At 42.4% G+C, this 72089-nt stretch overlaps 1 pseudogene; it reads right to left on the minus strand.

Moving 5' to 3' along the window:
- Positions 1-16425: 16425 nt before the first annotated feature.
- LOC149442423 (cytochrome c oxidase subunit 6C pseudogene) lies at positions 16426-29599 on the minus strand (annotated as a pseudogene).
- Between the last annotated feature and the right edge of the window lie 42490 nt (positions 29600-72089).

A 72089-nucleotide genomic window follows, 5' to 3' on the forward strand; every position in this document is an offset into this window, starting at 1 on the left:
ATTAAGGATTGGCACCTTTGGGGAGAGGAGGGGAGCGGGTACCCGAATTTGACAGGTACCCGCTCCCACTTCCGGTCCGATCGCCTAGGTGATCGGAAACGGAAGGTGTCCTCCCTCCCTCCCTCCCTGTATGTTTTGGGACACGTGACAGGTCCCAGAAGACTACAGGACCATTCACGAAGCACAGCGCTACTCGCGCATGTGCAGTGGGTACCCGGCTGTGAAGCTGCAAGCTATCACAGCAGGGGTGCCCACACTGAAGGTGCCGGCCTGCTGGAATACAGGATGGCCAGTGAAACAAGCTGCGGGAGACATACCACGGCACCGAGGGACAGGTAAATGGCTGTTTTTTAAAAGTCAGCAGCTACAGTTTTTGTAGCTGCTGACTTTTATTTTTTGATAGGATGAGTGGAACTCCGCTTTAAGGAACTTGCTGAATGGTTATTGAAAGTACCTGAGAAAATGCATATTGTTGGGGGTGATTTCAATTCTGTGATGGATGCAATGGAGGATAGGTCTCTGTCTCAAACATGTTTACAGAAAAATTCTAACTTAGGATACTCAGCTTCCTCGCTTTTAAAGCAGGCTATCTCTTTACTCGATTTATCAGATATCTGGCCACTGACATACCCTTTAGATAGGAACTTTACTTTCCACTCGCACCCACACAATTCTTTTTCTAGGATTGATTACTTTTTTGGTTCACCTTTTTTACTACCTTTGGTAACTGCAACCGAGATAAGAGAAATGGTTATATCCCGCCATAGCCCTATATCAATACAATTGGAAATTAGGCAATACATGGGAAACCTTAAACACTGGCATTTCCTATTGTTTATGAAGATTTTCAGAAATATCTTAGAGGGATGGGGCGAGTTTGAGTTGACAAATTCAGCTCATATCCTAAACCTAAATTTATTTTGGGAAACAGGTAAATCTTTTTTGAGAGGGAAAATTATAGACTATAAGCCTAAATTTAAAAAGCATACAATTTGGGAATATACTGTAATAATGCCAGTGATAACCTTAGAAAGGCACATTCAGAACTACCAAACTTACGTAATACGGAAAATAAGAAACGTTGGCATGAGGCAAAAAGACTGTTCGATTTATGGGCTGAACAACAAGAACTTGTGGAAAATTCACATTTTTCATTGTTTTTTCATAAATTTGGAAATAAATTATGCAAATTTCTAGCGCAGCTATGTAAAGTCCCATATTATCCCACACATATTTTAGCATTAAAAAATTATCTAGGCTTCCTGACTAATTCCCCTACTGAAATTAATGATATATTAACTAGATATTATAAGAATCGAAATGCGGAAGATCCCACCGATGATAATTTAGCATCTAATTTCTTAAACAATATTCAATTTCTTAAATTAACAGATTCACAACTTCAGATTTTAAATGCACCGATTGATCTGGTAGAAATAACAAATACCATTAGACATATGGCAAATAATAAAGCCCCTGGCTCAGATGGGTTTACAGCGGAATTTTTTTAAATCTCACAAAATTATATAACAGATGCACTATTAAGGGTCTTTCAAACAATTTGGCAAGAGGGTCCTTACCTCCCAACTGCTTTTCAAGCATATATTAAATTGATTGAAACAAAAGTGGAAGGACCTAACTGATCCAGCCTCATATAGACCTATCTCTTTAATAAATCCAGATGTGAAGATATTGTCCAAGATAATTGTAACCAGCTGTTGTACCCCCAAAAATTGTACATCCAGCACAAGTGGGGTTTGGCAAGGGTAGATCAGCCACCCTAAATGTTAGGAAAACCATTATGGCGCTAGAATTTGCTAAATCACATCCTGAAACAGATACAGCTATAATATCATTGGATGCCGAAAAAGTCTTTGACAATATAAGTTTACAATGGCTATTCAAAGTATTACAGGAAACAGCCTTTACAGGTCCTATCATGAATCTTATTAAAAATATGTACTCCTCCCCTACAGCAAGATTATGCACTTCAGGATGTATTTCGGAAATCTAAAACTCACAAAAGGAACTAGACAAGGATGTCACCTCTCACCTCTATTATTCAATTTGGCCATAGAACCACTCTCTAGATAGATAAATAATTATTCAAACCTTTCAGTTATCAAGATAGGTGATACAACTATGCACGCGGATTTGTTTGCTGACGACATTTTAATTTTCTCATCAAACCCAAGATCTGATAGGTTAGTCATCAAAGAAATTTTTATTAAATTTAGAATAATATCAGAACTAAAGACAAATTTCTCTAAAAGTGAAATTTTACCTTTAAACTCAATAAAATCAAAAAACGTTTCAATCCAAAGAAAGACCCTCTTCTGTATTCCTTTATTGACAAAGCAATGCAGTTGAAGTCCTACTCTATATCTGATCTGTATAAATCCTTACCTTTTCATACATCAAAGCCACAAATATCTGCTCTTCTGAAGAGCTGGAGTAAGGATTTACAAGAAGAACATTTACAAGAGAGAGTTTTGGAGGGATATCTGAGGTCTCGTGCTCTTGTCATCAGTGAAAACACAATTCAAGATCATTCATAAAGCTTTCATACCTTTTCTGACTCAACACTCTGATTACTCTTTATCCTTGTGCCCATGGTGCAAATCTTTTAGGCCATCACTGTTCCATTGTTTTTGGGAATGTTCTCAAATATCAATGTTCTGGACACAAGTTCTAAATTACATTTATGGTATCACTTCTTACGAGTGGCAAAATGCCCTTTAATATGTTTGTTTGGAAATAACCCTGTAATGCGGACAAATTACATAAGCAAAATATTCCTCAATGGGCTTGGTTATGCCTATTTACTGCACAAAAGGTTAACTTGAAATCCTGGACAGTGACCACACCTCCCAAGCTATCTATCGTGAAAAAAGATCTTAAAGCTTTAATGTATATTGAGAAATTAGACACTGTTCCACAATCTTACGGATCTACTGCTTTTTTTTCAGAAGATGGCAATCCTTCATGGAAAACACTCTTTTGGATTCCAAAATTGCTCAGCTCATGTCTACATTTTGCTATTCGGAATGGTATCATACAACAAATATTACCAATTCTAAACTCATTCTAATCTATGCAAATAAGCATTAGATATTATACCCAGCAATATTTATTTATGTCCCAGGTATAAGCTTGTCAATTTTTAAGCCTGCCATTTAAGTTGATTAGGTTTGCCTCTGTTATAATCTCAAAGATCCTGTTTTTTTTATAGGCGTAAGTTCATTCCTGTTAATTTAAGGGCAAACATTGCTAACTACGCCAAGCTGTCAATTAATAATGCTAATTCTACTCCTGTTCTCTGTAATATGTATATCAAAAATTGTACGGATACAAGAATGCATGTTTCTTTTTTTTTTCTACTTTCTGAATGGAAATCTGTTATCCATTTTGAAATATTTTGTTATTTTGACCTCATGTCAAATCACTGACAAACACATGCAGGCTCCACCTCCGCAATATCGCCAAAATACGCACCTTCCTTACCCCAGACACTGCTAAACTACTTGTGCACTCCCTGATTATCTCACGCCTTGACTACTGCAACTCCCTCCTCACCGGCCTACCCCAGTGCAAACTCTCCCCGCTTCAGACCATCCTGAACTCAGCTGCCAGACTCATCCACCTCACCAGCCGCTCCACCTCTGCCACCCCCCTCTGCCTCTCCCTCCACTGGCTCCCTATCGCCCAACGCATCAAATTCAAACTACTCACTCTGACCTACAAAGCCATTCACAACACTGCCCCTAACTACCTCACCGACCTGATTCCCAAGTACCACCCTACCCGTACCCTTCGCTCTTCACAGGACCTCCTTCTATCTTGCTCCCTGGTCTCCTCCTCACACGCACGTCTGCAAGACTTCTCCAGGTCCTCCCCCATCCTCTGGAACTCACTACCCCAATCCATCAGACTGTCACCTTCCCTTCTCACCTTCAGGCGCTCCCTGAAAACCCACCTCTTCAGGGAAGCCTACCCCACCCTCACCTAACTGCTGCTCTCCTTCATTCCTCCTACCACTCCATCCCCCACAGCCACTTCCTCCTGTACCACTACCCCCTCCCTCCCAGATTGTAAGCTCGAAAGAGTAGGGCCCTCTTACCCCTCGTGTGCTGTTCGTAGCTGCTGTAATGTTTCATGTATTGTCCCCCCCTCTATTGTACAGCGCTGAGCAAACCCTTTGGCGCTATATAAACTCAATGTAATAATAATAATAATTTTGAAAATAAATAAAAAAGCCATTTTATTTTTATTCATATTTTAGTCTTTTAACTAAAATGCCATTTTAGTTGTAGTCATATTTTAGTCATCTGAATTGTTTTAGTTTTAGTTTTATTTGAATCGGCTAAAATCTCCAGTACATTTCAGTCGACTAAAATTCATTGGGTTTAGTTAAATTTTAATGCATTATTTAAAAATCTCTCTAGAATTTCCAAACTCATTATATACTCCTAGAGTAAAAATCTAATAACATGTTATTATTTATGGTATTAAGGTTTGAACATTCAGTGCAGACACAGATTTAGCCATTCTGATATATAACGTCTTTATAAATAAAACCAAGTTTAATACAACAACAAAAATATTGCTTTTTGTCAAAAAGAAGTGCAACTTTAAAATATAAAAAACCCAAAAAACTGTCAACTCTGTTGGCTGTAATGCCATTGCACATATTACTTGAATATATTACCAACATTAAATATTAAGACAAAAAATAATAAAAGCCTTTTTCTTATTTTTTTTTCTTTCAGCAGCTTATTAGATGTCCCCTACTTATTCTTATGTGGTAGCACAGTGTAAATTCTGACATCAAAATTTTGATTTAGCAATAGTCATAGTCTTTTGACTAAAATGCCATTTTAGCTTTAGTCATATTTTAGTCATCTGGACTATTTTAGTTTTAGTCATATTTTAGTCAACTAAAATGGTGCTAATTTGGTCGACGAAAATTTTTTTTTTTTTTTTTCAAAAAAAGTATTCTATTGACATATGAAAGGCATATCAAGTCATATACAGATACGGGTCACAGTCGACGAAAATGTTTTTGTCTACAAAATTAACTCTGCTTAGGAGACTTAAGCTTCTAGATTTCACCCAAAACCAATACATACACAGCATAGATGCCAATATTTCAAAAACATTCCCAGGGACATATTTTCTTACTTTCAATTCCTGATTTCAGTTTCTTTAACTTTAAATTCACTGCCCCAGTTTTTCAGGTACACTACATAACAATCACAATGTCACTAAATTGGTGAAAATCAGCAATATCACTTTGAAATTGCCTCCACATTAGCAGAGGTCACAGTCTGCTATTTCCATATCCAGAGATCCACGAAAAGGTTACACTTTTCTTCAAATCCGTGCTCTTGTACCGCAGACATCTTTATGACCAGTGTGCTAAGAAGCAGTAAATACTGCCAAGCTGACCACTGTCCTTCTGTGCACAGGCAGCCGCTTCTTGCAGGACATGCTGCTCCCTTCCAGTAGTGTAGCGTCACCCTGAGTTTGGGTGTTTCGGGTGAAGGGTAGTGTTAATGCTACAGCATACAACAGCATTTTAGGCAATTCTGTTCTTCCGAACATTATAGCATTGGTTTGGGAAGGTCTTTTATGTGTCCAATATGCCTGTACCCTGTGCACAAAGTCAGCTCTGTAAAGATATGTTAGGTGCGAAGGAACTCAAGTGGCTTGTATATACCCCTAAACTCAACACCACTGAACACCTTTAGGATGAATGACAATTTCAAGTCAGGTTTGCTAACATTAGCAGCTGGCCTCACAAATGTACTTATGGCCTGAATAGGCACAAATTCCCACAGAACCCTCCAGAATCTTATGTAGAGCCTTTCCAGAAAAGTCTAGACTGTTTTAGCAGTAAAGAGGGGAAAGCAACTGCAATAAATGCCCATTGCTTTGAGTGGGGTTTCCGACCAGCTCATATAGGAGAGATAGCCATGTGTCCACAAAAGTTTGCCCATATAATATATGTTTAATAGTGTTTTATTAGTAGTGGTGAATGTATTGAACTGAAGCTGTTGGATTGGTGAAAGTTACCTTGTGGTGTCTGTAAGGATGTTTGGTAGACTTCAAGTCTATTATGTAGAGAACCCTGACTTTTGCATGAACCTTAAACTCTAAAAAGCTGATTTTTACCTCAGACGTCCATTTTTTGAACCTCAAAATATTCATGAATGAGACATGGATATGGAAGCTACAGTTAGATTTTGTGTCTGAGATTTTTCAGGAGGCTCAACTTTCTGGGGATTACCCAAATACTATAGATATTTGTAAGCACAATGCTTTCAAATGAAGCTATTGGTGTTCCAAAATTCACTATGCTGTCAAAGTGCAGACATTTTGTGGCAAGTACATTTGGTAAGTCTAGCCCTTAGATCCTGAGGGAGCACGATAGATCTCTGACTCCTCTCTTACTCATGAGTTAGGCCTCTCACTTCCGCAGTCCATTGTTGGTTCCACAGTGAGTAGTGCAAAACCTCAAAATGTAGAGTGGTGTATCTAGGGTAGTTTCAGGGTGGGTGGTTAAATTCAGTGCACAGAAGTAATTGAAGTCATATGAAGCAGCTCCCTAGGCACACTGAAATAGAAGCCATTCAAACACTGATAAAGAGGGTCTTCATGTCTCAGGTTATACAGTTGCATCTATAGTTCAACAAGCAGTTAAGGACTTATGGACACATCGTTACCCATGCACACCCCCTTGCAGGAGCATGTATGGCAATGTGCACATGCATGTAACTAATTTATGCCGGACGAGGGTGCATGTCCCTACGTACCATCTGGCCAATTGATGAATCTAAAATATAACCTTTATTCAAATATATAAAATGTATGCTCAGCTGCAATTAGTGCCTATTGGAGTGGAATGTACTGCGCACAACAATATGACTGGATACCATTGCAATTATTTACCTTACATCCAAATGGTTAATAACACCAGATCAAATCAAATACCATACTGTTTTAGATGAAGTGATGGCATAAAAAGAGACACTGTAGTTTGATCATAAACCTTTTAGCTTGAATATATAATCTCTATTAAGGAAATGGAGTTACCCCATGGACAAAACTAATTAGATAGTATAATCTGTCTTGCTACAGATATGTAATACAGGTACACTCATCCACAAGCCAAAATGCCAGCCTCTCATGGACAAGCCCCATACATCACCATATCCAAATAAAAATACCTCACTGTCTTGCGGAATGTAAATGATGCACTGTAAATCGCAGTACAGGCCTCTCCAAAAAAGGGGGGGGGGAGTGAATACCATGTGCATTCTAAAGATGCTCCCAAAGAAAGACCCCAACACCCTACATGCATTTAGCTGTAGCTTTTCTGTCATCATATTTTAGTAGCTATAGTGAAGCTCCCAGCTGTCCCTCATTTGGAAGATCTGCCCCTCTTTTGAAACAAAATCACTCTGGCCCCTTTTTTTCCTCTGTGGTTCCTCTTTTCATGTTTTAGATCTCTGTGAAATATGCACCATTTAACTATGCAAAGTATCATACTACCGTAACATTTTTATCCAACCACTAAATTATCAGTTTTTGTGTAAAAAATGATTGTGGTCTGCCACATAATTAGGGATAAGGTGTGTGCTGTAACTACATATGTTGTGCTAAATAGCATTCCTCTTTCTAATTTTAGAAAGTTAAAAAGTACTGAAAATGAAATGTCTTGGTGGGAAATTATCAGCTGGTGACCACTTTCCATGGATGGTGATCAACTGACAAAGTGATTTTGCCTGGAAAATGTCTCTTCCTCTTGACATGAAGGATCAAAGACAGCTTGTTACATGGGAGCTTTGAACTCTGTTAAATAAATGAATAATACATATCTATTGTGAGAACTTGCTTCAATCAGTAGAGTTTTAAGGACTCAGCCACCCACTTACATCTTCTTTTTTAAGGGCTTTTCATGCCCAGTTTTATTAAATGAAAGTTCACAAAACAAAATCAATGGGTTTCTCATGCAGGTTTATAAAACATTGCATCAACTGCCTTATTTTCTTACACATACAGTACATCAGTGTGGCTCTGGCCTTACCCTACAGGCCTTTGTCTGCCTGTGGATGGGGCTTACTGGGACCAAGTGGGGACCCAGAGAAAGTGTTTGTTAGGGCCCCGAATATGGGCTGAGGCTGCCTATTAAGGCAGCACTCCAACGTAAAAGCAATGCTTCTCCCTAAGAAGTCAATTTACTCCTTGTAATTCATGGGACAATTTCTGTACTCTTCACATTGTTCCTTACAGACATCAGTTCCCATTACACTTCATAACTCTTCTCTCACTTTAGTTGTGCAGCCGGTACCACTGAGCTTGCATTGGACTCCACCAGCCCAGTTACCTGTGACACCCACTACCAGTAACATTGATTTGTACATTACACTTGAATACTAGGAATCTTGACTCTTGCACGAAATTTGTACTTATTCTTCTCCTAAGGCCTCACTCCATCTACAATGATTTCCATACAGGGTCCCTAGGATACCTGTGCTTCAGGCATTAGTGCGGTTCTGAAAGCTAGGGATAGAACCTAAGCACACAGGCTCCTTTATTATCAGGGCCTTCCATCACCTTTGCTAAGTCACACCACATCCCGACACACCCGCTGGCTTCTTATGCACTCGACGCTAGTGCTGTAGTCTTTAGCAATGGCAAGTTAACCTCCTTTGAATTGCTTCACTGCAGGTTTATTCATTTGTACTACATCTTCTTTAACTAATCTTATTAAGCCCTGTTCTTATGATAAGCCATACATGCATGAACCCTTTTAAGATTGTCCTCAAACAACTGTAGACCAGGCAAAGTCAGATTACAATAAATATTCTTTACTGAAATTGTTGAGATAATACAAATGAATAGTTCTACAAAGATATCTTCAATACACATTCTTGTACACAATCTTCTAAGTGCCCCATAGGCAGTCCACTGGTGTCCCTTTCCTGCCCCTTGAGGTAGTCATGCCTTAAGTAGGTGAGAAATTCAACAGAGCCCTTTGGTCAAGCATGAATTAATACCCCTGGAATCCTGACTGGGCTCACAGAAGGGGTGGTTAAGTGCAAAGTAATGGATAACATCCAGGGCCAGTGCTAGACTATTTTGTGCCCTGGGTAAGTCCAGCTACTTGTGCAATCCCCCCGCCCCCCAAACAGAAAATAAATAAATAAATAAATAAAAGTTTTTAAAAACAGTAGAAAATATTACCTAAACAAAGCATAACTGCTAATTTACTTTTGATTTGCAAAATAGGTGCCATAAGATAGCTCTGACAGATCCCAGGCTTGAATTCCTCAGGCAATGGTGGGAGATAAAACACTGTGACAGTAGGCAGCCCAGCCCACACACACACACAGAGAACACCTGAACTGAGCGATCCCACACAGTGACAGATCCCACACAACACACCACCAACACTGACACAGATCAGCAGGCACTAGAAGAGCAGGATGTGGGATTGTGATGATGTCATCACTCACTGACACATTACACATGTGATGGATGGCCGGATGGGTCACATTCACACAGACAAGAGACATTAGAGTCGGACATTTCCTTCCGCCGCTGGTGCAGCTTCACCTGATGAATAGAAAGAGAAGGGCTGGAACACCACAGTGGTAAGTAAGTCTGATAGGAACACTTGAAGGAGTGGAAGCTCAGCTGCTACACTGGCCACAAACATCTTCACGTGTCCTTTCTTCCTCCTCTCTGCTGCCCCTCCCATCAGCTGAAGGATCATTTATGACGTGTTGGAGTCTCACACAGAGAGAGTGCTGGCCTGTGCTGCGCCCAGGTGCCTCTAGGTGGTGGTGTGCCCTAGGCAGCTGCCTAGATTGTCTAGGTAAACACCGCCCTAATCACATCCTTGGTAGCATGGCCTTGGCTCGGAAGACCTGAAACTGAACCCTTTTCCATTTTATTAGCTATGGTGCCCTCGAGAGGTGGTTCCCTCCTTTTTATGTATTTGCCCCAACAGAGGGTGATACTTCAGAGTTAACTCTTTCCTCCCAGGGAGTACCACATCAGCAGGAAAACACAACTACACAGCTACATTATAACATAAAAATCTAACCATAGACATAAACTGTAAAACATTTTAATAAAACAAACACATTTGACATCCACTTTCTTGCATGTCTCCTACAGACCATCCTCTTACAAATCCTTGGTTCATACACTTAGCAGCCTGCTCTTGCTACCACCAGTCTCCTAGGTGGAGCCCTCCTGACTCCTTGGCAGAGACCTCATCTGTCAGTCAGGGAGGAGCCCAGAACCATAGTCAGGTCTCCTCTAAAAGTCCAGCCCACACCTGATCAATTAGTGTGCTGGTGGTACCCAAAACCAGGACACAGGATTGGAGAGATCATCCCTCCCAAATCTCTATGAAATCTGCGGGCTCCAGATTCCAAATTGAATTTTACCAACTGAATATCCAGTTTCTTCTGAATGACAAAAGCATTCTGGAGCCCCTCAATCTGCTTGTATAATAATCTTGGGTAATAAATTCTTTTTACAACATGGCAGGGCACAGCACTGTCACACTATCTATAGAAAAATATAACATTTGCCTTGATTTGATGTGGTCTCCAAAGCAAAACAAATCCATCAAAAGGGTTAAAAAAATAATAGCACTACGACGACTATTATTATTTGTACGCTCATTGAACAGGACCTGGTAATTTCTTGATATTCCTTGTGGCTTGTACTTGTTTATTGCAGGTACATTTGGCAGTGCTGTACGGTGATGGAGATAAATAACATACAATGATAATGATATAGAAACATTCATTGAGACAGACGGTGAGAGGATGCTGTTCGCTAGAGCTTTCAATGGCTCAGTATACAGCCTGAATAGCAATGACGTTGAGAGACAGGCTGGAGACCCAGCTTGAATCCCAATATTTCCTCCTGTGACCTTACACAGAATACACTGTCTTCCAAACTTGAAAGAGTTTTTCCATATTTCCTGTAGACTTAGCTTTTACTCTTCTGATTATCCTATTATTATTTCTATTTTATATCCTATCTTTTATTTATTTCCATTCATTTCTGAGGCTACTGCAGCTTGGTCACACAGCACATCATGTTTGGAGACCAGATGTTTCTTTTGCAGTTAAGCAACATAACCTGGTCACCTCTCCTCCCCTCAAGCCTATGATTGGATAGTAAAGCAGTAGTTGTAGATGGATCAGGTAATTTCTCTGCTCTCTCCTCCTGGTGACAACCAGGGATTTCCTCACTTTCTTTTCTTTCTTACTTCTTTTTGTGGACATGGGACATGAAATGAAGGGAAATTTCCACTGATGACAGGGGTTTTAACCCTCCCTTACTCTATCCAAAATGAAAACAAGTGTTTTCACATCTGTATAAGCACTGCTTTCACCCTTTATGTATGGTTTTTGGCTGGGGGGTAATTTCAGTAGGGATTAAATATAAAGTATAACAAGAATTCCATCAAGAATCAGACTTTTGTGCAAATTGTGGTACTCCAGTCATGATGGAAATTAAAAGTAAACAGTTATAATGTCAGCATAGGTTTATTTGCTGTTTCTTCTTTTATTAATATTATTTTACAGGATTTACAATATATAGTGCCAACAGTTAGCACATAGTTTTGCAAAATAAAGGGAGATAGTACAGTTACAAAACAATTCAAGACAAGAAGGTTAGACGCATCCAGGGGCGGACTGACCATTTGGAAACTCGGGCACTGCCCGAGGGCACGGGGTCAGTAGGGGGCCCCATGAGATTCCCCTGGTACCTTTTTCATAGGCTTTTTTGAGTCTGAGCAAGGACACGGGGGCCCCATGATCCCCTATTGCCCGGGGGTCCCATGAGTTATCAGTCAACCCCTGGACGCATCCTACAAGCTTACAATCTAAAAAGGAGTGGCAAGTGATGCAAAAGGTAATACAGTAACTGAGAGGGGATGAGTCAAACCAGAAGAGGTAGAGGCAGAATAGGCTTCCTTGAAGAAATGAGTTTTCAGAAATTGCATAAAGTCATACATAAAGGAGACAGTTGAACAAGCTGGGATAGAGAGCACCAGATATAGGGAGCTGCTCTGGAGAAGTCTTGGGGGTAAGCATGGGAGGAGGCAGCAAGAGATAGATAATCCCCATGGTTACCAGTAGTGGCTAGTGGATGCCTACATTTTTGTTTTTGTCTGTGGAAGCCTTCATTTACGACATTGTAGTATTTTTAAAAAAAAAATAGCTTTCCATTTAACAGAGCTGTGACTGAATTTTGTGTTTTGGTAAGAAATTTGGCTATAACTGAAACCTCACCTGGTTGTAAGTCTTACAAGATTTGAAGAAAGATTTGGTGATGTTATTCTGGTGCTGCTCACTGTTCTCTTTGCTGAAGAGGAAGCTGAACTTGAGGAGCTACAGCGCCAGGATCTCTCTGCTTCTGCTTCATCCATTCTGTACATGTGTTCTTCCTGTTTTTTCATATTCGTATCGCTAACTGTGGCATACTCATTTCTCTAAAATTAGTTAGTAAAGCATTCAATGTGAGGAGATGACTAAGAAAAACTATATACTGTATATGGACTCCTTCCATATTCACTTTCTCTTCAAAAGCAAGCTCCCATGCTCCAGACACTGATCTCTGACCTCACTCTCTCCCCAGAACGTTAATAACTCAATACCATTCAATAATTTAAATCAATTTCAGTGCTGGGAATTTTGACATAGAACAGCTTCAGGCTATGAGCATGGTGGAAGCAGTAAGTCTGTGAATAAAATTAGTGAGTGGGACATTTTTGCCAGTTTTAAACAAAGGTAAACTTATCTTTGATTTTATCTTTGAGTTTTCTGTAGACTACCTCCAGGTAAATTTTGCAATATTGGTTGAACATTTGTACTTTTTCACTCCAGGCCACTAAAGACCATGAAGGGACTTGTTCTCATGTTATTGGCTTTGCAGCATTTAGCCTATTGCTGCTTAGAAAAAAATTATATTTGCGTTTTTGGCCAATAGTGAAGATTTAAACCACCATATGATTCCTTATGTCTCTCAAGGAATCTATATCAGATATCTGCATGTATACAGGGCTGTATTTTTCACTAGGCCATGGCATATGCCAAGGTTCTTTAGCATTTTGGCAGTTTATGCCCTGCTGCCATCTCTATCACCCACTTCTCCAATCCCCTCTACTAGCTATGCCCAGAACGGTGCTGCTGTGGCTGCCCAGGATTTAGCCCTCAAACTCCTCTTAACCCAGCTTGCCATGACAAGTCTTGCTGTGCCATTGGGTCATGGGGTATGATGTGATTCCTGAGCAGATTCCTGTGAGATATAGGAGCCTTTTTGTTAATTGCTGCACCTTCTAAACAGCTGAGGTCCTCTGTGAGTGTGACTGTGGTCATGAGAGTTGGACAGTGAGTTTTTTCAAACAATTGCAATAAATAACAAGCATGGCCAAAGGTTTATGCACAGTTCTACAGAATTTGTGAATGACATATAATTATACTGTAATAAAGAATGTGTATTTTATCCTGCAAATGTATTTATTCAATTTTTCTATTGCTAATGAATGGACTTGAGTCTTTTTTTTAACCTGTCTAACTATGTAAGCAGTTTAAAACAGGCAATTAAAACCTAAGACTGACTGCAAAAAAAGAGAAAACACATTTTCCCAGAGAAGGTTGTAGGGCTAAGGAGGGGGTTTGCAGTGAATAGAACAGCAACATTGATTGGACATATTTCTGGTATGTCGGTGCAGTACTGATTGCATTTGTGGACATATCTCTAGTAGGTCAGTATGGTACTGAATGGATTTGTGGACAAGTTTCTGGTAGGTCATTATGGTACTGATTGCATCTGTGGACATGTATCTAGTAGGTCAATATGGCACTGATTGTGTCTGTGGACACGTTTCTGGTAGGTCAATAAGATACTGATTGTGTCTGTAGACATGTTTATGGTAGGTCAGTATGGTACTGAATGGATTTGTGGACATATTTCTGGTAGGTCAGTATGGTACCGATTGCATTTGTGGACATGTTCCTGGTAGGTCAGTATCGTACTGATTGTGTCTGTGGACATGTATCCGGTAGGTCAATAAGATACTGATTGTGTCTGACGACATGTTTCTGGTAGGTCAATATGGTACTGATTGTGTCTGTAGAAATATTTCTGTTAGGTCAGTATGGTACTGATTGTGTCTGTGGACATGTTTCTGGTAGGTCAGTATGGTACTGATTGTGTCTGCAGACATGTATCTGGTAGGTCATTATTGTACTGATTATGTCTGCGGACATGTATCTGGTAGGTCAGTATGGTACTTATTGTGTCTTTGGACATGTGTGGAGATTGTATCTGCAGACGTGTTTCTGGTAGGTCAGTATGGTACTGATTGTGTCTGTGGACATGTTTCTGGTAGGTCAATATGGTACTGATTGTGTCTGTGGACATGTTTCTGGTAGGTCAATATGGTACTGATTGTGTCTGTAGAAATATTTCTGTTAGGTCAGTATGGTACTGATTGTGTCTGTGGACATGTTTCTGGTAGGTCAGTATGGTACTGATTGTGTCTGCAGACATGTATCTGGTAGGTCATTATTGTACTGATTGTGTCTGCGGACATGTATCTGGTAGGTCAGTATGGTACTTATTGTGTCTTTGGACATGTGTGGAGATTGTATCTGCAGACGTGTTTCTGGTAGGTCAGTATGGTACTGATTGTGTCTGTGGACATGTTTCTAGTAGGTCAATATGGTACTGATTGTGTCTGTGGACATGTTTCTGGTAGGTCAATATGGTACTGATTGCATCTGCGGACATGTTTCTGGTAGGTCAGTATGGTACTGATTGCGTCTGCGACATGTATCTGGTAGGTCAGTATGACAGTGATTGTGTCTGTGGACATGTGTGGACATTGTGTCTGCAGACACGTTTCTGGTAGGTCAGTATGGTACTGATTTTGTCTTCGGGCATGTATCTAATAGGTCAGTATTGTACTTAATGTGTCAACAGACATGTGTCTAGTAAGTCATTACATTACTGATTGTGTCTGCAGACATATTTTTGGCAGTATCAGTACATTACAGATGTGTCACTGCGGACATGTTTCTGGTGGTGTCATTCCAATGTCAATTCCATTTCTGTGGCCATGTTTCTGGTTGTGTCTGTATTTTCTTACAGTTATTTTTATGTTTAATTGTACTTGTATGAGTGATCATTTCTTTATGTTCTTGTGGAATGAGGGGGGAGCTGAGCTGTTTGGGTTGGTAGTCAGTAGCTGGATGCAAGATGCCAAGACTCACAAAGGTGGTTGAAACAGTTAAATTTATTGGTGAACAGGATCAAAGCTGACATTAAAATAGCATATATAGACTTTCCTTTTTTAAACATTTGCTTTCCATTGATGGATTGGGCAGATCACAGGAGGAGCAAGTCTGCAGCTAATAGCTGATCTCTAAGTACAGTATCTATCTATCTATTCAGTTGTATCCAACCCTTGGCGATTGCATGGACCGTCACTTGTAAGCAACTTTTTCCATGAAATATCTTAGCAATTATTTTACAGGGTAGGTTGCCAGGTCTTTCCCCAACCCCTACCATGCAGGAGATCCTGCATGGCCAGGGATGAAACTAGGACAATTTAGACAGGAGCCAATTAACCGGAGGAAACCCATGCGAACACAGGGAGAACATGCAACTCCATGCAGGAGGTGCCATGGTTGGGAATTGAACCCATGACCCAATTACTGTAAGGCAGAAGTGCTAACCACTAAGCCACTGTGCCGCCCAAGTATAGTTTATAGGACAGTAATAAAACCAATAATCAGCTGTGTAAGAAAAAAAAGATTTTACATGAAAGTAAAAATCTGATTTGTTGCTCTGATTACTTTGTCAGTGTTCAGGATTCAATGTCAACGAGTAAAATTTTTGCATTTAAATATACTTGTTTTTCCGCCAATACACAAACTTTTGGCCAGAATATTGTGAAAGACAGGTGTCCAATGGTTTCTAGAGATTATATAATTTTTTTTTAGGATATACATGTAAAACAAAATTTGAATATGAAGAAGACATTTAGTATTTGGATAAAAAGACGGTGATTAAACTGTAGCTCTACATAATACATGCTGAGGCTTACAATCTTCTAAATTAAACTCATTAACAAACATTTGTTCAGTGCAATGTGTAAAATAAAGCGTAATTAGGCTCTAGCATTAATGTTCTATGGTAACAAAATAGGTATTGTAGTTTGTAATATATTTATTGTTTCAGTGTGTTTTTCCCTACTGATTTATATGTTGCCTGGAGTAGAGAGACAGAAGCATCCTTTTATTGAACTCCAAATAGCTGAACCCCAACAGGATGGGAGAACAACACACTTTTTTCAGGTTTTCAGTGATTTATTTAACACATTTACAGAATGCTAGAGAGAAGTCCAGAGGTGTTTATCAGCACTGGATATTTTACCACCATGGAAAAATTTGCAATGTCTCCAGAACGTGGTCTCATTGCCCATTTAGACTTCACACCCTGAAACACTCCAATGCCTCTAATGGTTTTAAACTCCTTCGCTTCACTGTAGTTCTTAAAGAAGTTGATATACAGTATGCTCTCTTCCGTGACTCAGAAACGCCAAACTTGCACAGTGCCACAACACTCAAAATAAGGCTCCAGTAATGTGGAATCTCATTATCTTGACCAGAAGGCCTTTCTTCTGAGGTTTAGCCAGAAGACCCTATGACAGGGTTTCTCAACCAGGGTTCTGTAGAGCCCTAGGTTTCATCCAGAGGTTGTTAGAGGTTCCTTGAGCAATGAGAAATTTCTGATTCTCAGATAAGTCCCCACTGACACCATTGATCTTTTTTAGTTATCTGTAAGGGGGTAAGTCTTCCCAATGACCTCAAGTGTAAGGAACATTCTTCCCACTGACCATCACACTAATGCATCATGAGCTGTAGATATAGTAATTATTAGCAGGGGTTCCCTGAGACCAGAAATATATTTCAAGGACTCCTCTGTGTTGAAAGGGTTGAGAAAGGCTGCCCTATGATATAATGTTGAGTTTCGTAAACCTGCACTTGCAGCCATGTCCACAACAGCTTGGAGAAATGTGAAATATACAATATATATTGTGAATATACATAAATGTATATTATATTTATTTAGTTATTATTTTTTGTAAGTATTTGAACATGTATACATTGTTACTTATTGTGTACATGAGGACGTTGATTTGAGTTAATATTTTTACATTTCTAGCCATAGCATCCAAAAGTCTGCATTAGGACTAGACATAAATTAAAAAATAAACACACACCCCAATCCTCTTCTTTTCCGGTTCCCACCGACACTCGTGGCTCCTCCCCCTCAATCAATGCCCCCAAGGAAAGCAGCTTTCCCTGAGGGCACCGCTGTGTCATCGGCCTCGAGCTGCTGCTCTATGAGTCCATAATACACATAAAGCCAAGGCTCGATTCCCTTCCCCGTTCTCTTCTCATTGGCTTACTGGCTGTGCTTGACTGCAGTGGGAGCCAATGAGAAGGAAGAGTCTAAAAGGTTCAACAAAGTAATAAAGCACGGTATCACTTTAAACAAACCCAAATGTCCTGCAGGATCAGAATTTAAATATCAATTCCAGTTTCTGAGATATCTCTCCCCAAGTGAGCTTAAGTGAGCTATCAAGATGTCAGACTAACTCACGTTTGGGTTCTCAGTTGCTGGTAACTGGGTTTAACTCTTAATATGAATACTTTTGTTACAAGCAGTAGTGTCCCCTTTCTGTATCTCTTTAAAGAATGGTGACAAATCTTCTTCGAGCTTGATAGGACCTTAGTTGTTGCACAATAAGCTTCAAATAGCTCCTTGTGTAAGAACAAGATTTCCACACGATGGTATAGTCACAGAAAGATTCCCCTTTTAAGTTATGTTGAAACTGCGTGAGGTCCCTTTAACACAACAGATGTAGGTAAGAATTGACTGAAACTGAAGAAAGGGGCAGAAGCAAACTTGAGCAAAGTTTGGACCCCTAAAGAAGGTGAATTAGACTGGTGAAGCAAGTACCTTTGAGGATGGATGAGGCTTGAATTGGGATAATAGTGTAATCCTGTCTGCAGGGAACATGTACTGTAGCCAAAGGCCTGCAGTTTCAGGGTTTTAGTGAGACACTAAAGCAGTAGGCCATGATACAGAATGGACTAGGCAGTCAGGGTTTCAGTTTGATAATCTGTGGTGTAAGGAGAACTGATCTGAACAATTGAAACAATTGAAATCAATACAGTCACTTACAATTTGTGATAATCTGGGCTATGGAACCCTCTCACCCAATTTGTAGCCTCTGCAGTGTAAAAAGTAGACTCTCAATTTTGGAGGGCCCCTGTTCTTTTTGGTCCCTCTGTTGAGAAGAGATGCTGATGATAGCACTACGATTCCCCTGCTCGCAGGATTGACTGTCCTGCTCAGTAGAGATACCAGCAATCTGTAGTCCTTCTTTTCTCCTCCACGAAATTGCCTGAACCAGCCTGGATCTCCGGAGTCCCGCATGGTCTTCTCCACACATACACCCGTCCTCCAGTTCTTACCATCTACTCCCTTCCTGTAAAGTTCCCAGGCTTCTCAATATATATGCTTCTGTCCCTTTGGGAGCTGGTATCAGCATACAAGTTCAACAAGGCTTTGCTTTAATAGAGTCTGGAAAACTGAACCACAGAACACTGCCATCTTGTGTTTAATTACCATCCTGTAACAAGCATTAATGCAATGTGTTACATGTATAATAATATATTAATTCAGATGACAGATCCAACAGTGTGCAAAAATTCCAGTTATGCATGTGCTGGCGCTATCACCATGAACAGCTGGCATCCTGTGTGTTACCTCTTCACCTAATAGAAAATACCATATGTATGGTGTGTGCCTGGCTAGCTTCCATAGTGATCCTGAAGACACAGATGACTGCCAGCACAATGTGTTTAACCAACAGTGACTCTGTGAGTATTGTGTCCTCATATTTTCTTCCGATTTGCTTCTTTTTTTGCTACATATCTGTGTTATTGCCTTGGCTCTTTTGCCTTATGGCCTGTACACACGATAAGAAAACGTACAAAAATTTCCGTACGAGGAAAAAACGGCTGATTATCTGATCGTTAGCATAGTACTTTCAACAGCTGGTTCCAACTTTCCGAACAACAAAAAACGAGGGTGCAGGCTAGAAATTATTTATCGTATATGAACACGTCTGATTTCCATTTAATGTGTACAGTTATCGTATGGAAATAATGGAATGGAAAAAAAACACACATGATCAGAAGTATGGAACGTCCCTACACTTCCCCTTCTGCTATACTAGTTTGTAGCTATGCTTGCATACATTTGCCTTTGTTGGCCGAGAATTGTCTTACAAGTCATTACCATTCCGACTATATCATGATTCGCACTTTTGTGGAAAATCTGACGTTTTGTCTCATAGTGTTTACTAGGCTTTAAGCTTGATGCTAATCAATGCATTTTTACATGTGTTGCTTGTTGCACAGCAACATGCTAACAGTGATGTGCTACAGTGCCATTCTTGTAACATAGTAGTCAACACATCTACATTAAGGCTAGGTTCACATCTGTGCGGGTGGTGCTGCAGCCAATCCGCACGAAAATCCGTGTAGCTGCTCCACCCGCACAGAGAAATGTAGACCCTCGGGCGGGTGCCATTAATTCTAATGGCACGCCGCCTGCACTGGAAAACGCAACCATACTGGGAACTGAGGTTCCCGTGTGGGCTGCATTTTCAGAAGAAGTGCATGGGGCTTCTTCCTTGCGTGTCACGGGGCACGGGAGTCCAATCAAATGAATGGGCTCTCGTGCCCGTGCAAAACGCAGCCCGCCTGGCTGCATATATGTGAACCGGGGCTAAAGAAGCAGCCAATGTACTTGCAGTGTTCCATGCATTGTGCTTTGTTATGGGTCTTATAGGATTTTTGGGCTCTTGCTGTGCATTGTCAGCTCCTTCATTTTGCACTGCAACATCATAAGGAAATGTGAAAAATATATACAGTATTGACTATATGACTATGTAGCCATTTATTTATTTGTATTTATTGGGAACATTTGGATATTATTATTATTATTATACAGGATTTTTATAGCACCAACAGTTTGCTCAGCGCTTTACAATCTAACGGAGACAATACACCAACAATACAGTTCAATACAAGCGGGTTAGGAGCAGGGGCGGACTGACCATTTGGAAACTCGGGCACTGCCCGAGGGCCCGGGGTCAGTAGGGGGCCCCTTGAGATGCCCCTGGTACCTTTTTCATAGGCTTTTTTGAGTTTGGGCAAGGACACAGGGGCCCCATGATCCCCTATTGCCCAGTGGCCCGATGAGTTGTCAGTCTGCCCCTGGTTAGGGGGGCCCTACTCCTTGGAGCTTACAATCTAAGAGATTTTTTTAATGTTTTTTATTGTATACATATGGACATTTATTTGGGTTAATATATTTTTCTAGCTGTAATATTGTAATAGGACTAGACTTAAAGTGTTAGTTCACCTTAACCAAAGAACTATCTATACAGATAAGGGACGTCTGTAGATTAAAAACAAACTGTGCAGCTTTGACCAAAGTTGAATAATGTCCTTGCTATAGGTGTAGGCCATTTTTGTACCTCTTGAAGCCTGACTGGATTTTTTTTTGGGGGGCACCTAAATTACTCACTCACACTTCTACATGTTGTGCATTTTGCAAAATCACACAAAGTTTGTGCACCTTTTTTTTTAGGTGATAAGCTTTGCATAATTATTTCACTTGTCTTGCCACAATTTCCGCTTATTTTTGTTGTGCGGCTATTACAGCAAAATCGCACCACGTTGCTGAATTCGGAATGAATGGCACCCAAACACATGTCATGCTTTTGGTGTGATTTTTGCACAATTTTAAAACACAGGCAGAATTGTGCCGATTCTGCCTGTGATTCAAAATCACTAGGTGTAAATGTAGTCTAAAAAATATTTCTTACCTTTTTACAATATATTTTTCTCAGGAGGAGATGTCATGGCTGACTGTAAAGATTTTAAACAATGTCATAGTGAGTCTGTCCTAAGTCTGTCCTCACTAACATGCAATGCAAAAAGCCTGGCCGCTAAACCTTTAATCCTTTTTAGGACAGACAGTCTTCAAATCTAGTTACAATTGATACTGTAGATCTGACTGCAGAGTACCGACAGGGCAAATGATGGCAAACACAGCTGCCTAGTCCCTCGCAAACAAAAAGTACTATGTAGGATTTTTCCTTGCTGGAGAACAGAGCATCTAAAAAAGGTAAGCTACAATTTTGAATAATTTTTATTAAGTTATGCAATGTGAATGGAGACATGTAACAAATATAAAATAGGTGTTATCCCAATTTGGTTGCAAAAGTGGAAATATACTTTAAGGCTCGGTTCACACTAGTGCCGATGGAAACCGCTGCAACCACCTACACATAAAAAGTGGGACTCACCAGCAGGTGCCATTAATCTTAATGGCACGCCACCGGCACTGGAATTTGCACCCGCATTGCGATCCCCGTTGAAAGCCTAAGAAAACAATCTGCATTTTCACAGCTTTGGGCTATATAAAACTTGCTAAGAAAGAAAGCTTTTGACTGACATGAGTGAAAAAAATCCATCTAGTTAATCAAGAAAAGATGGCTGCATAAGCTTAGAAATATTTTTAGCTGGCAAACTGAGCTCATGAATATACATTAGTGCAGTTCCCTCTGTACACAGTATGCTGTCGATTGGATACAGGCGATCACAAAGTTTCATATTGGCGATGGGGGCACGCTGAAAAAAAAAATGTAATTTTTGCTCAAGTGTCTAAGTGACAGACAAAGTAGATAAGGCCGTATTCATATCACACTGTTTTAAAATGATTCCTTTTTTTTTTTTTATTTACCCGTTTCAATTAAAATTCAATTGCATCCCAACCATAAATCATAAAAAAAATCCTTTAAAAAAACAGAGAACATTTTTAGAAGCTTTGTTAAATAACAAGGTTCACTGAATAAAGGAGCCAAGGGTGAACCAGATGGAAAATATAGCGGGGATTATACTGAAGTGTATTATTAATGTAGGCTTTACATTTTAAAATAAATGTAAAATAATAAAACATTAAGAGGAAATAAAAGTTCAAGAGAAACAGAGTTCATGCCATTGAAAAGTTTAAAAATATTTTGACTACTATTAAAGAATAGCTGAAGTTTTATAACACTTTAACGGTCTCTATATAGTGTATATCTGAGTATACCAAGGCACTTTACAAATAGAACCTATTACTGATTAGTCTTTCCTTTCCTTGCGCTCTGAGAACTATCACCATGTGTCAAGGCTTGTGTATACAATGCACTGGTTATATTTCAATTATCTGGAAGTCAAAGGGCTGCACAGCCATAATTTTATGGCTGCCCGCCCAAATCCTATCAATAGAGCTGAACAGGGTTGTACACATGCTGCTACCACGATGCTTTGCTTCTCAGCTGCTTCACTTTTCATTCAGACTGCAGAGTTTGACAAGCAGCACCTATTGTCAAACTTGCCCATTGGGTTCCATTGGGTCGTGTTGCAGCTGTGTACAATGCATACAATTGTGACGTTGTAATACGGCATTACAGGGTTAAATCAGGCAGTAAGGAGGTGATATAACTCCTCCTCCCCATCTGTCAAAGGCCCTCTGAAAAGCAATGCAAATGCAGATTGCTCTTCAGAGGGCGCCACAATTGTGAAAGAGCCTTAACTGCAGAGTAGGACTGAGATGGAAGACAGCTGCCCCCTATTGACTGGAAACAGATTAGAAACTGTTATAGAAGTAGGCAGTCCTTATACAGAGATGGGTGAAGTTCAGGACCCGAGAATAATAATGGCATCAGGGATTCTTCCAATATTTTATTTTCCACAATTGGCTGCATGGAATCACATGGGATAGTGGAAAGGGCAGGATTTAGCTAACCTGCCAGCAATTTCCAATCTGTTTGCAGCGATCACATAAGTGCAGTGCAGTACAGAAATCACCATTTATGACTCCTAGCTAGTTAAGTCAAAAGGAACTCAAATTTGGATGTTGGAGGTATAGTAGTTGAGATTATTTTAAGGATTTTGAAATGTTTTTAAATAGCTATTTTGTTCCTTGGCTTGTTTTTTGGTGTCCTTAGCTGAGGTATTTTAGACAACAGGTGTGAACTTTGTTTTAAGGACAAGTACATTGTAGTTAACTGCACCCAAAAATAAAGTAATAAAGTGTGAATGAAAAACCTAGCTAAGTGGTCCACCAACATTTTCTGTCCATTATTTAGATTTTTTTTTTTTTGGGGGGGGGGGGATATTGATGTTTGTTTTTTTATCTTTTTGTTCATTGCAACATGCATGATCATGATCACTAAACATGACTGCACATGCAATTATTAATAAAATTAAATTAAAACAAAATCCCCCACCCCCTCCTCAAAATTATTATTATTTTATACAGGGGTTATATATCACCAACTGTTTGCATAGCTCTTTACATAATAAAGGCAGACAGTACCGTTACTATTTTAGAGTTTTTGCTTCCTTTACTTGTCCTTTTTGCTATGTTTTTGTTGCATTTTATTGATGGCCAAGTATTTTTCAGAAAATATCAAAATTAAGTTGGTCAAAATGGCAACTTTAACACTTAACATTGGGCTTGTGCTTGCGTTTATGACTCTTTAAATTTTTCAAGTTGCTTTTTTGAATTTGTTTTTGTTTCATGAAAAAATTCAAACAACTACACAATATACTAAAAAGGGTAAATAGCATATTCATCTTTTTGAAATTTTATTTATTCATTTATTTTTTATCTTTACTTATTGAATGGGTATTTTCCCAGCAAATTAAATTTGAAATACAAAAAAACAACACATAAAACCATCCACAACTCTGCCCCGAGCTACATCACCAATCTTGTCTCAAAATATCTCCCAAACCGTCCTCTCCACACCTCCCAAGACATCCTGCTCTCTTGTCTCTTCCTTCCATGTTCATCTCCAGGGTTTCTTCAGAGGTTCTCCCATCCTCTGGAATTCTCTACCTCAGTCTGTCCAGCTATCCCCTGGTCTGGCCACCTTTAGGCATAGGCAATCCCTGAAAACTCATCTCTTCAGGGAAGCCTATTCCGCCTCCAATTCTTTAGTCATCAGTTCATCCCTCACAGTTATAACCTTTTGTACAACTTGCCCCCACCTACTAGATTGTAAGCTCATATGAGCAGGGCCCTCTTAACCCACTTGTATTGTATTGCATTGTAATTTTACTGTCTCCCTTTATAATGTAAAGCTCTGCGCAGACTGTTGGCGCTATATAAATCCTGCATAATAATAATAATTGCAGTATGCTGCAATGGCATAGATTTGATAGGTTCAATTTTAGGTTTAATGTGGTTCATTGGCAGCCCATCCAAATGAATAGGCTGCCTTAACACAATGAATACTAACATGCAACATAATGAGCATAAATGTGCAACATAGCTCATGTGTTAAAGTGATATTAAAGGCAATTTTTTTTTAATAAAAATAACAAACACATCATACTTACCTGCTCTGTGCAATGATTTGGAACAAAACAGCCCTGATCCTCCTCCGAGTCCCCCCGACGGCACTCCTGGCCCCTCCCTCCTGCCAAATGCCCCCAGAGCAAGCAGTTTGCCCTCCTATCCCTCTTGTATTGAACTGTATTGTTGCTGTATTGTCTCCCTTTATATTGTAAAGCACTGAGCAAACTGTTGGCGCTATATAAATCCTGTATAATAATATCTATGTGTTCACCTGTGAACGGCTGTCTTCACCCTCAAAAGATACACAGGTGTTGTGTGCATCATAGGGTTGCCACCTAATCCCTTTAAAACTGAACACATATTAATTACACAGGTTCTGGGGCTGATTAAGGTGGTAATTAAACTCACTTAGCGCCTTATCTGCATTAAAATAGCCACAGAACTTGTGTAATTAATATGTGTTCAGTTTTAAAAGGATGAGGTGGTAACCCTACTTGGACTGCCTACACCCAGAAACACAGAACACCTGTATAACCCATGTGGACAAAGAGGACCCTTCGCAAGGGTGTGCACATAAATACATCCCCGTAAATAAGGCTTTGGATAGCATGGTTTGTGACAGATATGAGGAATGGTAGTGGAGCTCTGCAAATGAATTTAATCTAATTGTAAAGTAATTTTATAAAAATATGGGATGGGGATTGTGGAAACGGTGAGTTAATACTTGAGTTTTCCTTTAAGATCCTCACCAAGCAGGAGAACGTCATATCAACTGCACAATTTTTAGCAGCATATTTCAGCAGATGGCCATGCAAATATATGTGCAATATCTAAAATATTTCACTTAAAAATCTGTCGTGTTCCATATTAAAAAAGCACTTTGTGTGGCATAATGTTAACTCTACTCCATAAATATATATTATACACATAATAAACCTTCTTAATAGCCACAGATAGTAATTCCACCTCTCTCAAAAGCCTAAGCCTGATAAAGGAAGCACATTTGACTAGAGAGGCACACTGCTCAATGACCCTGCTTGCATCTGTTTGTATTTAATTGGATTGAAGGGAAAGATTGCAATTGCTGTAACAAAGATAAAAGATGAGGCCAATCTAGGCCGGGGTTCATAGTGCTGCAATCCCAGGGAGTTAAGCAATGAGCATTCTGGAGGACGAGGACAGATCGATACGTGGTGCACTCATGCTGTGTATGTAATTTAGTTTTAATTGAGAGAATGAAATTTCTATGCCTGTTTGGGTCACCTCTATGCTGTAATGTGGAAGGATCCCAACCCCTTCCTGAGACACAGATTTGCGATTACACATTTTTTCAGCAGCACCAATGGTTGAAATCGGCACTGATGCCTGAAAATGCAGCTCTTTTTTTTTTCAGAAAAAGTTTTTTTTATGTAGCACCCTCCTAGTGTAGGATGCTAGCTAAATTTAGTTTCCTGGTGCGAGCATGGCAGCATACATGTAGTAGTATGCTGCCATGGATTGGCACCAAGAAAGGAAAATTATGGCAATTTGATACAATTTTCTGTTCTTTTGGTTCCTTCTGTAATGAAGAGACCAATGATAATTTGTCCTGCTCTGTTCAGGGTTTCACAAGCTAGGAGTTTGATTGCTTCCCCCTGGAAGAAGCTTCCAGAACATAGGGTAGGAGAATTCAAATATCCGGCCAGAATATTTATCATGCTCTATCCAATTCCTGGAGAGGAGTGTCCAGAAGGGGCATTGGAAAGATAATACATAGTCTTAGGCACTAAAGAGCTAGGTTCCTTCTCCCCAGGAGGGTCTTGGAGTCAAAGGGACTGTTGCCCTCAGGCAGTCCATGGACTGTGCATCTGTTTTAAGGGTCTCATCAGTGCCACGTTTGAGGGCCTGGATGGATCTTCTTAGACAATGATTTCAAGACCTCACCACAAGGAATCTGGTCTGGAAAAGGACTGTCTCATTCACTGGTTCATGTCTGGAGGAAGCTGGAAGGTGGCAGCTGTCCTGGAGGCATGTGAGTAAAGACCCTAAATTGATCCCTTTTACTGTGCAGTGCCCTGGAAGTTGCACAGGGTATTAGTAGTTGTGCACTGGAGCAAAGCAAACAAATGACAAAGAGACTTGCCTCATGTTCTACAACAGTGAGGCCTTAGACCACTCAGAAACCTGCCCAATGGTCCCCTGCTGTAAGGTCTCAGCTTGTTCATAAAGTTACATCATGGTCTTCAGCTGTGTGGGGTAAGACTGTCCAACATTCATGTTTACTTAAGGATAAGATTTACCTTTAATTCCTATGTGCTAATCATTTTGACATATCCCATGCCCTAACCCCTCTCCTGTCTAATGTTCTTCAAGAAAAAAATATCAAAAAGACATCAGCTAGATTGAGCTATTGCAGCTGGAGTGAATGGACTGGTGCTTGTGGGGGTGGGAAGCATCTGTACTTTTAGGGAAAAACCAATTATTACCAGCACCCCGTTCAGAGGTAGCACTACATTTATAGAAGCCTTTAGTCCTTCAAAGCATTTCAGATAACTGTTGTGCTATAAAGCTGTGTGTGGTCAAGATGTTCTCATATGACCCTGCAATATGTTAAAGATAAACAGCCTGGAAATAAATTAGACTGGTTTGTTTTTGGGAGCAAGCACCATCATCAACAGCCTATACAGTGGAGCACTACACGGTACCTGCATTTGGCTTGGTATTAGACTCTTGCAATCCCCTATAAATCAGCACTCAGTCTAGGAGAGATAGAAGTAGGACTGGCAGCCAATGTTCTGCATGCAAATATGCTGACAAGGAGCATATTTTGATACCAATTTGGAAAGCAGGAGCAAGGTCAGAGTTCAGGCCAAGTCTGATATCAGACGAGCAGCAAAGAAACCAAAATGACAGACAGGAGACAAAGTCAGGGCAAAATCCAAGGTCAGCAGCTGGAGATCTGGGTATGGCAAAATCAAGAATCAAACCAGGCCACATATAGGGCAGGGAATATATAACCCAGGTCCAGTCATGGGTCACTGATGACCACTCAAAAACTCTTCTCAGTTGTGTTGCACTTTAAATAGAAAACTTGGAACCAAAGCCAGTGGAGGATTTGCTTGTTCATTTACGTAAATGCACATGCACAGGTGTGTACACAGCTATGACAACACATTGGATCACAGCCTGTAATATGCACATGTGCAGGTATTTGGCTATGGCCATGCATGTGACTTTCATAGCAGACAGGAAGGGAAGGGAAATCTCCCAAACTGGCAACAGAACACAAATTTAAACTGACAAGGGCTTTACCCTTGCTTACTCTTTCAAAAACAAAAAAGTTGGCAATACATAAATGTTAAAGCGGTTGTAAAGGCTCAAGCAAAAGGAAACAAAAAGACTGATAGCTGTGCAGTGGAGGGGGGTGGGATGGAGAGAAGGATACTTGTCTAGAAAGGTGAAGATCATAAATCAGTCACAAATGTGCATAGTGCATGTGCGCATTAGTGCTAATTTGCAAGCCGACTTTTTTTTTCATCCATTTCTTGAATGCAAAAAAAATTGCTTATGACATCATTAGAGTGCTAAAAGATTAGTGAAAACAGTTAGCATTGAGAGACATACCAAATAAGACATGCTAACTGATTTCTCCCTTTAGTGAACTGACTGGGGTCGACAAGAACCGACACTATTATCCTGTGAATGTACTAAGCAGTTGGCTATGTAATCCTTCCAACTCTTTATACAGCTCTTGTAATTTTTTTACCTATTTATATCTTGAGCCAAAAGGGCAAAGGGATAACAGCAACTAGTAAACACTTCAAGGGTACTGGTAGCAAAAGAACAGTCTGAAAGCATTTTGTGAAACGTGCAGAACAAATTGTTGTAGTTTAAAGACAGAAGGGAGTATACTCAGGGGGACTGTGAGAAAATAATTCTTAATGGAAGCTTGGAACAGCTTAATTAATGTTAATAATTAGATCCATAAATTAAATATTATTTTGTCAGCATTAAATCAAATTTGGCAGTTAGCCCAAATCACTGTTTACAAATTAAACTACATAGGGATACTGATTTATTAACTGCTGCAATTAGATTGAATGACGCAGGCTCTCAAACAAGTTGGTTGTGATTTAATCTGGCCATGTATGACACTTGCATGTTAAAAGGCTGAATCCAGAAGCTTTCGATATGCCAAGACACAATGGTAGCTGATAAGAAACACCTTTATGTGGAAATGCCATGGAGATTTCCGATTGGAATAAAGTGATAATTAGATACTAGGTATTAATTAACTGGAGAGTCCTAGTGTTAATTTGTGGAAACTTGGAGTCAGTTTAAACAAAATCTCCAGGAAAAAAAATGTGAAACTTTTTTTCACATGTTTGGTATGCAATGTTACCCTGCCCTGTGGAGGTTAGTGGGGACCCTCAAAGGTTGAGTAGGCTGACATTTACCCAAGGGCAGTGTCTTTGGTATGGGGGGGGGGAACGGAAACAGCAGACACTAGTCACTTTTATGGTGATTGAAGATTTTATGTTCACCATAAATTCATGGAGAGAGGGAAAAGGGCCCCAAGTATCCATGGCTTTATACAGACACTAAACTACACTATATTGCCAAAAGTATTGGGACACCCCTCCAAATCATTGGATACAGGTGTTCCAAACACCTCCATGGCCACAGGTGTATAAAATCAAGCATCTAGGCATGCAGACTGCTTCTACAAACATTTGGGAAAGAATGGGTCGCTCTCAGGAGCTCAGTGAATTCAAGCATGGTACCGTGATAGGTTACCACCCGTGCAATAAGTCCATCCGTGAAATGTCCTTGCTACTAAATTTTCCACAGTCAACTGTTAGTGGTATTATAACAAAGTGGAAGCAACTGGGAACAACAGAAACTCAGCCACAAAGTGGTAGGCCACATAAAATGACAGAGCAGGGTCAGTGCATGCTGACAAACGCTCCTCTGTTTGGCAATCTGATGGACGTGTCTGGGTTTGGCAGTTGTCAGGAGAACAGTACTTACCTGACTGCATTGTGCCAAGGGTAAAGTTCGGTGGAGAGGGCATTATGGTGTGGGGTTGTTTTTCAGGGGTTGGCCCCTTAACTCCAGTGAAGGGAACTCTTAAGACGCCAGCATACCAAGATATATTGGACAATTTCATGCAGCCCATGTTGATGCGCACAGTGCGCAGAAGTCACCAACTGTCTGCAAAGTCAATAGCTAAAGAACTCCAAACTTCATGTGGTCTTCAGGTTAGCACAACAACAGTGCATAGGGAGCTTCATGGAATGGGTTTCCATGGCCAACCAGCTGCATCCAAGCCTTACATCACCAAGTGCAATGCAAAGCATCGGATGCAGTGGTATAAAGCATGCCACCACTGGACTCTAGAGTGACACTCTGGAGTGACAAATCACACTTCTCTATCTGGCAATCCAATGGATGTGTCTAGGTTTGCCAGTTGCCAGGAGAATAGTACTTGTCTGACTGAATTGTGCCAAGTGTAAAGTTTGGTGGAGGGGAGATTATGGTGTGGGGTTGTTGTTCAGGGGTTGGGCTTTGGCCCCTTAGTTTCAGTGAAGGGTACTCTTAAGGTGCAGCATGCCAAGACATTTTGGACAATTTTATGCTCCCAACTTTGTGGGAACAGTTTGGGGATGGCCCCTTCCTGTTCCAACATGACTGTGCACCAATGCCCAAAGCAAATGCCATAAAGACATGGATGAGCCAGTTTGGGGTGGAGAAACTTGACTGGCCTGCACATAGTCCTGACCTCAACTCGATAGAACACCTTTGGGATGAATTAGTGTGGAGACTGTGAGCCAGGCCTTCTCATCTGACATCAGTGCCTGACCTCACAAATGCGCTTCTGGAAGAATGGTCAAACATTCCCATAGACACACTCCTAAACCTTGTGGACAGCCTTCTCAGAAGAGCTGAAGCTGTTGTAGCTGCAAAGGGTGGGCCAACTCAATATTGAACTCTACAGACTAAGACTGGGATGCCATTAAAATTCATGTGCGTGTAAAGACAGGCGTTCAAATACTTTTGGCAATATAATGTACATTACCTTCTATACTGTACATGGGCCTTCAAGTCTGAACTGGCATTCTGTAATTTGCAGCACTTTAAACAGAGGGTAGGTGGCCTTATTCTGATATTATAACTCCCTGATGTGTTGCCAGTCTCCTTGCAAGGCTTTTGCTTCACACAGCTTCCTGGAACACCTTGTGCAGCAGGGTTTTTCTCCTAGCACAACATTTTGGGGCCAGCTTTAGGCTTAAATTCTAAGCTTATTCTGTTAAGCACACAAAAGCCCCCCCCCCCCCCAAGTCAGCAGGCTGGATAGCAAGACTGGTAAAACGCCTCCAGGGCTTGGAGAGAATATGGTCGAGCCAAATATTCATACCCTTTCCCATCATACACCACTGGCAATAAACCTTCAGCTGGCTGACCTACTTTATTACCAAGAGCACTCCCCAGTAGCAGGCAGAAGTAGATAATCAATCTGGATTTAGGGAAGTCCAAGCAAAGATAAGTTTTATCATATAGGTTCTTAGCCGAGTACAGCCAGGCAGTACTAAATTAGGAAAGACACTTAAGGCAGGATGGCTGCAGGAAAAAATTATTAGTTTCAAAAAGTTTTATACCTGCAGCAAGAAACCTACAACTGTGGACAACATAGTAGCCATTATACACAATGCAGTTTGTTCCCCTGGCAAAAAATCCATATATCACATTTCTCATAATCGTTATCAAAATGAAAGAGTAGAGGAATTGCTAAATAAAAAATTATCTAATGCATTGCACATGAAAACTATGCTTACATATCGAGGAAGGGGAAGTTCAATCATTCTTTCACTGAATTTTACATAACAGCTTGAGAAGGTTGGACATACTTCATCCCATCCTAGGGCACCATACACCATCCTAACAACAAAGTATATAATATTCATACATAACAAGTTACAATACAATCTAATAAAGATATATATAGTATGGTCAAATAGGCGAATACAAATAACAGCAAGGTGATTCAGTACATTCACGAAAATGACCGTGATGACACATAGACCAACCATAAAGGGTCTAAGACTATAAAAAGGCTTGTAGCTTAAAGCCTCATTTAACCCTGGAGATGAGGTGGTTTTAAGGAGGTATAGCCACCGCACCTCACGTTGCAAGATATATTTATCAAAATCCCCTCCTCTAGGCTTTTCCTTGATACATTCTAACGCAACAAACCTAATTACCTCAGTATTGTGTTTATGTCACAAACCAACGTGTCTACCTATGGGAGTAGATAGCAAGTTATTATTGATGTAGTATATGTGATCTTTAATCCACGCCAAAATTGGCACTTAGTCTTGCCTACATAAAAGGCTCCACATTTACAGAACATAATATGAACAATTCCTATAGTTTGACAATCCACATGATGTTTAATAGAATGAAGTTGCCCATTAGGTAGGTATAATTGCAGAAGTTACATTTCCCACATTTCCATGTACCCAAAGTATCATCATCATTAGGAGACCCAGCTTGTTTAAAATGGCTTCTAGTGACTGTATCCTTGATAGAGTGGGCTCTTTTATAAGTAATTTCCAGATAATTTTTTATATTTTTTTTTAAGAATGGTATCATTGGTAAGTAGATACTAATGGTCAACTTCATTCTATTAAACATCATGTGGATTGTCGAACTATAGGACTTGTTTATATTATGTTCTGTGAATGCGGAGCCTTTTATGTAGGCAAGACTAAGCGCCAATTTTGGCATAGGATTAAAGATCACATATACTACATCAATAATAACTTGCTATCTACTCCCATAGGTGGTCACGTTGGTTTGTGTCATAAACACAATACTGAGGTAATTAGGTTTGCTGCATTAGAATATATCAAGGAAAACTCTAAAGGAGGTGATTTTGATAAATATATCTTGCAACATGAGGCACGGTGGATATTATTATTATTATTATTCAGGATTTATATAGCGCCAACAGTTTGCGCAGCGCTTTACAATATAAGGGAGACAATACAATTACAATATTCAACATATAGCACTATCCTTTCACAGAATAGAAACCCCACCAAGTTACTAACACAATCCTTCCCCTGAAGTACAAATAACATCAAAAATATAGTAAACTTGATTACCCTCTAATCAGTATTAGTGTATAAACATAAAGTTCAAAACCCAAAAAATGAAACAAAAAAACAAAAACCATCCAAAAGAAAAAACAAAAACAAAAAGTCCAAAATTTGGGACTTTATTTTGGACTTTTTGTTTTTGTTTTTTCTTTTGGATGGTTTTTGTTTTTTTGTTTCATTTTTTGGGTTTTGGACTTTATGTTTATACACTAATACTGATTAGAGGGTAATCACGTTTACTATATTTTTGATAATACAATTACAATACATTTCAGTACAGAAGGAATGTGAGGGCCCTGCTCGTGGAGCTTACAATCTAAAGGAAGGGGAAGGTGATACAAAAGGTGATAGCTGCGGGGAACACATGCGCTAGATGCTCTTTAAAGGAATAAAAAATATTTAAATGTGCTTGGATTGCAAAAAGAGATATACAGGTGAAACTCAAAAAACCAGAACATCGTGCAAAAGTCCATCCACTTCAGCAATGCAACCCAAAAGGCGAAACTAGTATATGAGATAATCAAAACAAAATCTCTGTGTATCCCCAAAGAAAAGTAAATCTTTCACCCTTGAAAGTGCAAATGTCTTAAACCTTTTCTGCAATCCCTCCCCAAAACTCAAATCCCACCCCACGTCTCCAAAACAAATCCAAAAATGTCCCCAATGCAAAGTCCAAAAATGTCCACACCACCCAATCCCCCAAATGCGACAAGCACCCAACTCGTCACCCCAATCCAAGACACCTCAAAAAAATTCAAACCAAATATAGTGCATTATCTTTCAAACAATACAACAACATGTGACATCATTCAAAAACACCAGTGACAAAAAAAAAAAAAAATATACCACCTTAAAGCCACCTCATCTCCAGGGTTAAATGAGGCTTTAACCTACAAGCCTTTTTTATAGTCTTAGACCCCTTATGGTTGGTCTATGTGTCATCATGGTCATTTTCGTGAATGTACTAAATCACCTTGCTGTTATTTGTATCCGCCTATTTGACCAACATATACAGTATTTGCCGGCGTATAAGACGACTGGGCGTATAAGACGACCCCCTACTTTTCCTGTTAAAATATAGGGTTTGAGCTATACTCGCCGTATAAGACTACCCCTCTTCCAACGCACACCAAATAAAAATGAAAAAACATCAGATTTGATTTCAATATGGTATGGTATTTCAGTATGGTATTCCAATGATGGGGTGCTATTCCTCCCACTGACACCAATGATTGGGCATGATTCCTCCCACTGATACCAATGATGAGGCACTACTCCTGCCACTGACACTAATGGTGCCCCATCAGTAGTGTCAGTGTGTGAGGAATAGTGTCCCATCATTAGTGTCAGTGGGAGGAATAGTGCCCCATCATTGGTGTCAGTGGATGAAATAGTGTCCCATCATTAGTGTGAGTGGGAGGAGTAGTGCCTCATCATTGGTATCAGTGGGAGGAATCATGCCCCATCATTGGTGTCAGCGGGAGGAATAGCACCCCATCATTGGTATCAGTGGGAGGAATAGTGCCCCATCATTAGTCAGTGGGAGGAATAGTGCCCCATCGTTGGTGTCAGTGGGGAGGAGGAATAGTGCCCCATCGTTGGTGTCAGTGGGGAGGAGGAATAGTGCCCCATGTTTGGTGTCAGTGGGGGAGGAATAGTGCCCCATCATTGGTGTCAGTGTGGAGAATAGTGCCCCATCATTGGTATCAGTGGGGAGAAAAGTGCCCTATCATTGGTGTCAGTGGGGGAGGAATGGTGCCCCATCATTGGTGTCAGTGGGGGAGGAATAGTGCCCCATCATTGGTGTCAGTGGGGGAGGAATAGTGCCCCATCATTGGTGTCAGTGGGGGAGGAATAGTGCCCCATCATTGGTGTCAGTGGGGAGAATAGTGCCCCATCATTGGTGCCAGTGGGGAGGAGGAATAGTGCCCCATCGTTGGTGTCAGTGGGGGAGGAATAGTGCCCCATCATTGGTGTCAGTGGGGGAGGAATAGTGCCCCATCATTGGTGTCAGTGGGGGAGGAATAGTGCCCCATCATTGGTGTCAGTGGGGAGAATAGTGCCCCATCATTGGTGCCAGTGGGGAGGAGGAATAGTGCCCCATCGTTGGTGTCAGTGGGGGAGGAATAGTGCCCCATCATTGGTGTCAGTGGGGGAGGAATAGTGCCCCATCATTGTTGTCAGTGGGGAGAATAGTGCCCCATCATTGGTGTCAGTGGGGAGGAGGAATAGTGCCCCATCGTTAGTGTCAGTGGGGGAGAGGAGCGGCTGCTCCTTCTTTCAGTTCGGCAGCTTGATTTTCGCGGGGCCGTTCGGCAGCTTGATGTGTGCGCTGGCGCCCAATCACTGGTGAGGAGGCGGAGCCGAGCGGCCGCGACCATCGAGCGGCTGAACTGAAAGAAGGAGCAGCCGCGCTTCCTGGACCGGATCATCGTGGGACCGGGACCGGAGCCAGGTAAGGTACAGCAGCCCCTCTGCCCACCCCTGTACTTAGGACACCGCCCCTGGAAAAAGTGCTGCCCTGACACCGGCTCGCCGTATACTGGCGTATAAGACGACCCCCGACTTTTCAGAAGATTTTCAGGGGTTGAAAAGTCGTCTTATACGCCGGCAAATACGGTATATCTTTATTAGATTGTATTGTACCTTGTTATGTATGATTATTATATACTTTGTTGCTTTTGCTTTATTGGCTGGCTTTTGGTCTCTCTGTGGAGTGGTGTTGGTGGCCTTCTGTCTGGGGGTGGACATATACGCCAGCCTGCTGTCCTTGCTGGGATGGTGATTATGGAGCGGCTGGTACCTGCCGCCGCTCCCTGTCACTGTGCTTGCACTGGCGGTCTTCGGTGCATGTGTGCTGCTTCTGTGGCCATTTAGAGCGAGTGTACACCACGCCATCTTGGCTCTGGGCCATGACACCTTGGTGTGTGGTGCGGTGGGGTTATCCGTTGCAGTGTAACGTGCCTTGTGTATTCCCGGCAGGTACCTTTTTTTATTGTAGTTTGGTAGTTAGTTCCCCTTATGTGGAGCGTGTCAGCTCCATTTCCATAGTGGCTGTTTATAAGTTATCATCTCTCTCATAGGGGACGCCTAGGAAGATTTAGGTGCAGGCCCGCTGTGGTGTCGTATACATATGCCATATTGCAGTTGAGTACTTTAATATATACTGATTTTGCTCTCCCCTTTCCCTCATTTTCTTGAGGTCAGTAACCCATTCATTGTTTGACATTATAGGTATAGTGACTACTATGGGATAATATATGTTACCATGTTACCATGTTACCCTTGCTGGACAGATATGCAGGTGGGTTTTAATTTTGATCCCACCTGATATGGCAAGTACACCTATTAACTCTGTGAATACTGGCCAATTTAAACCATATTGGTGAAAGGATCTAGATAACTTCCATTTTGTATTATGTACGCCATTTTAAGTATTAAGTATTAAGTTAGCTTTTTGTAGAGATATTAGAAGTTTAATGAAACTGTTTTTGGTTGTTCAAGGATGTATCAACAGAAGCTAACACGACCCTGACAATGTCTTTGTCTGGCTGTTTTTCCAGAAAGTTAGCCAAAACAATTTGTACCAAGAAATGTATATGTTATGTTTCATGTAGTTAGCTCATGATGGAAAGTTACAAGTTACAGTTTTGAAACTCGCTCCCCCCTCCCTTATTATTATCTGTAGTCTATATAATCTTATTAATGTCTAATAAACTTTGAACATCTCTGAACATAAGCTGTCGTGATTTCCGTGTTCAAGGGGTGTTCCCAGAATTCTGCTGATAAACCAGGAATCTCTCCACAGACCGGGGGTCTCTGAGGGGAAAAGAAAATCATTCCTTTCAGCTGGGGGCTCGTCCGGGATGACCACCCACCTCACTTGGTAAGTAAACCTTTTGTCTTTTTATGACTAAAAGCTCTTTCTTGCCCTGTGTTGAGGGAAGGTCTTGAATCATTCTGTATTGTCTATATAGACCCGTGATAACCTGTAGCTGCTTTTGGTAAAGCAGACTTAACTCTTTGGTAGAGTTACAAAATAGTGCACTATAAAATAAAAAAAATGTGTTTTGGTAAACACAGTTCTCTGGTAGAACACACTGTTTTTGGTAAAACAGTGAAGAGATAACTTTTGGGAAGTTATCAAGAGGTTAATAAGTCTGTGGAGCAGATTCTGGTTTATCTGTCTTTTGCTTTTTCTTTCTGTTGCGTAGAAGTATAAGATAATTTGTTGTGTGGAACAAAATAAGATTTTAAGCTAAAATTGTTTTATACACTGTCTAAATATGGGTCAAGGAGGTAGTTACCCACCAGGTCCCCCAGAAAAGGGAGAGAATTGTAAGGATTATGTTGCTAGAGTTTTTGGATCGGGCTATTATTTAATAAATCCCTGGGTGGATTGTATGGCAGGCTGGACAGAAGCTATGGGGAGTACAGACCCATTCCCAAGAAAGGGGGAGAAAACTGGTTAAAATGGTCACCGTATTGGGTTGATAATAGCAAGGGAAAGTTCAATTTGATTTTCTCTTTAAAACAAAAGAGGAAGTTGAAATTGAATACATTAAAAATATGCCAGGAAAAGCACCAATCTGAAAAGACATGCAGACCCAAGATTGGACTGAAAACAGTTCAGACACCAATCCCACCCCCTCCGTATAATATATATCCTTCATTAAGTTGTTTTAAAAATGCTGCTGATGATGATTTTTTGATTAGTTTGGGGATGATTACTCCCCAGCCTAATGCCCCTCCAGCCCCTGCTCCTGTCTCTGCAGCTCCAGTCCCTGCCCCTGTCCCTGTGCCACTTCCCGTCCCGGATCTACATGCCAATACAGCCAGGCCCCTCCACTAGACCCAAACAGATTATTAGTATAAAATCACCAGAGGAGGGTAGCCAAGTTCAAGGCATCCTTACAGAGAATAATGATAACGAAGGAGAGTTGGAATACGAAGAACAGGGACAGGTAAATATAATAAAATTACAGAAAACGGATGGTCAATGGAGAAGAAGTGACACCAGTCATAGAAAGGGCAGAGATGTGGAGGAATTTAGAATGCAGCTTAGATCCATGGATAAGAAACTAGAGGGAAAAAGAGAAGATGAGGGGGCCATAGGAGGAAAGGAGTTGGCTATATTGACACTACCTTTTCTCACAGCAGGAGAACTAATTCTAAAAAAACCCATAGAATTAGAAGATATTAATAAGATTGTTAAACATTGTCCCAAGCCTACAGTATCTCCTGGAGGTACACTTGCTTATTTAAAAAAGGCATGTTTAGGAAGAAATTACACGCAGGAAGATATGAGATTGATCATTGATGGTATTCTGGGAAATAATCCAGCTTGGGATTGGATAAATGTAAAAAGCATTAGTCACATAGAACCAAGTAATACACAGGCTACTGCCTATAAACTAAACACCACAGAAGGGAGAGAAACTATGTGGGAGGAGCTTGACACAGAATTAAAAAGGGTTTTCAAGAATAAGGCTTCCCTCCCTATTGCTACAGCATGTAAACAGAAGGTATTTTAGAAGAAACTGTTTCTCCTTACAACACACCTATCAATTCTGTTAAGAAGCCGGATGGCTCTTACAGGTTTGTACAAGATTTGAGGGCCATAAATAATTTGGTGGTTCCATTAGCCCCAATAGTGCCTGACGTGCCATCACTCCTTACCTCCATTCCGTCAGATGCAGAATATTTTACAGTGATTGATTTAACAAATGCATTTTTTTCGGTTCCTGTGGACCACCAGACAAGGGCGCTATTTGTATTTATATTCTGAAAATTGCCAGATGAGCTGGTGTAGAATGCCTAGGGCTATGTAGATTCGTTTGCAGTCTACTCACTTGCCCTCCAGACCACACTGAGGTCCTGGACCCCTCCCAATGGTTCGGTCCTCATTATATATGTGGATGACCTATTGATTTGTAGTTCAAGTCAGGAGGCCAGTCAGGAGGATAGTTGGTCTCTGTTAGAATGGGTGTCAGGGAATGGTCACAAAGCATCTAAAAAGAAATTGCAATGGTGCCAAAAACAGGTTGAATACCTTGGTTTTATTCTAAGTCATGGTGAGAGGAATGTCAGTCACAAAAGAGCTGCGGCTCTCGTGGGTCTGCCCCGCCCACAAACAAAAAAGGACATGCTAACTTTTCTTGGTATGATTGGTTACTGCTGCCAATGGATACCTGATTGTTCATTCTATGATCACACTCTGAGGTCTGCCACACTTTCAGAATCACCTGACATTCTCACATGGTCAAATGAAATGGTTGATGCCTTTGTGTACCTGAAGAATGCTATGGTAACGGCCCCTGGTCTTGGACTACCTGACTATAAGAAAATGTTTCATCTGTATGCTAGGGAAAATTGTACAACCATGGCGGGGGTCCTGGCTCAGGAACATGGAGGCAAGCTCCGCCCTGTAGCTTTTTTTTCCAAAGTAGTGCCAACTCAGGTTCAGGGCATGCCTGCTTGTCTGAGAGCTGTTGCATCGTGCGCAATTCTGGTGGAGATGGCTATTTCTTTCACATTGGGACATGAAACTACCCTACACACCACACATCAAGTGTCCTTACTACTGAAAAACATACACACTCAACACATGTCAGCACAAAGGTTGAGCGGATATGAAGTGATTCTTCTATCTGATCCCAACTTGATTATTAAATATTCTTCAGCAAATTCAGGTTCTACTCCAATTTTGAATGCCCTACTGGGGCTAAAGGGGGAACAGGATGAAGTGGCACCAGAACACAATTGTATAACCCACATACAGCAAGACACTTCCCTTAGGTCCGACATGTCAGCTGTGGTTCTTGATGGGGCCCCAGATGTGTTTGTAGATGGCTCATGTTCTAGGCCAAATGATAGTACTTACCATGCAGGATACGGCATTGTGCAACTTCCTGACAAAATACTCGAGGCAAAGCCAGTTCCATATCAGTCAGCCCAAGCAGCCGAACTGATTGCCCTTACAAGAGCATGTCAATTATTTGCAGGACAGGATGTCAACATTTACACAGACTCCAAGTACGCCCATGGTGCTGTACATGATTTTGGGGTCATTTTGGAGAGAAGAGGATTCATTGCTGCTGATGGCAAAACCATATCTCACTCTTCTTTGATATCTGATCTACTCAAAGCCATACAGTTACCAAAAACATTAGCCATTCTACATTGCAGGGCACATACAAATCACAGAGATCATATTGCCAAAGGAAATGCATTAGCAGATAAGGTAGCAAAGGAAGCCGCATTACAACAGGTGGACAGTGAGCAGATGCCTATACTCACTTCAGGCATCACAACCACCCCACATGACCAGATGTATGCAGATTTACAAAAATTTGCTACAAAAATCGATTTAGCAGACTGGGATGGTTCTGGAGCACAACTAGATCCAGCTTCTGGTCTAGTGTGCTTAGAGGGGAAACCATGCATTCCCATATCAAGTGCCCCATTGTTCATTGCACAGTACCACGGTCTAGGACATAGAGGATGGAAAACGACATGTGAAACATTATTGCAGGATTTTTACATTACAGGTTTATCTAGGTTGGTGAAAGAATATGTTTCTAGGTGCATTACATGTATAAGGAACAATCCACAGAACCCAAAGAAATCACAACACCAGCATCTAGTGTACCCAACTACACCTTTCACCCATTTACAAATAGATTTTACCCACATGCCAAAAACAGGACAGAGGCAAGAGTTTTTGTTGGTAATGGTGGATATGTTCAGCAGATGGGTGGAAGCATTTGTCACTAATAAAGAAGATGCGCAAACTGTAGTCAGAATTCTCACACAGGAGATAATACCCAGATGGGGATGTCCGCTGCAGATAAATTCTGATAACGGACCAGCTTTTGTGGCCAAGGTATGTCAAGATTTGGTAAAAGTACTTAAGATAGATTGGAAGTTTCATATTCCCTATCATCCTCAAAGTTCGGGTATAGTAGAAAGGATAAACAGGACAATCAAGGATAAGTTGAGGAAGGCCACTGGAGGAACCTATACCCACTGGAAGAAGATGTTACCTGCAATTCTAGCAGAGGTAAGAATGACACCTAATAAGACTACAGGGTTATCTCCTTTTGAAATATTAATGGAAAGACCGTTCCCCACTCCTTGGGCTAGACAGCCACTTATGTTAGAAAGAGGGGACCTTGACCTGGTACAACAAGAATATGTGAGAAAATTGATTCAGAGTTTAGATAAGGTTGAAAGAAATGTTGCTCGCACTTTTTCTTTTATTTTTCAGGAACCAACACACCTTTTCCAAGTGGGAGATGTCGTAGTGGTCCGCCAACTCGCTAAAGATAAGAAGCAAGGCTACCCCTTTGGACCACCTACTACGGTGATAGCGGTTACCAGAACGGCTGTTCTGGTGGAGAATTCCCAGTCCTGGATCCATGGTAGTCGAGTGAAGAAGGTGAACCAAACACCTGAGAAACATGAGATGGAAAAAGGAGGTGAAGTATGAGAGAAAAATCCTCGAAGAGTGGGTGAAGTAAGTGAAAAAGGCCCTGAAGATGAAATTTTTTACTGCCCCTCATGGTGCTTTGAAACTCTGGGTCCTATTGGGCACACTGACTGTGCTCTTTTTCCTGCCAGTATGGATCCTAACTAACTGTATTTATCACCCTGAGGACTTGGGTCTAATAAAAGGTATCTGTGGTCAAGGACTAGTTTTAAATGAGACCCAGATAACCAAAAGTGAAAGAAAGTCAAAAAGAAGTTTTGAAGAGAACAATCCTTTTTCAGGAAAAATGTTGATGATGCAGTTTAAATATGCTTATGCTCAAAAGTCAGGTTCTGATAAATGTTGGATATGTAGTAAGTTACATCCTAGCACATATGAAATTCCTCTTCTGGCCGCTCCAGTCAAAATATTTTTGTTAATAAAAGGGAATGTAAGTATTGGTTTGACCAATATTACTTCTAATGCCACCATATCTTTTCCAACTCTGGGAGTCACTCAACTCCCCGATTGGTGTTTTAGACTGGGGAATACTTCCCACAAGGGAAAGGGAATGTGCTCTCAGTCCATATTAAACATATCTGATCCTGGAAGGAGGGATGGAACTTCTTCTGTGAAACTCTGGCAAGTAAATGGTAAAACCCTGAATGAAAGTTTAGAAGGGATACAAGATAATGTGGGGAAAACTATGTTTGGAAAACTTATTTTTTATTTTACACTTGTTGTCACCCCTGAATTTCATTCTGCAATACAAAAATTGCCGATCTCTTTGGGAAACAATACCTATATCTGTTGTGGTAAGATCTGTTACCCTTGGATACCGAGTAATGTCCAGGGCTGGTGCTATGTAGCCCAATTAATGCCAATTATGGCAGCTATAGACCAAAAGGAACACCAGGTAAAAGCCAGTACATACCCAAAATACCAACTAACTCTGAGACAGAGAAGGGAAACCAAACAAGGAAATGTAGATCTATTCTCTACAGGGGATAAGGTTTGGTCATGGTTTCCTACTTACACTGGATGGGGAATAACACTCATGAACAAAATAAATAATTACACAAACATTATTGATGACATACTGGAGAGGAACTCTAAGGACATGGGGTTGCTAAATACCGAGACCAGAGCTATTAGAGAACAGCTGGAGATGCAAGAATTAGCTATTGAAAGTATGAGTGCTTCTCTGACAGGTTTGTGTGAGATGACAGAGGATTATGAATGTTGTACTTGGATATATAATACCACAATGACTGTTCCAGATTATTATGAAATAATAAAGCAACACAGGGAACAGGTAGATGGTTTGATGGAAGAAGCTAGAGCTATAGGAAAAGATGGATGGACTCCTTTTGATTGGTTAGGATCAGGATTTGGTTCCATCTTTTCATGGATGAAAGGTATCGCTGTAAGCATAGTCATGATATTGTTTTTTGTTTTATCTTTATATCTATGTTTTAAATGCTCATTATATTGCATTGTTAGAGCTGCAGAGCTACAAAGCTGCAAAATACAAATGAAGGTTAACTGGCTATGTAAAGAATTGAGATCATGTTCATGATCTCAGAGGGGATTGAAAGGATCTAGATAACTTCCATTTTGTATTATGTACGCCATTTTAAGTATTAAGTATTAAGTTAGCTTTTTGTAGAGATATTAGAAGTTTAATGAAACTGTTTTTGGTTGTTCAAGGATGTATCAACAGAAGCTAACACGACCCTGACAATGTCTTTGTCTGGCTGTTTTTCCAGAAAGTTAGCCAAAACAATTTGTACCAAGAAATGTATATGTTATGTTTCATGTAGTTAGCTCATGATGGAAAGTTACAAGTTACAGTTTTGAAACTCGCTCCCCACTCCCTTATTATTATCTGTAGTCTATATAATCTTATTAATGTCTAATAAACTTTGAACATCTCTGAACATAAGCTGTCGTGATTTCCGTGTTCAAGGGGTGTTCCCAGAATTCTGCTGATAAACCAGGAATCTCTCCACAGACCGGGGGTCTCTGAGGGGAAAAGAAAATCATTCCTTTCAATTGGTTTTATTCATGTTACTCTGAGATACCCTTGTCCTTGGTGAAATATTTCTATATATTTCCTATTATAGGAATTCTTTATATTAGTACAGACCTTTGTGTTTTTGATTGGCTCGCCTCAAGCTCTGGTCCCCTATGTCCACTCTCCAGACATCTATGCCGTCTATCCATCTTCTCCACGTAAGCTCAGCTTTAATTCACATTTATGTATCTTGTTGACCTTATGTACATTTATTTTGCACCAGGAAGCTTTTTAGGTATTTTTTTTATATATAAAAACAATTTCATATGCAAATTAGTCATAACCTTGTTGCACATTAAGACCAATGCTGATGCTATTGCATGGCCATTGATACCTATGGCCATTTAGGTATCAATGATCTCTGGTTATAAAAGTGTTAATCACTGGAAACTTTATGGAAATTCTCCATGCATCTAAAAGTATTACAGTAGATCAGTGGTAAAACCTCCCACTCTCTGTACCTCTCCTTTAGTCATGAGTAAATAAATATTCAATAAGCATTCAAAATAAAGTCATCTCAACATTTCCCCTTTAATCTAAATCTTTGTGGTATAAGTCAAAATTTGCAATGGAAAGGTGACATTCGACTTGTGGAGATAAAAGTCAGGCAAGCTTCTCATTCATTTTCCACCCAGTATAACTGAGGGATCGCTAAAATATGACATTCCAAATTAATCTGAAGGGAGAGCACATTAAAAATGCATAATTTATATGATCTTGAATAATTGATGACATGTTTTCTTGTTATTTTCTTAGGACAGAATTGTTCCAACTCTGCTCAACATTAAAATTTGCTCCAAGCTAGAAAACTCATACAGAAAGAAAGGTAATATCAATACTCTGTACACTGTTTTTTGCAACTCGGCAGGTTGCAAAACAGCCATCATCATTTAATCTCGGCATCTAGAACAACATGGTAATTTTCTGCGAAAAAAAAATACATTTCTATTCTCACTTTTTTTTCTGGCAGATAATCTGGAGAAAACAACAAGTTACAACAAGTTAGAGAATTATATAATAAGATTACATACTTGTGGAGTTTCTAAAATGTTTATGTTTTTGCTGAGCTGAACCAGTTGCATTTTTTATGCTTTTGTTGCTATTGTATATGGATTATGATATCTTTGCTTAACAAATACCATTAAAAGAGAACCCCAGACAAAAAATGGGGGAATGATATACTCTCAGGACAGCAGTCTACCTGAATGTGTTTTTTGTTCTTCAGGAAGCTTGTTTGAAAAAATAATTTGTGACAGATGCTTTTCAGAAGTCAAGTAATTTGAAAAAAAAAAAGTTAAAAGAAAGGAAAAATGGTAAATACCTGCAGGCACCACAACTGGCCAGAACCTTTAGTTCTATTAGCGTGGTCCTCAGAAGCACTCCAGATAACTCACAGATTTCCTATGCTAATATACACTGTAACAAAGATGGGCCATAGGCACTCTTGTTTTGTTTTACGCTCCCAGAAGTGTTCCTGGCAATGCCCTGGCTTCCTAATAGCTTTCATTGTCAAATATTGCATTGTGGGAAGCGTGGTAGATGTGCGCTGCTGAACTATCTGAAGGAAAATCCTTAGGTGCTTTTGAGGGTTGCTGTTTATTACTAAAGGTACGTCCTAACAACTTTTGGTACCTGCAAGTATGCACCAGGTTTATTTTACTTTCTGCTTGGCACACTTATTTCTTGTTTGTCAGGAGCTGAACTTTATACAGTATATAGTAGCAGTATTACTGCTTCCAGATTCTGATAAGCCCCCTGCCTGCAGACATATACACTCACCGGCCACTTTATTAGGTACACTGTGCTAGTACCGGGTTGGACCCCTTTAGCAAGGTGTTGGAAACATTCCTCAGACATTTTGGTCCATATTGACACGAGTTGCCTTTCTATCATTTCAAACCAGTCTGCCCATTCTCCTCTGACCTCTGACATCAACAAGCCATTTTCATCCACACAACTGTGGCTCATTGGATATTTTCTCTTTTTCGGACCATTTTCTGTAAACCCTAGAAATTAATGTGCGTGAAAATCCCAGTAGATCAGCAGTTTTTGAAATACTCAGACCAGCCTGTCTGGCACCAACAACTATGTCACATTCAAAGTCACTTAAATCCCCTTTCATCCCCATTCTGATGCTCAGTTTGAACTTCAGCAAGTCGTCTTCACCACGTCTAGATGCCTAAATGCATTGAGTTGCTGCCGTGTGATTGGCCGATTAGCAATTTGTATTCCCAAGCAATTGAGCAGGTGTACCTAATAAAGTGGCCAGTGAGTGTACAACCACTAGCCAAGGTTGTGGGGAAGAGGTTCTTGTTCTCATCAATATGGTACCCCCCCCCTCCACTGTTGAGGGCATGTGGCCTCGATTGGTTCAGGAAGGGGGGCATATGCGCATTCCCACACCCTCTCCGGCCAGCCTGGCTCCATGCTCAGATAAGGGTCTGGTATGGATCTGAGAGAGGGAGACTCACCCTTTTTTCTTGTTTTAGTGTGGTTTCCCCCTCAAAATATTTTTTTTTTCTTGCACAAGGTCGCCATTGGCATGCATACCAGACTCTTATCAAGTAATAGGGGTCTGTTATTTTTTGTATGATGAACCTTGTTTCATTTTTATTTTGTATGGGTTGCCCCATTACCACCTACAGCATATCATCTAGGAAAAAGGTCTGGTATAGATGAAGCAAATCCAAAGCCCTAAATCCTCCACTGTTAGCACAGAGGTCTTGGTTCTGAGAAAATTTGCAGCCTCCATAACTCCAGTAACTGAAAAACATGGTGAGGTTTATTTCCCAAAGGGGTAGTAACTGTTTACTTAGCAACTAAATGTGTAGCTCAGAACGTTAGACTAAATCTAGTTTTTGGCTTAACTGTACACAGTGAAGTGGTGATCTGTTTTTTTGGTCTGGTCAGGTTTTCCTAAGGCCAGTGGTTAATTGCTCTTGTCTGTTTCTGGAAGAAGTTTCCAGAACATAGAATAGTAGGATAAACCACTGCTTTATACATATTTATTGGACTTCAGCAAATGCCCAGAAGGTGGCTGGGGAGGTGATAAATGCTTGGAAGGCCTGGGCAGAGTGTTCTTCCTTTCATGGGAGGGTTCCTATTCTCTTGGGACTGCTGTCCCTGGGAGGCAGCTGGTGAGAGACAAGAGTTACAGTTTGTGTCCCAGTGGGTGCTAGTCTGAGGACCTGGAGAAGATTACTAAAGGTATTTTACTGAAGTGCACTGTTCTGAAGTCCTGGACAGGAGAAGGATCTTTTGACTCCCTCACTGAAGAGTGTTGTGTGGAACCTGGATGGAAGACAGCTCCAAGGACATTGTGAATAAGACCCAATTTTGGGATGTACATGTGTGTCTGCTACAGTAAGGATTTGTGCTAAGAAGTTATCCTCCCGTTGATTTCTTATATCCTTTTTTTTTAGCATCCTGCACTCTTATCTTTTTCCTGCTTAAAGCGGAGTTCCACTCATTCTGTAAAAAAAATAAACGTCAGCAGCTACAAAAACTGTAGCTGCTGACTTTTAAAAAACAGCCACTCACCTGTCCCACGATCCCGCGTTGCCCCCGCCGCAGCCCGTTTCACCAGCCGTCCTGTATTCCAGGAGGCTGGCATCTTCAGTGTGGGCACCCGGCTGTGACAAGACTTCAGGGAGGGAGGGTAGAAGGACAACCTCCGTTTCTGATCGCCTAGGCGATCGCAGCAGAAGTGGGAGCGAGTACCTTTCAAATGTGGGTACCTATCCCCCCCGCTCCCCAAAAGTGCCAATCCTTAATGGGGATCGGGGAACCAATCTTTAAAGCGGAACTTCCCCTTTTGGGTGGAACTCCGCTTTAAGTTTTCTGCAATAAATTTACAGAAAAGACATCCCTTAGACTGAGCCTGTGTTGTCAGTGTCTGGAACTGTGTCTGTGGCTGGCAGCCTGTGTACTATTTTTGGAGATCCTGTGTATCCAGAGTGGCCTTCAGGGTGTAAGTGCTGCAAATGTTTAGTTTAAAAAAGAATAAGCTTTATGAAAACAAACTAAAGAAACACTTTAAAAAAAAAGGAATACGGCAACTTTGTAGAGTGAATGATAATAAATAAAGTGAACCTGAGAACCAACTATATATTCGCCAACATAACAGATGTTGATTGAAGTGCACACAACTGCATTTTATTTACTTAGCACAGTGGGCATTTACGGTACTTTGCAAACTGAACATTGCTTTTGCTAAGGGAACAATCTCTATCACTTTAGTAAATCAACTAGTATTTCCCACACATAAACACATACCCCAAATACTCAACACCTAAGCTAATTCTACACTAAGCCTTTAACATTTAACCCTCCATCATTAAAAATGTAACCCATAACCTATGTACTTATACAATGCTGTATAAATATACAGCCAGGGAACCAGCTTGTCAAGCACAATATGTGCTTGATTATCTGCTTTGGAGGGCAGAGGAGACATTGGGAGGGTAATCTGCCCAAAGCTATCATATAGGAGGCTTCTTAGCCCCCTTGTGAAAGCAATTAAGGTTAAAAAAATGAATACAAATATTTTAAAAAATTAAAAACACTCCCCCCTGTGCCCGGCGCATACACACAAATGCAAATATGTGTGTACATGTACAGGGGCGGACTGACCATTTGGAAACTCAGGCACTGCCCGAGGGCCCGGGGTCAGTAGGGGGCCCCATGAGATGCCCCTGGTACCTTTTTCATAGGCTTTTTTGAGTTTGGGCAAAGACACAGGGGCCCCATGATCCCCTATTGCCCAGGGGCCCCATGAGTTGTCAGTCCGCCCCTTGTACGTGTATGTAAACAGTGATAGCAGCACACATGTGAGGTATAGCCACAAACATTAGAGTGATAATTCAAAGCTTTTTGGCTGTACTTCTCCTGTGGATCACAGGAGTGCAGTTTGTTCTGCACTCCTGTGACCCATTTTCAGCTGACAGCGGACTGAAATTTGCTGACATCACTCAGACGGTCCAGTTTGGGGAAAGATCCCGACTTCAAAGTCGGGATCCACCCCTGAGTCTGGAGCAGCACCTGGCTTAGCCTCTCAGCGAAGCAGTGAGAGCATGAGCCAGCCGCTCCCTCCTCCACAGCTCAGTGCTCCAGTGAGTGCTGGGGGAGCTGAGCAGAGAGCAGTGACTGACAATCCCGCTCTCTGCTCAGAATGACTGTGAGAACTCAGCAATCAGCAATCATTGAAAGAGAAGTAGAGCTTTTTTTCCCTATTCATACTTACCTAGGTGGATGCAGCATTGTTCTGCTGCTGCTGCTTCTGTCCACCCCCCCACTGGTTTTAAGGATGAGAACTCAGAGATCAGAGATCATATGAGAGCTGAGGTCTTACCTAGAGATGAGCGAAGTATTCAAAAATTCGATTCGGCTGATTCGGCGAATTCGCGGAATAAATTCGATTCGAGTTGAATATATTCGCTGCGAATTTAACTTATAAAAAGGGTGTTTCTAGGCTTCAGAGAGCATTTATATTAGTGCAGCACACTGTACCTTTAATTTAAATGCCCTTGGAGTCTGCTGGGGAAGAGAAATAATACTGTCAGTCAGTATGACATGCAGATGAGTGCCGTCGATCTTAGAATCACCGCACACTTCACTCATTTGGGCAGTCACGGGGCCAAAACCAGAGTGTGGAGCCACAGTGTGGCGGTGGAGGCAGCAGCAATGGGAGGCCATACAGCACCCTATGAAAAAATGGAACCCACCAGCAGTGTGAGGAGACCTGAAAGTGGAACATGGTAGAGTGTGGCGATGGAGACAGCAGCAATGGGAGGCCGTACAGGGACCCATGACACACTCTGGACCTGGCAGCAGCATGAGGAGGCGGTACAGGGGCCCATGACAGATTACGGGCCTGGCAGCAGCATGTGGAGTCGGTACGGGGGCCCATGGCAGATTACGGGCCTGGCAGCAGCAATGGGAGGCCGTACAGGGACCCATGACACACTCTGGACCTGGCAGCAGCATGAGGAGGCGGTACAGGGGCCCATGAAAGATTACGGGCCTGGCAGCAGCATGAGGAGTCGGTACGGGGCCCATGGCAGATTACGGGCCTGGCAGCAGCAATGGGAGGCCGTACAGGGACCCATGACACACTCTGGACCTGGCAGCAGCATGAGGAGGCGGTACAGGGGCCCATGACAGATTACGGGCCTGGCAGCAGCATGAGGAGTCGGTACGGGGGCCCATGGCAGATTACGGGCCTGGCAGCAGCAATGGGAGGCCGTACAGGGACCCATGACACACTCTGGACCTGGCAGCAGCATGAGGAGGCGGTACAGGGGCCCATGACAGATTACGGGCCTGGCAGCAGCATGAGGAGTCGGTACGGGGGCCCATGGCAGATTACGGGCCTGGCAGCAGCAATGGGAGGCCGTACAGGGACCCATGACACACTCTGGACCTGGCAGCAGCATGAGGAGGCGGTACAGGGGCCCATGACAGATTACGGGCCTGGCAGCAGCATGAGGAGTCGGTACGGGGGCCCATGGCAGATTACGGGCCTGGCAGCAGCAATGGGAGGCCGTACAGGGACCCATGACACACTCTGGACCTGGCAGCAGCATGAGGAGGCGGTACAGGGGCCCATGACAGATTACGGGCCTGGCAGCAGCATGAGGAGTCGGTACGGGGACCCATGGCAGATTACGGGCCAGGCAGCAGCAATGGGAGGCCGTACAGGGACCCATGACACACTCTGGACCTGGCAGCAGCATGAGGAGGCGGTACAGGGGCCCATGACAGATTACGGGCCTGGCAGCAGCATGAGGAGTCGGTACGGGGGCCCATGGCAGATTACGGGCCTGGCAGCAGCAATGGGAGGCCATACAGCACCCTATCACAAAATGGAACCCACCAGCAGTGTGAGGAGACCTGAAAGTGGCACATGGCAGAGTGTGGCGATGGAGACAGCAGCAATGGGAGGCCGTACAGGGACAAATGACACACTCTGGACCTGGCAGCAGCAAGAGGAGGCGGTACAGGGGCCCATGGCAGAGTGGCGAAGCGTAAGCAGCTTAAATTGAAGGCCATACAGAGGCCTATGTTAAAAATAATAACATGTTTGGGGCATGATTCATGGCGGATTTAGTCAGTTGTGTCAGGAACTGGTGGTTTGAAATCCAGACTAATCCACGCCTGATTCATTTTCACAAACGTGAGTCTCTCCACACTTTGGGTGGACAGTCGTGTCCTCCGCAGAGTTACAATACCTCCTGCCGCACTAAACACGCGCTCCGATGCCACGCTACTGGCCCGGGCATGACAGCCTTTCAAGGGCAAATTCAGCTAGTTGGGGCCAAAGGTCAAGTTTCGTTGCCCAGTAGTCAAGGGGATTGTCTACCTCGGTTGGCAGGGTGCTGTCCAAGTAGGCCCAAGCCTGTTGTTTGAGGTCCTGCTCCAGGTCCACCTGATGCTGCTGCTGCTGCTGCAGCTGGTTAGTAGTTACCTCACTGTGCTGGTGAAGAAAGCTACTCATCATCGACTGCAGACTGAGGCAGCCGCTGCTGGTGGAGCTGCCACTGCTCCTACCACCCCACCCCTCCCCTGCTGCCATGGCAGCGGAACGCGAGCGCACAGGGCCCACAGTGTCTGAGGATGGACGTTGGCGCAGAAAGGCAGAGACCAACTGACTACATAGGTGGTTTTTATAGTACTTTATTTTGGCCTCCCTCTCAGCAGGAGTGAAAAAGACCACCATTTTTGAACGGTAGCGAGGGTCCAACAAGGTGGACAGCCAAAAGTCATCCCTCTGTCTGATGGTTATTATTCAGCTGTCGCTACGCAAGCAACCGAGCATGCTATGGGCCATTTGTGCCAAGGAATGCGAGGGACTCCCTGCCTCCATCTCCACAGCATACTGCCACGGTGCGTCTGGGTCCTCTGTCTCCTCCTCCTCCTCTACCAGATGCTCCTGCTCCTCCACTCCTGTCCGCTGAGTGGAAAAACCACCCATTTCACTCAATAATTCCTGAGCACCAATGTCCTCCTCTACCTCCTCCTCTTCTTCCTGTCCTGCCCCCACAGGGGTCATGTGGCGTTGAGATCTGTACGCCACGTCTACCGCACCCTGACCAGCCATTGTTAACAGCATTTGTTCCAGGACGTGCAACAGAGGAATGACGTCGTTCGTCCCATAGTCCTGCCGACTCACGAATAGCGTGGCCTCCTCAAAGGGCCTGAGCAAGCGGCAGGTGTCACGCATGAGCTGCCAATGGCTGACATCTAAGTTACACAGGGGAGTACCTTTATCCGCTTGTAACTTCAGGAAATCGGTGATGGTCTTTCGCTGTTCGTAAAGGCGGTTAACATATGTAGGGTTGAATTCCACCTTGTTGCAACGTCACAGCATGAGGAGTCGGTACGGGGGCCCATGGCAGATTACGGGCCTGGCAGCAGCAATGGGAGGCCCGTAATCTGCCAGCACCCTATGACAAAATGGAACCCACCAGCAGTGTGAGGAGACCTGAAAGTGGCACATGGCAGAGTGTGGCGATGGAGACAGCAGCAATGGGAGGCCGTACAGGGACCCATGACACACTCTGGACCTGGCAGCAGCATGAGGAGGCGGTACAGGGGCCCATGACAGATTACGGGCCTGGCAGCAGCATGAGGAGTCGGTACGGGGGCCCATGGCAGATTATGGGCCTGGCAGCAGCAATGGGGGGCCCGTAATCTGCCAGCACCCTATGACAAAATGGAACCCACCAGCAGTGTGAGGAGACCTGAAAGTGGCACATGGCAGAGTGTGGCGATGGAGACAGCAGCAATGGGAGGCCGTACAGGGACCCATGACAGATTACGGGCCTGGCAGCAGCATGAGGAGGCGGTACAGGGGCCCATGACAGATTACAGGCCTGGCAGCAGCAATGGGAGGCCCGTAATCTGCCAGCACCCTATGACAAAATGGAACCCACCAGCAGTGTGAGGAGACCTGAAAGTGGCACATGGCAGAGTGTGGCGATGGAGACAGCAGCAATGGGAGGCCGTACAGGGGCCCATGACAGATTACGGGCCTGGCAGCAGCAATGGGAGGCCCGTAATCTGCCAGCACCCTATGACAAAATGGAACCCACCAGCAGTGTGAGGAGACCTGAAAGTGGCACATGGCAGAGTGTGGCGATGGAGACAGCAGCAATGGGAGGCCGTACAGGGACCCATGACAGATTACGGGCCTGGCAGCAGCATGAGGAGGCGGTACAGGGGCCCATGACAGATTACGGGCCTGGCAGCAGCAATGGGAGGCCCGTAATCTGCCAGCACCCTATGACAAAATGGAACCCACCAGCAGTGTAAGGAGACCTGAAAGTGGCACATGGCAGAGTGTGGCGATGGAGACAGCAGCAATGAGAGGCCGTACAGGGACCCATGACAGATTACGGGCCTGGCAGCAGCATGAGGAGGCGGTACAGGGGCCCATGACAGATTACGGGCCTGGCAGCAGCAATGGGAGGCCCGTAATCTGCCAGCACCCTATGACAAAATGGAACCCACCAGCAGTGTGAGGAGACCTGAAAGTGGCACATGGCAGAGTGTGGCGATGGAGACAGCCGCAATGGGAGGCCGTACAGGGACCCATGACACACTCTGGACCTGGCAGCAGCATGAGGAGGCGGTACAGGGGCCCATGGCAGATTACGGGCCTGGCAGCAGCAATGGGAGGCCCGTAATCTGCCAGCACCCTATGACAAAATGGAACCCACCAGCAGTGTGAGGAGACCTGAAAGTGGCACATGGCAGAGTGTGGCGATGGAGACAGCAGCAATGGGAGGCCGTACAGGGACCCATGACAGATTACGGGCCTGGCAGCAGCATGAGGAGGCGGTACAGGGGCCCATGACAGATTACGGGCCTGGCAGCAGCAATGGGAGGCCCGTAATCTGCCAGCACCCTATGACAAAATGGAACCCACCAGCAGTGTGGGGAGACCTGAAAGTGGCACATGGCAGAGTGTGGCGATGGAGACAGCAGCAATGGGAGGCCGTACAGGGACCCATGACACACTCTGGACCTGGCAGCAGCATGAGGAGGCGGTACAGGGGCCCATGGCAGGTTACGGGCCTGGCAGCAGCAATGGGAGGCCCGTAATCTGCCAGCACCCTATGACAAAATGGAACCCACCAGCAGTGTGAGGAGACCTGAAAGTGGCACATGGCAGAGTGTGGCGATGGAGACAGCAGCAATGGGAGGCCGTACAGGGACCCATGACACACTCTGGACCTGGCAGCAGCATGAGGAGGCGGTACAGGGGCCCATGGCAGATTACGGGCCTGGCAGCAGCAATGGGAGGCCCGTAATCTGCCAGCACCCTATGACAAAATGGAACCCACCAGCAGTGTGAGGAGACCTGAAAGTGGCACATGGCAGAGTGTGGCGATGGAGACAGCAGCAATGGGAGGCCGTACAGGGACCCATGACAGATTACGGTCCTGGCAGCAGCATGAGGAGGCGGTACAGGGGCCCATGACAGATTACGGGCCTGGCAGCAGCAATGGGAGGCCCGTAATCTGCCAGCACCCTATGACGAAATGGAACCCACCTGCAGTGTGAGGAGACCTGAAAGTGGCACATGGCAGAGTGTGGCGATGGAGACTGCCGCAATGGGAGGCCGTACAGGGACCCATGACACACTCTGGACCTGGCAGCAGCATGAGGAGGTGGTACAGGGGCCCATGGCAGATTACGGGCCTGGCAGCAGCAATGGGAGGCCCGTAATCTGCCAGCACCCTATGACAAAATGGAACCCACCAGCAGTGTGAGGAGATCTGAAAGTGGCACATGGCAGAGTGTGGCGATGGAGACAGCAGCAATGGGAGGCCGTACAGGGACCCATGACAGATTACGGGCCTGGCAGCAGCATGAGGAGGCGGTACAGGGGCCCATGACAGATTACGGGCCTGGCAGCAGCAATGGGAGGCCCGTAATCTGCCAGCATCCTATGACAAAATGGAACCCACCAGCAGTGTGAGGAGACCTGAAAGTGGCACATGGCAGAGTGTGGCGATGGAGACATGGGCCCCCTGGCCACGCTTGACTTTCTGGCCACATAGTCGACATACGGCTACGTTTACTTCCTCGGGCGGCTTGACGAAAAATTGCCACACCGCCGAGTAGGAAACTTTGCCCCCGATACTCCTCACTGGCTGACTGCTACTTCCTCCGTGCACACCGGCACCACTACTGGCCTTGGTGGTAGGCTGCAGTGGAGCTGGTGCTCTACTCCGTGGCCCTTTGCCTCCACTGACACTGCTGCGACCCTGCTGCCTCCTGGGCAACCCACCGACTGTTTTGCTCGCTGCCAAGCTGGCACCCTCTTCTCCTGATGATGCGGAAGCAATAGCCTGATGACGACGAGGATGCCAAGTGCGATCAGCCTCATCATCATCAATTAGGGTCTCCGCCTCACTACTAGCCCCCTCGGCTGCGTGTGGGTCAGGAGACAGACCTGTCTCTAGACCGGCTACCGAGCCATTCTCCTCGCCAGTACTTCTTCGCCTGGCTGCTGAAGAGGCGGATGTCTCCCCCCGTTCCTGACCGCCCTCTGTTAGCTCTTCCTCACTGTACAGTGGGGCTGAGCCCACAGCATGCGATACTTCGCTTGGTGAGGGAACACCAAAGGACAGGGGCAGGTAGAGGACACGTGATTTCAGTGGGCTTGCTCCCGGGCCATGCCAACTAACGGTTGTGTCTGACGTACCCACCGACCGTTGGCTGTAGGTGTCAGAGGTGACCTGGGAAGAGGAAGACGACCGAGCCAACCAATCGATGACGGCAGGGTTGTTGGTGGAGACACGACCGCTGGATGACACCGGGAGCACTGGCCTCTGGCTGCGACTAGTGCTGCCTCGACCCCTTCCTCTGCTGCCACGTCTGCTCGCTCCTGAAACATTGCCTCCTCTGCCACTCCTCTGCGTGTTGTCTGACATACTCTTTAATTCAACGATTCTGTGTCCCTGAGTAACAATTCTGTGTCCCTGAGTAACAATTCTGTGTCCCTCAGTAATGATTCTGTGTCCCTGAGTAACAATTCTGTGTCCCTGAGTAACAATTCTGTGTCCCTGAGTAACAATTCTGTGTCCCTCAGTAACGATTCTGTGTCCCTCAGTAACAATTCTGTGTCCCTCAGTAACAATTCTGTGTCCCTGAGTAACAATTCTGTGTCTGTCCCTGAGTAACAATTCTGTGTCCCTGAGTAACAATTCTGTGTCTGTCCCTGAGTAACAATTCTGTGTCCCTGAGTAACAATTCTGTGTCCCTGAGTAACGATTCTGTGTCCCTGAGTAACGATTCTGTGTCCCTCAGTAACAATTCTGTGTCCCTCAGTAACGATTCTGTGTCCCTCAGTAACGATTCTGTGTCCCTCAGTAACAATTCTGTGTCCCTGAGTAACAATTCTGTGTCCCTGAGTAACGATTCTGTGTCCCTCAGTAACAATTCTGTGTCCCTGAGTAACAATTCTGTGTCAATGAGTAACAATTCTGTGTCCCTGAGTAACAATTCTGTGTCTGTCCCTGAGTAACAATTCTGTGTCCCTGAGTAACAATTCTGTGTCTGTCCCTGAGTAACAATTCTGTGTCCCTGAGTAACAATTCTGTGTCTGTCCCTGAGTAACAATTCTGTGACCCTCAGTAACAATTCTGTGTCCCTCAGTAACAATTCTATGTCCCTTAGTAACAATTCTGTGTCCCTCAGTAACAATTCTGTGTCTGTCATTGAGTAAAAATTCTGTGTCCCTGAGTAACAATTCTGTGTCCCTGAGTAACAATTCTGTGTCCCTCAGTAACAATTCTGTGTCCCTCAGTAACAATTCTGTGTCCCTCAGTAACAATTCTGTGTCCCTGAGTAACAATTCTGTGTCTGTCCCTGAGTAACAATTCTGTGTCCCTGAGTAACAATTCTGTGTCCCTCAGTAACAATTCTGTGTCCCTGAGTAACAATTCTGTGTCCCTGAGAAACAATTCTGTGTCTGTCCCTGAGTAACAATTCTGTGTCCCTGAGTAACAATTCTGTGTCCCTGAGTAACAATTCTGTGTCTGTCCCTGAGTAACAATTCTGTGTCCCTCAGTAACAATTCTGTGTCCCTGAGTAACAATTCTGTGTCCCTGAGTAACAATTCTGTGTCTGTCCCTGAGTAACAATTCTGTGTCCCTGAGTAACAATTATGTGTCCCTGAGTAACAATTCTGTGTCCCTGAGTAACAATTCTGTGTATGTCCCTGAGTAACAATTCTGTGTCCCTGAGTAACAATTCTGTGTCCCTGAGTAACAATTCTGTGCCCCTGAGTAACAATTCTGTGTCCCTGAGTAACAATTCTGTGTCTGTCCCTGAGTAACAATTCTGTGTCCCTGAGTAACAATTCTGTGTCCCTCAGTAACAATTCTGTGTCCCTGAGTAACAATTCTGTGTCCCCGAGTAACAATTCTGTGTCCCTCAGTAACAATTCTGTGTCCCTCAGTAACAATTCTGTGTCCCTCAGTAACAATTCTGTTTCTGTCCCTGAGTAACAATTCTGTGTACCTGAGTAACAATTCTGTGTCCCTCAGTAACAATTCTGTGCCCTCAGTAACAATTCTGTGTCTGTCCCTGAGTAACAATTCTGTGTCCCTGAGTAACAATTCTGTGTCCCTGAGTAACAATTCTGTGTCTGTCCCTGAGTAACAATTCTGTGTCCCTGAGTAACAATTCTGTGTCTGTCCCTGAGTAACAATTCTGTGTCCCTCAGTAACAATTCTGTGTCCCTGAGTAACAATTCTGTGTCCCTCAGTAACAATTCTGTGTCCCTCAGTAACAATTCTGTGTCCCTCAGTAACAATTCTGTGTCTGTCCCTGAGTAACAATTCTGTGTCCCTGAGTAACAATTCTGTGTCCCTGAGTAACAATTCTGTGTCCCTTAGTAACAATTCTGTGTCCCTCAGTAACAATTCTGTGTCTGTCCCTGAGTAACAATTCTGTGTCCCTGAGTAACAATTCTGTGTCTGTCCTTGAGTAACAATTCTGTGTCCCTCAGTAACAATTCTGTGTCCCTCAGTAACAATTCTGTGTCCCTCAGTAACAATTCTGTGTCTGTCCCTGAGTAACAATTCTGTGTCCCTCAGTAACAATTCTGTGTCCCTGAGTAACAATTCTGTGTCCCTTAGTAACAATTCTGTGTCCCTGATTAACAATTCTGTGTCCCTGAGTAACAATTCTGTGTCCCTCAGTAACAATTCTGTGTTTCTCAGTAACAATTCTGTGTCTGTCCCTGAGTAACAATTCTGTGTCCCTCAGTAACAATTCTGTGTCCCTGAGTAACAATTCTGTGTCTGTCCCTGAGTAACAATTCTGTGTCCCTGAGTAACAATTCTGTGTCCCTGAGTAACAATTCTGTGTCCCTCAGTAACAATTCTGTGTCCCTCAGTAACAATTCTGTGTCCCTGAGTAACAATTCTGTGTCTGTCCCTGAGTAACAATTCTGTGTCCCTGAGTAACAATTCTGTGTCCCTGAGTAACAATTCTGTGTCCCTCAGTAACAATTCTGTGTCCCTTAGTAACAATTCTGTGTCCCTCAGTAACAATTCTGTGTCTGTCCTTGAGTAAAAATTCTGTGTCCCTGAGTAACAATTCTGTGTCCCTGAGTAACAATTCTGTGTCCCTCAGTAACAATTCTGTGTCCCTCAGTAACAATTCTGTGTCCCTCAGTAACAATTCTGTGTCCCTGAGTAACAATTCTGTGTCTGTCCCTGAGTAACAATTCTGTGTCCCTGAGTAACAATTCTGTGTCCCTGAGTAACAATTCTGTGTCCCTCAGTAACAATTCTGTGTCCCTGAGTAACAATTCTGTGTCCCTGAGAAACAATTCTGTGTCTGTCCCTGAGTAACAATTCTGTGTCCCTGAGTAACAATTCTGTGTCCCTGAGTAACAATTCTGTGTCTGTCCCTGAGTAACAATTCTGTGTCCCTCAGTAACAAATCTGTGTCCCTGAGTAACAATTCTGTGTCCCTGAGTAACAATTCTGTGTCTGTCCCTGAGTAACAATTCTGTGTCCCTGAGTAACAATTCTGTGTCCCTGAGTAACAATTCTGTGTCCCTGAGTAACAATTCTGTGTCTGTCCTTGAGTAACAATTCTGTGTCCCTGAGTAACAATTCTGTGTCCCTGAGTAACAATTCTGTGCCCCTGAGTAACAATTCTGTGTCCCTGAGTAACAATTCTGTGTCTGTCCCTGAGTAACAATTCTGTGTCCCTCAGTAACAATTCTGTGTCCCTGAGTAACAATTCTGTGTCCCCGAGTAACAATTCTGTGTCCCTCAGTAACAATTCTGTGTCCCTCAGTAACAATTCTGTGTCCCTCAGTAACAATTCTGTGTCTGTCCCTGAGTAACAATTCTGTGTACCTGAGTAACAATTCTGTGTCCCTCAGTAACAATTCTGTGTCCCTCAGTAACAATTCTGTGTCTGTCCCTGAGTAACAATTCTGTGTCCCTGAGTAACAATTCTGTGTCTGTCCCTGAGTAACAATTCTGTGTCCCTGAGTAACAATTCTGTGTCCCTGAGTAACAATTCTGTGTCTGTCCCTGAGTAACAATTCTGTGTCCTTCAGTAACAATTCTGTGTCCCTGAGTAACAATTCTGTGTCCCTCAGTAACAATTCTGTGTCCCTCAGTAACAATTCTGTGTCTGTCCCTGAGTAACAATTCTGTGTCCCTGAGTAACAATTCTGTGTCCCTGAGTAACAATTCTGTGTCCCTTAGTAACAATTCTGTGTCCCTCAGTAACAATTCTGTGTCCCTGAGTAACAATTCTGTGTCCCTCAGTAACAATTCTGTGTCCCTCAGTAACAATTCTGTGTCTGTCCCTGAGTAACAATTCTGTGTCCCTGAGTAACAATTCTGTGTCCCTTAGTAACAATTCTGTGTCCCTCAGTAACAATTCTGTGTCTGTCCCTGAGTAACAATTCTGTGTCCCTGAGTAACAATTCTGTGTCCCTGAGTAAGAATTCTGTGTCCCTCAGTAACAATTATGTGTCCCTTAGTAACAATTCTGTGTCCCTCAGTAACAATTCTGTGTCTGTCCCTTAGTAACAATTCTGTGTCCCTGAGTAACAATTCTGTGTCCGTGAGTAACAATTCTGTGTCCCTGAGTAACAATTCTGTGTCTGTCCTTGAGTAACAATTCTGTGTCCCTGAGTAACAATTCTGTGTCCCTGAGTAACAATTCTGTGTCCCCGAGTAACAATTCTGTGTCTGTCCCTGAGTAACATTTCTGTGTCCCTGAGTAACAATTCTGTGTCCCTCAGTAACAATTCTGTGTCCCTGAGTAACAATTCTGTGTCCCTCAGTAACAATTCTGTGTCCCTCAGTAACAATTCTGTGTCTGTCCCTGAGTAACAATTCTGTGTCCCTGAGTAACAATTCTGTGTCCCTCAGTAACAATTCTGTGTCCCTCAGTAACAATTCTGTGTCCCTCAGTAACAATTCTGTGTCTGTCCCTGAGTAACAATTCTGTGTCCCTGAGTAACAATTCTGTGTCCCTCAGTAACAATTCTGTGTCTGTCCCTGAGTAACAATTCTGTGTCCCTGAGTAACAATTCTGTGTCCCTGATTAACAATTCTGTGTCCCTGAGTAACAATTCTGTGTCCCTCAGTAACAATTCTGTGTTTCTCAGTAACAATTCTGTGTCTGTCCCTGAGTAACAATTCTGTGTCCCTCAGTAACAATTCTGTGTCCCTGAGTAACAATTCTGTGTCTGTCCCTGAGTAACAATTCTGTGTCCCTGAGTAACAATTCTGTGTCCCTGAGTAACAATTCTGTGTCCCTCAGTAACAATTCTGTGTCCCTGAGTAACAATTCTGTGTCTGTCCCTGAGTAACAATTCTGTGTCCCTGAGTAACAATTCTGTGTCCCTGAGTAACAATTCTGTGTCCCTCAGTAACAATTCTGTGTCCCTTAGTAACAATTCTGTGTCCCTCAGTAACAATTCTGTGTCTGTCCTTGAGTAAAAATTCTGTGTCCCTGAGTAACAATTCTGTGTCCCTGAGTAACAATTCTGTGTCCCTCAGTAACAATTCTGTGTCCCTCAGTAACAATTCTGTGTCTGTCCCTGAGTAACAATTCTGTGTCCCTGAGTAACAATTCTGTGTCCCTGAGTAACAATTCTGTGTCCCTCAGTAACGATTCTGTGTCCCTCAGTAAGAATTCTGTGTCCCTGAGTAAAAATTCTGTGTTCCTGAGTAACAATTCTGTCTGTCCCTGAGTAACAATTCTGTGTCCCTGAGTAACAATTCTGTGTCCCTGAGTAACGATTCTGTGTCCCTAAGTAACGATTCTGTGTCCCTAAGTAACGATTCTGTGGCCCTAAAGTCTCTCTGGCCCTAACTCTGTCCCTAATACAGACAGGTCTGTCTCTCTTGAATGACTGGAGGCTAATGGAGAATTGTAAGATGGCCACAATTTATAGCTCCACCATTACACAGTGCTGGCTGGCTGGCTGCTGATTGGCTAATGCGATCACATGTCATGAATGAATGCATTATGGGTCAGCGCTCCTTGTCTGCGCGCCTTCCCAGAGATCCCCGCTCCGTCGCCACACATGTCACCGCCATTTTTGGGAAAATTCGATTCGTGCATCCGAAGTTGGCTAATTTTCGGATTCGGCACGAATCGAATATTTCCCAATATTCGAAACGAATTCCACTTCCCCATGTTCGATTCGCTCATCTCTAGTCTTACCCTTAGAGCTGGAAGGGGACAGATGCAGCAGCGGACCGATGCTGCATCCACCTGGGTAAGTATAAATAGGTTAAAAAAAGTCCTACTTCTCTTTTAATTCTACACTGATAACCTGTAAAGGCTTTTAAAACTTCATCTGTGAAAAATCGTAGCTACCATAGTCTGCCACCATTTCACAGGGGAGCAAAATTTTGAGTTTTGACATGTATGGTATCTATTTAATCAATGCAACATCATCTTATAAATTTGCCAAAACAAATTGGGTAATATGGTAAAGTGGTTAAAGTGTACTAAAGAGAAGAATCCCAGACAAAATGTTTTACTGTTTTCTTTGTTTCCGTTGGAAAGGTAGATTTCCCTTAATTCCTATTCCATGGACTGCATAGGAAGCAAAGGCAAACCTCTGTGTTGGGGTAGATGTAAAAAAAAAATGAAAGAGTTCCAAATCCTTCTCTGTTCTTTTCCAATCTATTTTGAAAACTATATTACTTTAATCTCTTGTAATAATAATGTGTTTTGTACTTAGTTCTGCACCATCTGCACACTAGCAAATCAGGTTCTTTGGCTCCTGATGGAAGTTGTGCATGGTAGATTAGGTAGCTGAGATGGTAGAGTAGGTAGCAAGCAAGTGTTGGTGAAAAAATTTTGCCCTATAAAGTGGACCTCTCAAACCCTTAACATTTATATCACCTTTCAGTTGGTAAAAATTTCTTCAAAGAATATATGTCTCAGCTGTGCCTATACCTGTTTGGATGGAATTGCAATTTGCAAGAATTGGCAGTGTGCATCATGAATATGATGTCTGTTATAGCAATAGTCATATCTATTTATTATTGATGTCATTGTCTTTTTTTTTTTCTTGAATGTCACCTACAGGTATCTCCACTCCATTACCATGAGCCAGCATATGTTCTCATCACTCAAAAGAACATCAAAGTTCTATCTTCACCTGTCATTCCATATGATAACACATTATAGCACTTTTCCCGTAATGAGTCATTATGTTATCGTGATGCAGAGGGATGTCAAAATAGAACACTGTCACTCTGTTGAATGTTATTCTATAACAAAGTGCTGATCAATAAATGTCTGGATACCAGAGCTTGGAAAGGTCACCATTGGAACCTGAGCATAAGGGAAGATGTTAATAAATAATATTCAGTAAATTTTTATCTCTCATGCGTGATGATAGGGTGAAAGAAAATGAGCATCTTGTTTTTACGGCTGATATAGCGTGAAGCTTGCATTATTTAGGATGTGAGTATGCTTTATTTACACAAAAGACCAGGTGTAATTTGTGGATTTATACAAATCCCTAATTTAGGCTTATTTTCCTAAACTAATCCCCTACACTTTCCTAAATCAATTTACAATAGGATTCTGATCATTTGTAATGTTCCTTCTGTCTTTGCTCATGCATTTTCTCTTCCATGCTACAAACATTCACATTTGAATTTAGTTCCCACACTGCTTTGCTTAATAACTATCAAGGGTATATGCACTATGGGGCTCATTAAAGAAATGAGAGGGGTTGTAGCTATCTGCTTTCCATTATAGTCTGCAGGGATACCCACATTTTACATCCCATTCATAATAACACAGCAGACAGAGCTCTGTCTTATGGGAAGGGTGATCATGAGACTTTATTTTCATTAGCCAGACTCATCCACCTTACCAACCGCTCCGTTTCCGCAACCCCCCTCTGCCAATCCCTCCACTGGCTTCCGATTGCCCAACAGATCAAATTCAAAATCCTAACTCTGACGTACAAAGCTGTCCATCATATTGCCCCAAACTACATCACCGACCTAATATCCAAATACCACCCAACACGCACTCTCCGCTCCTCACAAGACCTCCTTCTCTCTAGTTCCCTGATCTCCTCCTCCCATGCCCGCATTCAGGACTTCTCCAAGGCGTCACCCATCCTCTGGAACTCCCTACCCCAATCCATCAGACTATCACCTACTCTCCACTCCTTTAGGCGCACCCTGAAAACCCACCTCTTTAGGGAAGCCTACCTCACCCCCTGCTAATTGCCGACCTCCTCCACTCTTCCTACCACTCCATCCCCCACAGCTATTTCCTCCTGTACCACTATCCCCTACCTCCTAGATTGTAAGCTTGAAAGAGCACGGCCCTTGAACCCCACGTTTATCACATTGTATTGTTATTGTACTGTAGCATGTACTGTCTCCCTTTGTAATGTACAGCGCTGAGCGAACTGTTGGCGCTTTATAAATACTGTATAATAATAATAATAATTTGGTCCCATGATCAGGTTCTCCTCCTAATTTTTTTCTCTCTGAGTTATTTTATTGTGCACCATTGGTTATAGACTCTCTAAGCCAGCAGAGCACAGTTCACATTTAGAAAGCACACTGCTGTGGCCATACCACTGCCTTTTAAATAGACCTATTAAGTGACCGATAAAGCAGAATTCCACTTTTGAACCAGCAAAACCCAGCAGTTTAAAGAGTATAAAAGCAACTTTCCCCTCTATGCTCATGTTCCCTCTGACACTGTCTGCTACTAACTCAACAAGGTCCAGCACCGTTCTTGTCCTAGTTAACGGCCAGCATCATTCAATCTACACTGCTCAAAAAAATTAAAGAAACACTTTTTAATCAAAGTATAACATTAAGTCAATTAGACTCCTGGAATATTGATCTGGTCATCAAAGTAGCAGAGGGGGTTGTTAATCAGTTTTAGCTGCTTTGGTGTTAATGAAATTAACAACAGGTCCACTAGATGGGCAACAATGAGATGAATCCCAAAACAGGAATGGCTTTACAGGTGGAGGCCACTGACATTTTTTTCCCTACTCATCTTTTCACTAGTTTTGCATTTGGCTAGGGTCAGTGTCACTACTGGTAGCATGAGGCGATATCTGGACCCTACAGAGGTTGCACAGGTAGTCTAATTCCTCCAGGATGGCACATCAATACATGCCATTGCCATATACTGTGTCTCCCAGAACAGTCTCAAGAGCATGGAGGAGATTCCGGGAGAGAGGCAGTTACTCTAGAAAAGCTGGACAGGGCTGTAGAAGGTCCTTAACCCAACAGCAGGAACGGTATCTGCTCCTTTGTTCAAGGAGGAACAGGATGAGCACTGCCAGAGCCCTACAAAATGACCTCCAGCAGGCCACTGGTGTGAATGTCTCTGACCAAACAATCAGAAACAGACTTCATGAGGGTGGACTGATGGTCCTCTAGTGGGCCCTGTGCTCACTGCCCAGCATCATAGAGCTCGATTGGCATTTGCCATTGAACACCAGAATTGGCAGGTCCACCGCTGATGCCCTGTGCTTTTCACAGATCAGGTTCGCCCTGAGCACATGTGACAGATGTGAAAGGGTCTGGGGAAGCCGTGGAGAATGTTATGCTGCCTGTAACATCATTCAGGATGACCGTTTTGGTGGTCAGTCAGTGATGGTCTGGGGAGGAATATCCATGGAGGGACGCACAGACCTCTACAGGCTAGACAATGGCACCCTGACTGCCATTGGGTATCAGGATAAAATCCTTGGACCCATTCTCAGACTCTATGCTGGTGCAGTGAGTCCTCGGTTCCTCCTGGTGCATGACAATGCCCGGCCTCATGTGGCAAGAGTATTCAGGCTGTTCCTGGAGGATGAAGGAATTGGTACCATTAAATGGCCCCCACGCTCGCCTAACCTAAATCCAATAGAACACCTCTGGGATATCATGTTTTGGTCCATCTGTCCAGATCTGGGAGGAAATATCCCAGGACACCATCCATCGTCTCATTAGGAGCATGCCCCAACGTTGTCAGGCATGCATACAAGCACGTGGGGACCATGCAAACAACTGAGTACCATTTTGAGTTCCTACAATGAAATTTCAGCATAATAGACTAGCCTGCTGCATAATTTTTTCACTTTGATTTTCAGAGTATCTTTGAACTCAGTCCTCTGTAGGTTGATCATTTTCATTTCCATCAAACAATGGGGCATCTTTACATTCCTAACACATTACCCAGTCCATATCAGTATAGTTGAAGAGTGCAGAAAATGCAGTGTGCCTGGCTGTGTGTGAGCTACGTAGAAATGAGGACCAAATTCACCAGCGGGGGGTGCACTACATACAGAAAAAATATTAGCAGATAATTCAAAAAACAAACATAATTTTCTTTCTCTCTGCTTATGTTGAAAAGAAAATGGCAAAATAAGTAAATAATGCAGAAAGGCAAAAAAGGCTGGCATGACTGACAGTTCACAAGACTATGGCTCTCCAGTCATAGGGATAGCATCTCAGCTATTACCTCTAAAGAAGGGGAAAACGCTATGTTTTTTTATTATGTTTTAAAAAAAAAATAAGATTCTGTCTTATGTAGGAATTTGAACGAGTATGTTCATTTCCTATACACTTTGAAGAAAATCAGGATTGTGATATTTTGTTATGTCGGTAAAATGCACTGGAGTCAAAGCATAATATGATATATATATATATACAGTATCTCACAGAAGTGACTACACCCCTTACATTTTTGTAAATATTTTCATGTGACAACACTGAAGAAATGACACTTTACTACAATGTAAAGTAGTGAGTGTACAGCTTGTATAACAGTGTAAATTTGCTGTCCCCTCAAAATAACTTAACACACAGCCATTAACCACTTTCAGTCCGGACACTGTTACCCCCTTCCTGCCCAGACCAATTTTCAGTTTTCAGCGCTATCACACTTTGAATGACAATTGCGCGGTCATGCAACACTGTACCCATATGAATTTTTTAGCTTTTTTTTTGAGACAGATAAAGCTTTATTTTGGTGGTATTTATTCACCACTGGGATTTTTATTTTTTTTGCTATGTAAATTAAAAAGTCCAAACATTTTGAAAAAAAGTGTTTTTCTTATAAAATTTTGCAAATAAATAGCATTTCATCATAAATCTTGGCCAAAATGTATTTCGTTATATTTTTAGTAAAAAAAATAACCCAAATTAGTTTACAACCAAAAATTATAATTTTTAAACATTTTTTTTACATTTGTTTTTATTTTTTTGATATTATTTTTTATTTATTTTTTTTTTTTACATACTGTCACCCTAGCAGTACAGTGTCACCATGGTGACACTGTACTACTTGTGGGGGGTGATGAAGATTTTTTTTTTTACACTGATTGCTTTTACACCCATAAATGCTGTAAAAGCAAGCATTTCTCCTTCTCTCTAGCTGCATTCTTGCAGCCATTGAGAACTACTGAGTGAGCTGTGATTGGTCACAGCTTGTCACATGGTACAAGGCTGTTGTGAATAGCCTTGTACCATGTGACCTCTGTGATCATTCACAGATTTCACAAGTAGTAAGCAATGATGTCACAAGTGACATCTTGCTTACTACTCTGCATGTGATCACTGATTAGCTAATCAGTAATCACATGATCCGACGATTGGTGTTCCACTGTGTCCAGAGGACACAGCGGGCACAGGATTGCGGTGCTGTGCACTCCCAGGGACTGCGCACAAGCAGGGTGCGAGGAGGCCATTTATAAACGGCCACCTGACCCTACACTGCTACCGTCCGGCTGTTTATATACAATGTCTGGAGGGGAGTTGGTTAATGTCTAAACTGCTGGTAACAAAAGTGAGTACACCCCTAAGTGAAAATGTCCAAATTGGGCCCAAAGTGTCAATATTTTGTGTGGCCACCATTATTTTCCAGCACTGCCTTAACCCTCTTGGGCATGGAGTTCACCAGAGCTTCACTGGCTGCCACTGGGGTCTTCTTCCACTCCTCCATGATGACATCATGGAGCTGGTGGATGTTAGAGACCTTGGACTCCTCAACCTTCCATTTAAGGATGCCCCACAGATGCTCAATAGGTTTTAGGTCTGGGGACATGCTTGGCCAGTCCATCACCTTTACCCTCAGCTTCTTTAGCAAGGCAGTGATCATCTTGGAGGTGTGTTTGGGGTCATCGTTATCATAATGGAATACTGCCCTGCGGCCCAGTCTCCGAAGGGAAGGGATCATGCTCTGCTTCAGTATGTCACAGTACATGTTGGCATTCATGGTTCCCTCAATGGACTGTACCTTCCCAGTGCTGGCAGCACTCATGCAGCCCCAGACCATGACACTCCCACCATCATGCTTGACTGTAGGCAAGACACACTTGTCTTTGTACTTCTCACCTGGTTGCCGCCACACACGCTTGACACCATCTGAACCAAATAAGTTTATCTTGGTCTCATCAGACCACAGGGCATGGTTCCAGTAATCCATGTCCTTAGTCTGCTTGTCTTCAGCAAACTGTTTGCAGGCTTTCTTGTGCATCATCTTTAGAAGAGGCTTCTTTCTGGGATGACAGCCATGCAGACCAATTTGATACAGTGTGCGGCGTATGGTCTGAGTACTGACAGGCTGACCCCCCACCCCTTCAACCTCTGCAGCAATGCTGGCAGCACTCATACATCTATTTCCCAAAGACAACCTCTGGATATGACGCTAAGCACGTGCACTCAACTTCTTTGGTCGAACATGGCGAGGCCTGTTCTGAGTGGAACCTGTCCTGTTAAACCGCTGTATGGTCTTGGCCACCATGCTGCAGCCCAGTTTCAGGGTCCTGGCGATCTTCTTATAGCCTAGGCCATCTTTATGTAGAGCAACAATTCTTTTTTTCAGATCCTCAGAGTTCTTTGCCATGAAGTGCCATGTTGAACTTCCAGTGACCAGTGTGAGAGAATGAGAGCAATACCACCAAATTTAACACACCTGCTCCCCATTCACACCTGAGACCTTGTAACACTAATGAGTCACATGACACCGGAGAGGGAAAATGGCTAATTGGGCCCAATGTGGACATTTTCACTTAGGGGTGTACTTACTTTTGTTGGCAGCATTTTAGACATTAATGGCTGTGTGTTAAGTTATTTTGAGGGGACAGCAAATTTACACTGTTATACAAGCTGTACCCTCACTACGTCACATTGTAACAAAGTGTCATTTCTTCAGTGTTGTCACATGAAAAGATGTGAGGGGTGTACTCACTTCTGTGAGATACTGTATGTATATATATATATATATATATATATATATATATATATGGATATAGATATAGATATATATAATGCTATTGGTGGTTTTTAAGGTTGCTATGTGTTTTCAATTGCTCTGGAAAGTTAAGGAAGCTAATTCAGCTTTCATGGACCTGTTCTTGGACCAGACAGGCCCTTCATCATCCTCAATATTTAACAACAAGAAAAAAAACTGTAAAACTGAACAATTTAAACAACAGTACACAGACAAAAGTTCACAAATTTAAAGAAAAAGCAAAATATATCTAACCATTCAAAGTATTATATAAACATATCAATAAATGTTCCAGGAAGCAAAATCCACCAAACTTTATGATAAAAAGCTTTTCAGTGTTGAATTAAAAAAAACCTGCACTTTAAAATTTCAGAAACAGGAAGAGGACTGGCATCCCTTTACAGAAGATTTCTGCACAATGTGGGGACATACTTCAGAAAAAGGTAAATTAGGTCACTATAGCTGTTGAGAAAAAAATAGCCATAGTTCAGCTTTAATGTCACAGTGTTGTGTTGAAAAGAGAACTTTGCACAGCCCCCAAATATTTAGTGTCAGCTTTGTGTCACCACAGAAAAACTGTGGAGCTTGTAGTGCTGGGGACCTTTGCATTACTGTTGGAAATAATTTGTGTAAATACCCACACATTCACTGTGCTAACAAACTGTATGACATGCTTCTTAAAGCATAGCTCCAGAATTTTTGTCTCCCCTAAATCCTGCTTATGCCCCTCCCCCCCAATATTTTTCATGCATATATATTATGGAGTCTTCAGGATGGTCGGATGGGATTGTCGGTCCTTCCTTTTCTCCTCTGGCAGGACAGTTGCACTCCTTAAGGTGGGAATACACGATTAGAAAATCGACCAATCGGCCATCTGACGACCGAGAGGCGTTCGTTGGTTGAAATCATGGCCCACATTAACCAATCTAAAAATTTTTTTGTTGGGCAATACGTAGTGTTGACATCTTCCATACAAGTGGAAGTGATGCAGTGTGTGTGTGACCTTGTAGCCACACCCTTCCGGCCAGAACGAGCGATATACACAACAATTACCAGCAATGAGTATAATATAGTTTATTCCATGACCTATATACAGAAATAGTGATACATAAAATATAATATGCAGAATTCTGCTTTCATTATCTCATTGGGCCAATCTACTTTTAACATTTGGATTTTTCATTCGTGATTATGAAGATTCCTTGGACATAAACATCCGGGTCATCTTCTGTTTCCGCTCATGCGTGATAGCGCTTGATAGATTTTTTTCATACGACCGTCATACCACCGCATCGAAAATCGGTCGTTCGTATGCGAAACAACAAAACTTTTCGCTGTTGTTCAACCGGATTTTTTCATTCACAATATCGTTATCGATTAAAACATCCTGCTCATCAATGAAGAGAAAATCATTTGATCAGTGGTTCTGCAAACTTTTTCATATGATTTTCTTATCGTGTGTACAGGGCATTAGTATTGGACAATGCTGTGTTCATGTAATGTCCTGTGAGCTCTGCACTGTTTGGGAGTGCTGTGAGCCCACATCAGTATAATGATGTGTCCGTAGGAGGAATGTCCATGGAGACATGGACTTGAAGGAAGTGGGTTAGATGATGTTGGGCATAATTCAAACTAGAAGAGATCCACAGAGACAACTGAACAGTGATTGTGCAAGAGATCACTGGAAAGGAGATGAGCATTGCTGCAAGAGCTGCTTTTTACTTTTTTCCCTATCGAGCCATTGATTATTTAACTTATTCACAAAAGTGGAGTTGGGCATTACAAATGATTGTAGTTTTCCCTTTGACTCTGATGATTGTGTCTAGGGAAGTTTACTCTTTATTGGTATAATTGGAACAATTTTCATGCCACTTAAAATGTCATACTAGAAAAACATCCTCATATGCTTTCATTTAGTCTCATTCTTTGGTATACAATATTCACCAATTCTTACAGTGAATGTTTCTAAATTAATTGAAATTTCTGTTCACTCACTTGTGAAGTTTTCAAGGGAATTCTGAGAAAACAGAGTTATATTGAATCTTTAGGCCAGTGTCTCAGTGGTCTCTAAGTATCACCTATTCTGCTGTTCACTTCTTCCTGCAGTCTATCTTCTATCAGACACAGTTACCAGCTGTATGTGATCTTGCAAAAAACTGAATCTGTGAAGTCTGCTTTCATTGCCCCCATTAGTTTCACTGCACATTTCCATCTATGCTATGTAGTGCCACAAATTGTCTCCAATTCACCTTCCAAAATGCTTTCTTTTTCAGGATAACTCTCCAAAAGAACCACAATGCTACTGGCCTGTGTGCCAGTTGGGAGGACATTACAAGCCTTATATTTGGAACCAATTTAAAGTCTGTTACTTTTGACTACTAATTAGTACCCTTTCTTTTTTCATGCCAATAATCCATCTTTCTGGGTGGAGACATCTGAGAACCTGTACCATCATTAGATATGCAGTCCAAAGCATTTACTTTCTACTGCATTTAGGTAATACTAGCAATTTTCAACTATTGTATTTATTATAATTTATATAATTTCCTCTCTGCCTTTTTGTTAACTATAGGTGGCCTTCAAAAGCTCCATTATTATCAAGAAAATGTCTTAGTTGCTGACAGTATAATTATTCGTGAGCAAACAAATTGCTTTCCGGATAATTGTTGTTCATGTCCAAAATAATTGGCAAAGGCCTACAAAAACAGTCAGATAACATCACAAATGAGAAATGAATGCCTGTGCACCATGACCCCACTTACTCCATAAAAATGACCTTACGTGGCCTGTGTTATCAATGGACTTAGTGTGGATGCAAAGGACTCAATTTGTACTTTTTAATTGTTGGACTTGTGACTAGTTTTCTTTCTTCTTCTAGTGTCAATGGCCTGTCACTTTTCCCCATGCTGTAAACAATGGATACTGAATTTTCACTAATTAGCTGATAGCACTGTCTATAGTCCAGGTAATCAGAGCTATAATAAGAAACTGTAATTGAGTAAATGGAGGAAGAAATATCCGCTGGTCAGACCCAGCTATGTTGCTTTTAGGATACAATTGACTGAATTGGGGAAGCACTGAAATTCCAAATGATTAACTTGGAAATTAAAACTCGCTTAAATGTCTGTGTTATGTTGTTACACTGATTAAAGCTCATATTTCCTAATTAAAAGAGAAGAAAGTCCATAATATAATCATGGCCAACTGAATCTCTTGGATTGTACCGGAAATGCATTTTCTCCTATCTCCTTCTTATATTAAAGGCCAAGAGTAGCCATGATTACTTTTTAGGAGAATGTCAGTTTCAAGTTAGCTTAGCCTTTGATATTTAACTTTATTAGATTTAAATAAATAAAATGTTAGGAGGTTAGGCTAAGGGAGAGCTAGACTTACTAGAGTTCTAGGAAGACAGAAGGAATTGAGAAAGAAAACTGAAAGAGGAAGGATATATAAACTCTTCTCCCTTGTTTATGGTTTCTCTCAAATGCAGAAATGCTTGGAGGAGTGTTAGCTGTGATTGGCACTAGTGCTCTGCAGAAAAACTGATCGGAGAAGGGAAAATTGAACAATGAAAAGTACAAAAAGATTTACATAACTTTTTGTCGTTAAAGTGACTCTGATGCAAAAGTTTGTTTTTTGTTATTTTTTACAGAGCTCCACTGTATGTTGCTTGTCAAACCTCTGTGTACAAAAAAGTGAACCATGAAATCACAGCACACAAAAAAATGTGCACGAGGGTACAGAAATAGCCAAACCTCTGAAGAGGAAGGGCCTCACAGCCCTGAACCCCACGGGGCACAAGGCTTCTGACAGGGCCAATGTACTCTATGGCCTACCTAGGCTGAAGCCAGGTGGACCCTGCTTCTTATGGACCAGCTGAAGTTGGCCAATCAAGTACTTGGTGAGATGCTCTTGCAAAGAGGCACCTGATTAGGGAAAGGAAAATGACCCGAAGGCCACAGATCCTCTCCCTTGACATCAAGGCAGGCCCCAAAAAAACCTGCACTCTATATTTCAATAACAAAAAGAAATGAAACTGGTGTAGTACAAGTACCCATGCATAAATAGTGAA

Source organism: Staurois parvus, unplaced genomic scaffold, assembly GCF_062004578.1.
Source record: "Staurois parvus isolate SC_StPar_1 unplaced genomic scaffold, SC_StPar_1.0 ptg000886l, whole genome shotgun sequence".
NCBI lineage: Eukaryota > Metazoa > Chordata > Amphibia > Anura > Ranidae > Staurois > Staurois parvus.